Source organism: Corapipo altera, unplaced genomic scaffold, assembly GCF_003945725.1.
Source record: "Corapipo altera isolate COAL_440 unplaced genomic scaffold, ASM394572v1 268, whole genome shotgun sequence".
NCBI lineage: Eukaryota > Metazoa > Chordata > Aves > Passeriformes > Pipridae > Corapipo > Corapipo altera.
Genome location: NW_020884901.1, coordinates 7,562,267 through 7,633,253, shown reverse-complemented (window position 1 = coordinate 7,633,253; position 70,987 = coordinate 7,562,267). Strand labels below are relative to the sequence as shown.

The window sequence follows — 70,987 nt, the reverse complement described above, 5'->3', positions numbered from 1 at the left end:
CAATTACCCAGCACACAAAAAGGTGACGATGAGAACACCGCTCCACAAAAAGAGCAAAATTCTCTGCAATTTTAATCTCTTCTTCATGCAATTTCCCTCCCATCCCTTGTGATGTTTGAAGAGATGGACGACTTTCTTTCTCTACTTTTAGACATGCTTATTGGGGCTGGAGGGTGGAGAGACCAAGAGAGAAAAGGCTGTTCCAAAAAATGTAATTAAGGTGATGTTACTATGCGAATTACATATTACATTTTGTTTAGAGCTATTATTGGCTGGAATGGCTCTGAAATTGAATTGTGCTGCAGATCCTGAGCTGATTTTACCCACACTCATGCACGGCTAGGGATTGCATTAGACCTGGGGAAGAGGGAAGAGTGGATGGAGGAGGGGATCCAGCTGGGAAGGAGGGCTCTGTAAGTGATTTCTTCCTGTGCAGAAGCTTTCATCAGACAAAGAACCACGTTAAAAATTACTCTTCACCCCATTGAGCCAAAGTGACTCGATGTGTTCACCATGAGTTGGTATTTGGCTCTGGGCACAGCAAGGACATCTTGCTGCCCTTAATCAGATCTTCTGTGCCAAAATGGTCATTTGTGGTGGAGGGGTTCCAGGGGTATTTCCTTGACACTGACTGACGAAGGGAGAGGTGCTGCACAGCCACTTTCCCCTGCTTTCAGCCAAGGCTTCTCTGAGATGGGTTTAATTGAGCAAAAGAGCTCATTGGTCTCATCTCTGCTCACTCCCACCCCCTGATGTCCTTCTGGAGCCGCAGTGATGGGCCAAAGGGTGACAGTATCCCCACCAAGGGGTGTGGTGAGACATTCCCTGCATGGGCAGCAGGACAGAGCAGCCAGGTTTCCTGTGGTGCTGTCTTCTGTGGCCTCCCTGATGTTTGATAATACTCCTATCCCTTTCCTGCACTTGGCCACCTATTTCCTATGCAACCTGCAGAATACGATAGCTTTGCATTAGCTGCTCTTAAATTGGTGGCAACTGGCATGCAGGTTCAGAAATTATGAGGAAGGGAGGGATGAGAGAATGAGAAACACCCTGCCAGCACAGCCACAGTAATTCAGAAAATGAAAAAATTATGAGGTGCTGCTGTGCAAGACAGATCTACAGCTGAGGGGTGGGGAAGGGCAGGTAAGAAGGCACAGAGCTGTTGTGTGTTAACATCTGTGTCCTCGTCCTGCAATCCTCTGTTCAAGGATTCAGGGTTTTGTGTCTCTGTTCCCTTTTGCACCAAGGCATTGCCCCTTTGGCAAGCTGCCCCCTCTGTTGCTCTGATTTTGAGCTCAGCTGTTTTGGTGCGTGGTGGTGATGAGGGTGCTGCCCACGGGGGGAGAAGTTTGCTGGGTGATCCCCCGTGGTGTGGTTTTGGCAGCAGACGCGTCCTGGGAGGGCTGTGCCAGGGAGAGGCATTGGGCGAACTGTTGTCTGCAGAGGGGGAGAGAGAAAGTATTTCTTGCCTCCTCTTTCCTTTAAACCATCTTCCATCTGAATAAAGTGGGGGAATTAGGAGGGGATTATCTACCAGCAGGAGAGGTGTAATTAATTTCTGCCACTGTCCGTGTGTCAGGTTCGATTTTAATTTCAGATACTGTCAAAGCCAGATTAAAGCCCTATAATCCAGGTAGGAAAAGAGACCCATCCTTCCCCCTCATCTCAACCAGCTGCCAGGACAGTGCCTGCCACCCCTCCCTCCTCTCCCTTCAAACACACTTGAGTTGTGGCACACCATGGAGGCTCCTGTAGGGGAGGTTGGACTCCCTTCCCCATCTCCTCCCAGATGCTGTCTCTGGACATCAGAGCCCTCCCACCCTCCATGAATGATGGGTGCTTTATCTAGGGATAAGGAAAGGGACCTGGGAGGCACAGGTGGGCACTCATGAACACTTAATGTACATTGATGGACCCTTGGGAAATGAGGTTCCAGTGCAGAAGAGTGTGTGAAAAGCAGGGAGAGATGAGGAATGACTGTGTCAGCCACTAAAGAGCAAACTGAAAACAGCATTGGTAGAGCTCCCTGTTGTGCCTGGCCATCCCCCAGTGCCCTTCCTGGGATGCTTGCAGAGTAAAGAAAGGATTATTGGTTTGGGAGGTTTATTCCTGGCTCTGCCAGAGACACATAGAAATGAGGGACACTTAAGAATGGCATCATCAAGTGAAAAAGATCCCTAAGTTAGACCCCTCTGTATCTGTACGTGACAGCTAACAAGAAGCAGTGTACACAGAGAATGTTTTACCTTTCTTGGATGTCATTGCTTTTGTAGTTTAATGTTATTCCTCCCTCAACCTCTCCTTTGTGCCAGTTGGGTCAAAGTCAGCTCTGCTGAGCTCTGGGGCCTGCTCTGACTCCTGCTACTGCTACCTATGGCCCTCCAGGTTTGCAGGTCTATGCTTTGAGACCTCCAAAAATGGAGCCTTTTTGGCTAGAGTAAGAATGTTTTTAACTGCTTTGAGATCTTTGGTAGAAGGAGTGGAAGTGAATGCAGACACAGGTAATTCCTGCTTCTGCAAGGAGCCAAGTGATTCTGACAAACAGGAGTGAAGACAGACTTTATTAAAAATAAAAATAAAATCTCTTGAGATCTGATCAGGCACTGAAAAGTCCTTTTGTGTTTTGCTGCTGTTTTGTTCTATTTCTCGGCTATCACAGGAAGCAGTGGTGAAGAAATGCTGCTCTGATATTGATACAACAGTCCTGCCACAGAGCTGAGTGTGTGTAGGTGGAGCAGTGATTTTGATGTTTATTATGACAATTAATCTGCCAGTGGATTCTTTTCATTATAACTATATTGAATCAGAGACAGGGTCAATCCAAGCAATCAGCTGGGTCTTACCACTGAAAAAAAAATTTATATTGGAAATATGATTTAAAAAATATTAAATATAAAGGAGTGGTCCTGATGCTCAACATGCCTCTTCAGCCTTTGTTTGCTCTCTCCATCCTTCCCCAGCTGAAATTCAGCTCTGGTCAGCAGCTGTTCCCACCTGTGCCACATGTTCCAGCACAGCCCCAGCTTGGAGCAGGACATTATCCCAGAGGAAGGTGGCCAGGCGTGTGCTCCTGGCTTTGATCCCTCATCAGGCATTTCTCCTCTCTACATTTCCATACAGGGATAACTGTTCCTGTCTCCTTGGAGATGTGGAATGACAGAGACCTCAGCCTGTATCATAACCCCGTGACCTAGGTTTTACAAAACTCATGCTTTTAAAAATGTAAATAATTTGTATTTTGGTGCGTTCTGCCATGTCTGCAGTGAGTTGTTAACACAAAAAACATGCCCATGGGAAAGGGCTGCTTTGCTTTTCCAGAGTACCAGTATGCACTGTGGCTTCCACGTCACATTTGGGCAACACTGGACAACACCCAGGGAGCAACTCCCATGTCTCACATACTGTGGAGAGTCGTAAAGCAGGGAGGAATGAGGTGAATAAGGTCAAATTTGGTTCATCTGGCCCAAGCTAGTATGAGATTTGCATATCTCACTGCAGGATCCCAAAGAAATCTGGAGTCCAGCTCAGCTTCATAGAATATGCTGACTTGGAAGGGACCCATGAGGATCATTGAGTCCAACTTTTTCCTACATTCATCATATTTTGCCCACAAGTACCAGCAAAATCCTGTGCTTCTGCCCAACTCTGCCTTCCCTGGCTGCTGCACATCCCAGAGCAATGGGAGAGGGCTGTTGTTTTAGGAACACAGAGGTCCAGGCTGCACCAGGGATGGAGGATGGGGATTGGTGGATTGTTCCTGCAGAAGATGAATTTTATGCCTCAGAGCTATGCATAAATTCAAGATTTTGGGGATTACCAGGTTTGAGGATTACCTAAAGCCTAGATTTGGAAATGGCTGATGGTGTTGGGATGCTCCTCTGTGCTGGTGAGAAGCTGGTTCTGCTTCAGGCTGGCACTTTCTGTGTTTCCAGGGATGAATGAGCCCAGGATCCTCCTAAATCTTTACAAGGTCTTTGGCATCATGTGTGAGAGTTCAGGCAGAGCCCTGGCACAGGTCCTGGCACAGCCAGACTTCATAACACATTCAGTAAATGAATGGACACCATCACCCACCCAGTGCCACTGGAGCCCATTTTGGGGCACATCCCTCCAAACTGGGGCCTGTGGGATGACCCTGCTGGGTGTCCCAGAAATGCTTGGCAGTGACTCAGTCACTGCTGGTCAAATGTCTGGGATGCACAGCTCAGTCAAGGAGAGGAGCCTGATGTTAACCGAGTTAGTCCAGGGATGAGCAAAAACCTGCTGTGAGCCAATACCATAGATCTGATTTGTGTTTGAAAAAATCCCTCAGGTGCCATAAATCTGGCAGCTCTCAGGGAGACAAAACAAAACTAAACAACCCCCTTGCTCTGATTTAAGCATGAGCTTGGTTCTCAAACAAAACCATTCTGTCTCACAGACACGGGTGATGGGGGAAACTGAGGCACAGCCAAGCCCCAGCCTCCACCCCTGCCCTCCACTATCATTGTCTTGCACGGCTGTGAGAGCACAGATACACAGAGGAGCACTGGGAAATGTTCCTATTGATCGGAGATGAATAATTATCACCCGCTCCCTGTTCCAGAGCCTCGTGGTGAGCGGAAGAGCGGAAGCACTAAGCGGGATTAATAACTACTTTTCATTACTTTTAATGCAAACTATTGATTTTAAAGTGTTGTAGGGTATGACAGTTTATTACAATAAGACAATAAAACAGACTATATGAAATAATTGAGAATAATCTCTTCCCTTTTCTGCACGACGCAAGGACATTATGTTCTGTGCATGTGGAGACATTTATGGCAAACTCTATCCAGCAATGGCAGCTTAAGCACTCTATAAAACAGCACTTTGGAGCTGGAGTATTATAAATAATAGGCAATAAAACTGGTAAATGGGGCTTTAATTTGATTCCATTATGTCACAGAGTGACAGGAAGGAGGGGGCAGAGCAGCAGCAAGGGGATGCGATGCCGAGCTCTGTTTGGGAGCCCTGGATGTGTGGTGGAGGAGCAGCACAGAGCCGTGCCAGAGGGTCAGGTCGTGCCAAACCCCAGCCCAGGAGGGGGCTCGAGCCTGGCAGGTGACAGCCAGGGAGTCCCTGCAGGGCTGCTCTCCAGGGGTGGCAGCGGGGACACTGCTGTCACAGCACTGGAGGCTCCCAGAGCATGGTCAGGTCCCCATCATGCCAGGTAATGAATGTTCGAGGTACTACCCCAAAACCTCCATGTTGCTGCTGGATCTCTGACTGCAGGCACAGCCTTTTCCCGTGTTTCCTGCCCCAAACTGGCCAGAGCTGCCCTTCCCAGCCCCAGCTCTGGTGAGGAGAGGCCAGAGGCAGCCAGCCCTGGGGAGATGCCTGCACACCTTTTACTGTTCTCAGCAGAAACTCCCCCAGTGAAGAGCTGCTGCCTGGCAAGGACCAGGGTACACCTGATTATCATGGCTCAAATTAAATATACCCCAAAGAGTGCTCAGCTGAAATGACCTCCAGGAAGAGATGGATTTTATCCCTCAGCACACTGGAAAATCAGTGCAGTGGCTCCTCGCTGGGCCCTCTGCGTGAGGGTGATCTCTGAGAAACCCTGAGAGAAACTGCTGTGCACCCTCCTTGCTTCCCAGCAGGAATGCCCCTGGCACAGAGGGTGGTATTTGGAAAGGGGTTGGAGGTGTAAGGGGCTGTAACAGACCACAGAGTCCCCAGCTCAGGGCTGCTGGCTCCCACTGGAGTACTTAGAGAAAACCATTACCCACTGATGGCTTTGCAGAGACCAGCGATATGTGAAATGAGCTGGGAGTCTCAGCCCAGTGGTTTCCACTCTAAAGCTGTTCCTGCTAATTGGGCCCTGCTCGTCAAGGCTGTGGAGTGAATCTGCCGAAGAGATCAAGGGCCAAATGTGGAGAAGGGGCTGAGGAAGCCCTGGAGATGTCTCAGTGCCCTGGTGCATGGATTCCTCCATCCCATCAGGTCATGTGTGCAGTTCTCATGCTGTCCATATACCCTCTGCTCATCCTCCTCCCTCACACTCTGCCTAAAAACACATCACAAGCCCCAGAAAAGGGGCTCAAAAGCTCTGGTACAGGGAGGCACCTGGGCAGGGGCTGATCTTGATGCACACATGTGTCTTTTCATCTCCCTCAGGTCTTGGTCCTACGGACCCTGAAGGATCAGGAAGGTGAGAGAGGAGACAGTTCATCATACCCCTGTGCCTGGAGCATGAAACGAGGCTGGTCAGGACCTACATGGACCTTCCATGGCCCAGTGGGATCGTGCTAAATTGCTGTGCACTGGCCCAGTTAATGTGAAATTGGAAAGGACTGGAGAGGAGTGAACAGCCAGGACCTTGAAACCACCAGTGGGATGGCCACGTCTGGCCTGAGCTCACTTGTGCAGGCGTGACACTGGAGTGCTACCAGCTGCATTCTGCAGCCCTGGAGAGCCTCCACCAGGACAGTGCTCCCCCTGGAGATGTGCTATGCCATCTCCTCTCCTTCCCACCCCTCCTGTCCCCCTCAGGATGTCTCCCAGACACATCTGCAGTGGCCCCAGCTCCCCACATACATAATTATTGCTGTGGGGATTTTTGCAAAGTGACAAAGAAGCAAGGCAGTGACACTTCACTTTGTTTTCAGTTCCAAAAACCCAGCTCTTCCCAGATTCTTCTGTAGAGAGTCTTGGTGTCCCTGGGGCTTTTCTAGCCTCTTTCCTGAGCACATAATCAGAGCTGTTTTTTAGAGAGGGGATTACACACACCATAGAGCAGAGAAGCCCCATCGAAGTTATTTGGAGCTGCATTCAACCCAAAATAAGCAGCACAAGGGGAAGCACTGAACTAACTTTGCTGCATGAGCTGTGTAGGCAAGAAGGAGGTTTGGTCCCTGCAATTCTTATTGCATCAGGATGTGTATGTCCCAGTCCCATAGCCTGGAACGCTGATGATATTATGGAATCATGGAATATTGGCTTATTGCACACCAGATAACAAATGCAATTTTTGTGGACTACAGAATCATTAAGGTTGGAGAAGAACATTAGGATCATCAAGTCTAGCTGTAGTTGAGTTCAACCAGGACTAGTAGCTTGGCATGGAGGAGACAGGCTATGGAGAGGGCAGGGAGGAAAAGTATCAGGAGAGCTGCTGGTTGGGCCCTGTCATGGGAAAGACCTTTCAGGGAGCAAAGGGAGGTTGGAGATGGGAGAAATACCTGCCAAAACAGGGGAGACACACAGCATTCAGCCCCACCTGAAGGGCATGAGAGGTCACAGTTCATTCCTGGTGCAGGTCCAGGGAAATGACATCCAGGATTAATCAGGATCTATAGGAAAGAGGAGAAGACAAGGCCAGCCAGGAGAAGGGGCAAAGGGCATCCAGCTGGTTTTCTGGGGAGAGCTGCAATGGGGCAGGTACTGGATGGTCTGTGTGTGGGGTGACTGTTTCTGCCACAGCCCATGGGTAACCCCCTTGGGTGGCTGAAGGAGGCTGTGGTGAGGATGGGCAACTGGTCCTGTTCCTGCTGGTGTGAGGTTGGCTGGCAGCATTGCCATGGCAACTGGCAGCATCCCAGGAGGAGGAGGAAGAGGAGGAAGGGTAGGAAGAGCAAGCCAGCATATCCCACCATAGGGTCTGAACAGGGAAAATTTTGCACCAGGTGAGAAAAGAGCAGCATAAACCTGTGGGGATCCTGGGTGTGTGGTGCCTTTTGTCCCCTGGCCATGGTGGAGGCCCAGTGCAGCTCTCCTCCCTGACCAACGATCCCAGTTTAGTTTCCATTAGATCTGACCATCTTCATACTCCATCTTATAACTCCAAACAATGCATTTTCCTGCTCCACAGGGGCACTCATGAAAAACTACCAGTTGGAGACCTTTGGGCACTGGGAGAGCTGGTAAGGAAGAAACACCTAGCTTTGGGTTATCTCATTTTACATTTACTTTTCAGGTGCCCAAGGAAGGGTTACAGTAGGGATACAGATTTATTCACACCCTATTGTCTGAGTAGTAAATCCACCAACTAAAGTGTTTCAGGAAATAAAGGGTGGTATGCTCTGAGTGCACAAACTCCTGTACACATCAAGCACATACATATGCACACAGCTACTCATTTCAATGCATGGGGAAATTGGTTTCATTTCTTAATGGAAAATCTGTATTTAGACTCAGAAATGGCTTTCTACACCTTTTCATTAGAGCAGCCCTGATGACTCAGATGGAGGAATTAAGCTCACCTGTAATTACGTGGCTAATGAGAGGTATTGATTAACGAGGTGGGGTCAGGTAGCCCCTGTGTGGGGCAGGAGGGGCTGAACACAGACCTCGGCATGGGGCAAAGCCCTGGAGAGGAGCCTGGGTGAATAAGAGGAGTTATGCAAAATGGAAGGTGATACGAGGAGAGAGAACTTTGCCAGGAGGCTCAGCCAGGCTCTCTATCCCAGAAATCAAGCTGTGAAAGCAGCGAGAAGCAGGTGTGAATGGTTTTCTGCCTGCCTCAGGATGGGGCTGAGATGGAAAGCTGGGGTGCTGCAGAGGAAGGGATATTTCTGCATTTAAAGTCTCTCCCTGCCTGCTGGCTCCAGGCCACCCGGGCTGAACACTCACAGTTTGTGCTGAAGTGTTGGAGAACTGAAAGGGCCTGAGGCTGTGCTGGCTGGTCCCTGGCACCTTGCATTTCAAATGCCTTCAAAGTGATGGATTTGATGCTTCCCCTTTTATTTATTACATTTTAAGCAGTTTTGCCAAGGGGGTAGCTCAAGAGAACAGGCAACTTATTTTCCCGAGCATCCCAGGAGCTGGGCTGTTGTAGTTTCACTCATGGCACAGGTAGGACCCTGCCAACAGCTGTGCTGAAATGTGGGAGGAGAGAGGGGCCAGGGGAGGCAGGGGTGGGATGGGAGGAAGGGTTTGGGCTGGCTAAGGAGCAGGAGGAGGCAGGGAGTGGAAGTCATTTGCTGTGCTTCCCTCCTGGCAGCCGGGCAGTTATTATCAACACGGCGCAGCTGTAAATGTTCTCGGAGCGGCAGGGACCTGGGAGCTGAGAGTGCAGCTCAGCTGAGTGTGTTATTGGATTATCAGCTGATTAGAGCTGTTAAGAGCCCACTCTTGAATAATCAACATGGTGCTTTTTGGCTGCTGTGTACCGGTGGGAGGGGAAAGGAGGCAGTGCAGTAGCCTGGCTGATGCTGATTCATGAGCGAGCCCTGGTGTTGCCATCAGCTGCCCTGTGCTGTGCTGCCCACCTTGCCCAGAGCCCAGCTGTCCAAGCTCCATACAGCTGCAAGGGTTCTTCCTCTTTCCCTGGCACACGGTTCAGGCCATAGGGGAGGATCTGGAGAGCACTGACCCCTTTGGGGAGATGCCCATGCAGGGCTGTGCCCACTTGTGTTGGGCTTGTTCCACCTAGAGCAAGTCCCCAGTGTGTTGGAAACTGTGGATGAGTGTGGTCCTGGAGAAGGGATGTCCAGGTCTTGTGTGTGGTGATGGAAGAGCTGAATTCTTCGACTGAACTAATAGAATGGGAGGGGATGTGAGTGTCCTGTTGCAGAAGGGACTCACAAGGCAGAGTAGGGGAGAGGGAGACTTTTCCAGTGACATAAGTGAGGTAAAAAGCTTAGAAGGAGCTTGCTGTGATGCACTGTAATGGATTCCTGCTGAAACAAGGCAAAACAGAGGCACAGGGATAGAGCAGAATTAACAAAGTTTAGGCTGGGAGCATTTTAAATAAACACAACACAGTGTTCCCTTTCTTCTGCCTCTCCTTTGTACTGACAACAGCAGCATTTGAGTGATAGACAGAGAAACAGCAACATGCCTGCTGGCCTTTCTTTCTCTTTCTTTCCCCCTTATTTCTGTTTTTTCAAGGTTGGTTTGCCCTGTTACTGAGTCACAGTTTCCCCTGGAGAAGCTTCCTACAGCCACCTTGCAGTAGGAGTCATCTTGCTCTCCTTTGATGTGTGTTTTTGCTCCCTGGAGCTGAGTCCTTCTGATGGTCTTTGGCCTGGAGATCATGATTCACCAGCAACTTCGTGGACTGTATTTTTCCCTTCATTCACAGTGCTCCTGTCCCCAGTAAAATCAATGGTGTGACACCTGTGTGAGGGAGAATTTGATATTACAAGGAATAATAAATCACAAGCTTATCAACCATACCCTGGTATTCAGGGGTACTGAGAGATAAAGATGGAGAATATCCCTCTCTCCAAAGCCCCCCTGCTCTCTCTGCCTCTAAGCTCTAGATGTTTCCCATGGGATATGTTTTTTGAGTTTACAGAACAGTGAAACCAAACATGTTACAGGCTCAAAAGAACTGGTCTCAAGTTCATGCACAAAGGGCTGTGAAGAAGAAAAATTTTTAACAAGAGTGGGGGATAAGGGAGAAGGAAGAGAAACCATGGCTTAGATAATGTGATTTATATATGTTATAGTGTATAGTGCAATTCAGGGAAGGGAGACTGTCCTGAATAGAAAGTGCAACCTGTCAAAGAAGGGTCAGGCTGAAGACTTCTGTGTCCAAGTTTCTTAGAATCATACAATCACAGAATCCTAGAATGGTTTGGGTTGGAAGGGACCTTAAAGATCATCCTGTTCCACCCCCCTGCCATGGGCAGAGACACCTTCCACTAGACCAGGTGGCTCCAAGCCCTTTCCAGCATGGCCTTGAACACTTCCAGGGATGGGGCAACCTGATCTTATTCAAAAAGCAAAATCCAGACAGCAGAACTGGAGAACCTTCAAGATGGGTAGACCTTGGCAGACCTCCAGGGAAGTGAGAGAGATGAGGCAGCTCTTGAAACCCTGACATGGTTTCCTTTGGGATCAGTACTCATCTCTGCAGCTCACTTATGGGGTTGTGCTTGTCCATCTTACCTTCCACAATCACTGGAGCCTCTCAGGAACAGAGAAGTCAGAGGAGACATGCAGGACCAAAGAGAGAGCTGTGTGCTAGGGCAAAGATCCATGCCTGGCTAAATTCATACCTTCCATGGGAAAGCAATTCTCTCAATAGGGACTTTCTACCAGTATTACACCAAACAGACTGATCCTTCTACCTTCTTTTTTTCCTGTCCAGTGCCAGGACAAGGAGTAATGGATATTAACTAAAACACCAGTAGCTCCACCTCAACATGAGGAAGATCTTCTTTCCATGGAGGGTGGCAGAGCACTGGAACAGCTGCCAAGGGAAGTTGTGGAGTCTCCTTCTCTGGAGACATTCCAAACCCACCTGGATACGTTCCTATGTCCCCTGCTCCGGGTGACCCTGCCTTGATGAGGACTTGGACTGGATGATCCCCAGAGGTCCCTTCTAACCTTAACTAGTCTGTGACTCTACTGGATGACTGAAAGTCTCCATCAGCTGAGCCTGATCCAGTCTTCAGCATCTTCATTCTCCAAGGTCCTTTTGCAGACACTCACCAGCAGGTGTCTGTCACAGCCAGAGCCCCCTCCCCACGTCTGCACTGCACAGAGCCCAGGCAAGCAAAGCAGGATCTGGCTGTGCTGCTCAGGAACACGGACCCTTTCCATTATACAATAATTAAATTGCCTGTAATTATGTTCTTGACAGTGAAATGCAGGCAGTAAATGATCCTCACATTCTGCGCTCCCTCCCTCTTCCCAGGACACCACCACCCCCCCTCCAGCTGCCCCTCCCCTCTAAATGCTGAATTATTTTACAGTTGATAGTTCCTTAGATTTGCCGACCTTTAAAAGCTGAACACTACATGCCCGCTGAATTTTAATCAATTTATTTTTTTCGACTGGAAATGTCAGACTTCTGTACGGAATTACTTGGTGCCGGCTGATGTGACAAAGACTCAAAGTTCAGCATCTGAAGGCGCGGAGGAGCAGCGAGTTGCGTGCATTAGCACAGATAATTTGCAGGATGTGAAAACGAGAGCAGGAGTGAGGGAGCATATATTTTTCATTAGCTTTGGTTTAGAGGGTTCGGGAACCTTGCATTTATTTCATCCGGCGAACTCTGGCCTCATTAAATCCAGACGCTGGCCGGTAATGACTGGGAGTAAGAAGCTGCGAAGGCCACTAAAGGGCAGGAGGTAAAGGGAGTTCATGGTGGAGCACGGGAGGGACCTTGGTGGGAGAGCAGCAAACTCTGCTGTGCCCACTCTGTGGTACCGAGCGTGCCACAGGAGGTATGAGGTACCCAAACCATTTGTCAGCCTCCGCTGGTGCAGTTCATTAGAACACGTTCCAGCACACACTTTACTCCAGTCCTGGAGACCCTGGGTGTGACCTGAAGAGCCCAGCAAAGATTTCACCTGCTGTGCCAGCCTTTCTCTGCCTAAGGGGATTAACCTTCTCATTAGCACCGAGCTTGGCTGGCATTACCTGGAAGGATTACACGTTTCCCAGCTGGAGCCAAGCCCACATGCAAAGGAGGGAAGAGGCTTAATTGTAAACAGAGTCCTGCAGACTGAGCCCTGCCCATGGCAGTGAGTGTACACACCAGTGAGGAGCCTTCTTATCTGTACTGGGGTTTTCTGGCTTTGGCATTGCATTTGTGAGCAGTAGCTCCAGCAATGCTGGGGGCTCTCTGCCTCCCTTCTGAGCAGGGAGTTTCTCTACCATCAGTGGCTGGGACACTCCACATCAGTCCTGCCTTGCATCACCTACTTCCCCACTATCAGTCATTCAGGCATAAGTTATCACCTTCTGGTTTCCTTCTGTCAGCAGCCTCTGGTGTTTCCCTGCAGTGTTATGGTCTGCTCCAATCCTGGGCCATGACAGCCCTACAAACATGTTTCTGTCCTATTAAAATTTAATTCCGTCTTTGGAATAGAGACTTCTCATCACACACAACTGGATGGATAAATGTTTGCTAAGGTGACAAGGATTGAGTATATTTAATCTTCCTTCCTTCTCTTTAAAAAACTGTGCCCGTCGTTGCCTCTTGGCACAGGTACATTAAAATCAATAATGAACCTTACAGACAGATCTGTGATAAAATATGGTCTTTCCTTCTCCACTGAGCTGTAATAAGCAGCTTTCTCAAAACCATGCACGTACTTGTGTGCAGCAAAAATAATGTGGTTGACTGCGTGTTGGTTCAAGGAAAGTTCCAGGAGACTGGGTAGGTTGAGGTGCTTCAAACCCAAATGTCCTGCCAGTGGCACAAACCACATGTAGTTAGAGATGCAACTTTTTGGCTAATATAAAGGGTCATTCTTTATGTGTCCTAATCTTAGACCATTTCTGAAGCTTTGCAATCTGCTCTGTGAGGCCGGGGCCAAGAAAGCTTGGGTCTGACACAGCACCACTGATCCTTTATTATCCCTTCGTTTACCTGAGATGGATTTTAATTGGAAAATGCCTGTGGGTGGACGTCAGTTCTTTCTTGAGGGTGAACCAGGTTAGATGAATTCCTAGCTGGGACAAGTCTAATGCAGAACTGACACAGGGTGAGACACAGGGCTGTCACCTAAAGTGTGGTGGGATCTATCAAGCTATGATTTACACCAGCCTTGCTCTGATCCAGGCTGAAGCAGACTTGAACCTGTGCTTACCTTGTCTTAGGTAACTCTGCTGATCACAAATACATTGATTCATCTGATGGAACTTGGGTTTTGTGCCTTCCCTCTTAGATTCAGTCCCTAAAATTTTGAGATCTCATTTTTACCCTGAAGAAGACAAAAAACTTCTTTGAATCTTGAGTTTTGCAAGAAAGATAACCATTCCTGCTGTGTAACTTTTTTATTTAGCTTAGAGGTCCCGCTTCTCAAATCCTCCTGTATGAAAAGCCCTCAAAGAAGACAGGGAGCCTATGGAAAGCAGCCCAGCCCAGGCTTACTAACTATTCATCAGTCTTCCCTTTAAAGGAGGCAAATGTTATTATCCTCTTTGCCAAAAGGGAGTGTGAACACATCTGCTCCTCCACCCACCCTCTTGGCACCCCCTCCCAGTGCAAACTCCCACAGCTCACCCTCTGTCACAGCTCCACAGCCCACTACCAATGCCTGTGTTCAAGCAAGGTCTTGCTCTTCGTTTACAGCCCTCTCAGTCGCTCACATGGTCCCTTCCCTGGCCTTTTGCAGCCTCCCTTTGTTTCAGGTTAAGCAAATGTCAGGCTCATTTGGCAGTTCCTTGCCCCTCCTTGCTGTGCCTCAGCCATTAGTGGTCCTCTCAGTGCTGCAGGAGGCTGACATTTACATGGAGCCAGGCAGGAGATAACAGCAGTTCTGTTGGGCTCTGCTAATCACCAGTTATGTCCAGCCTCAGAAAGGAGCTCAGGTGGCCAAGGCTTATTTTCCTCATTTCCTCTTTTCCTCTCTTTCACGTTCTCACATTCCCATCTGTCTCTGTCTGGTCCTCCCCCCTCCTGCCCCATCACCACTTATCTACTGCCCATGGTGCTAAGGGGTCATTTGATGAAATACAAGTTAAAATAAAAAAAAAAATCCATGAAATACAAGTTAAAATTTTGGAGATGAGATTAGAATTGTCTGATTTTCTTTTTCCTCCATGCATGATCATCCCTCCCAACTCTCCCCACTCTTTTTGAACCCAGTGGGGACGATGCCAAAGCCCATTGGCAGAGCTGGTGATGAGCAGGATCTGAGTGTGGGATCAGCCCTGCTCATCTGGGAGATCCTGGGACAAGCTGCCTGTCAGGGGTGAGGTAAACTCAGTAAAGAAAGCAGGTTCTGCCCATTGCATTTTTTCTAGTCCAAACACAACATCAAACTGTAAAAAAGACCTGACATTTCCCCTTACTGGAGAATTTTGTGTATATGGGGTTGTTTGACAAGGAGATGGATTAGGTGGCATCTAGAAGTCTGTTCACCCCGAATTTTCTATGGTGCTGCAAGGCTGACATTTCAGGATCAGACCAAGACTGAAGCAGTGGTGTCTGCAGGGCTCTACTAATCACAAACTTCACCCAGTTTTGAAAATGAGTTTTGACCAGGGCTATTGATTTCCCTCTCTGCTTTGCTTCTCCAGTGTGTATGCATATGTGTGTGTTTGCAATTTTAACCTGAAAGACTGGAAGGCACCACTCCCTCCTCTTCCTGACTTCCCTGCACCTCCCGTTTGAAGCCCCAATAAGGGACTTCATTAAAAAAAAGCAAACTGCAGCAGTCAGGAAGTGCAAGGGGAGGAGAAATCAGAAGAACTGATGAGGACAGCAAGTGTTTGAAAGCTGAAGAAGAGGAGGAGCTGTGGCAGATGTTGCAGATGTTGACAGCTGTTGCTCAGTGCGTGGGTGTCACATCAGCCCACCCCTACAGAGAAGAACAAGCCCACAGATTAAGTCTTTGTGCTGTCCTGTTCTATTTTAGTTGACACCTCTTCCCAGGCCTGTCTGTCCTGTTCTCAGAGTCATCATCCACCACAGTCAGTGCCTGTGCTCCATTCTCTGCTCTGGCTCTCACTGCTGTGTCCAGTGACTCTCAGCCAGCTGTGAACAACTGGGGAAAACCATCTTTATTCATATGATTGAAGTACTCTAAAAACAGGAAATCAATCCAGTCTGTGTTTTGTGTATTAAAAAAAAAAATCTAGTTGTTTTGTAGCCTCTCTCTTTTCCCTCCTTGAAATTTGCTTGTTTTCCTGGAATGACACTTTGCTCCATCATCAGAAAGGGAGTGCTGACAAATATTCTTCCTTCCCCATATTATACTTCTCCCTGTTAAATTGTCTTTTGCCAGCCTCCAGCAGGTTTTTTCTGAGGTATCAGGATAGTCTGAAGCTCCCCTATGCAGAAGCAACTTTCCCCTCTGCCCCCAGCCTTACCTATCACACCAAAAATCACCTTAATCCTTCTGGTGTCTTCCTTCCCCTTCTTCTCTCACTTGACCAAAGGTTAGTAAGGGTTTAAAAAGGAAGGGTTTGTATAGGCAGAAGTGAAAGGCCAGGGGTCTCTCTAACCTTAAATCTACCCTGTATTTAAATTCATTATTCTATCTTTATTCTTTCAATCACTGAGTATTTTCTCCCTGGGACCTTCACCTTATCCTGTATGTAACACTGGACCCTTTTGACAGAGGACTTGTGAATTGTAACATAGGAGACTGTATTCTGTAGGACAGTCATTTCAGTTTGGGCAGACAGTGATCTTTTCTCTTTTGATCTGGGCTCCTCTGTGACCCCTTTGATCCAACTTTTATTCCCACTCCTGCTTCCAAAAGTCAGAAGAAGAAAGTGAAAACCCCTCAGCCCCTGTAGCTACAAAGGAGTGACCCTCTCACCACAAACTCTCCAGCAGCCCCGTTCCACCACATGCAAATTTTTATAGCCCATCAAGAGAAGGATCTCGAGGCCAAATGGAAATTAAGCAGCTGCTTGAATCGCTTGAGGGGAAAGAAACCCATTCAAAGAGAGTTATTGTTATTATTTTAAACATTCAAATGAATGACCCAATCGATTTCAGGCCTCTTTGTTCTGTGAGCCCTCGCCAGGAATCGCTGAGTGCTCCAGCTGCAGGACTGGCAGCTCTGCCTTGGAGAATGCAAAGCACGGCTGCAAGTGCAGCTTCTCACCCCCCCCAGCCCCTCTGGGGTTGTCATCACCCTGATCTCCTGTCCCTCCCAGGCCATGGCATTCACAGGACTTCAGCAGGGTAATGTATTTCCCTGAAAATCCCTCTGCACTGGGTGCAAGGGGAAGAGTCCTGGGAAGTCAGAGCAGAGTACAACCCTTATCACACTCATGGGGCTCTAAAAAAACCTTTTATGTAGAGGGGCAGAAACAAGTAGGTCACCAGAGGGGCTTCTCCTCAGCCCATGATAGCAGAGTAATCTGCATGCTACTGTGTCTCATATTGGCTTTGCATAATGTGACTAACTGATGGATTTTCATAGTGTGTGACTAGCACTGGACTGGACTTCAGTGCATTTCCACTTTGAAGACTCTAACTAGAGACCCTCAGCTTAATTTTAGTAATCAATACTCCAACTAGAGCAAGGCTAAGCTGGCCACCCACCTCTTGCAAAGCCACATGTGCCACTCCTCATCTTTATTCTCCTTCTTAGTCCCTTGACCGCTGACCTCAGCAGCAGCAATCAGCCTCTCTGGCCCTGTCATTATCCCTGCTGTAATGATGAAATAATAGCTTGCTGCTTCAGGCTCTCCATCAGGATTGTCCCGAGTGCAGATGGCCTGGAGTGCTGTCCAAGCCAGGGGAAGTGCCAGGGGATGTATCCACTGGCTGCAGGAGCATCTGCAGGCTCAGTGGTCCAGCTCAAATGTCCTTCCTCAAGGGCACTTCTGCACAGCCCTCGGGGACAGAGCTGCCAGCGGGGTTCCAAATGCCATGTGTATCTCTGAGAGTGCAGGTCCATTACCTCCTTCTCTGTCCCACAGGAAAGTCACCCTGAATGTGTTTATTGAATTTTTTTGGTGAGGTGTTGGGTCCCCATCAGGAGTCAGTCCACCTTTCATGCACTGCCCTTGGAAAAACTACTTTTTCTCTCTGTACAGCTATTTACCTGTCTTATCTTTTCTCTGTGTGTCTGTCTTATTAGTGCTGACTGCAAACTTCGTTAAGACTGAGGTTGTCTCCTCGAAGTATTTGCATAACACTTATCATGAGAAGACATTCAGCTCCTATATTAGCTCTGTGAGTGTCTGGCTGCATAAGCTGCAAGAACAGGGTACTGCAGGGCATCACACACTGCTCCCTGTTTTGGATAGGGCCTTTCTACAGAGTTCAGCACCTGGAAGGTCCTCATTTCCACCTGGAAGGACCTTGTTTCCACCTCTTTCCAGGCTCCATAGAGCTGGCATCCCCTGCGAAATTCGAACTAACTTCCCTGCCCAGCCACCTCTTTGTTTGTTTGTTATTTTAATCTTCCTCCCCACTCCACAGCGCAAAGAGAAAGGGCTGATTGACAGCTTAACTGTTTCAAATCAATAGAAAGAGCACTTGGAGATTAAAGCAATTTAAACAAGGTGTTTATGTGGAGCTAAAACTGCACTTGAAGGAAACAAGCAAAGGAGCTGAAGGAAGTGGGTCAGGCGAAGACACAGGGAACCTGCCCGAGCAGAGGTAAGATTACAGCAATAGGCTGGGCTGGCTTTTCATCACAAAGAGATCACTGCTTTCCATAAAAGAGGCCTAATCTCGAAATTGCTTTAGCTTTCGACTGATTGTTCCATCGATTTAGACACGCGGGCCCTGCCCCTCCTTCTGTCCGGATGCTCTAATCTCTGGCACATCTCTCTCTTTCAGGTCCCGGTCCGCTGTTGTTGTCACGGGGCTGTACAGACATCCCTTCCCAGGGAAGCACCGTCTGCACCTCGGAGAGGTGCCTGTTCCCTTTGCTGGGCTGCAGAACAGGGGCAAACCCCAGCAGTGCTGTGTCTCCTGCCTCTGGCTGATGAAGTACCTCAGGGGCAACTCTGAAACCATTGCAAAGATCCCATTACGTTTTTTAATCAATGCAAAGGCCCTGTCCCCTTGCTAAATTGCTTGATCTCCTCCCCTTCCCAGGCTTTTAGGTAATTGCTGTAGATGAGCACTACTGCATATCAAGGATAGCTGAGCCAGGGCTATTGATCAATCCAAATGTGCTGTTGGCATGGTTTAGAGGAGCTTTACAAACTTACCCCAGGGGCAGATCAGGTTTTTTTAGGCAAATCAAGCAAGTTTCATGTTCTTACTGCTTTGCATAGCCCTAATGAGGTGGTAATTGAGCCCTTCCTTCCCTGCCACCCAATGTATGATGGCAATATTTTGTCCTAGGAAGTGCCAATCTTTCTCCAATGGCCATAGAAAAAGTCCTGGCAGTTGGTTTATACTATATGCTTGATTTCTGGACAGCTGAAGTCTGGGGGGCAGGATCCCACTGAGTCTCCCATAAGGGAGCAACACCATATTGAAGTAGATCAGTCAGTTCTCCCTGCATTGACTGAGGATCTGACAGTCCTGCAGGAGATGCACAGGAAACCTGCTCCAAAAAGCTGGAACTGGAGAGTGAACAGGTGCTTGGGGAAGCTCAGTGTAAAGGGCAGGAAAATCTGTAATTACAAAATCTTCAATAGATCTGCAGGCGTTGAACAGCAAAACCTCCTGTCCTCCAATCCAGACACAGAGGCTGTCAGCTTTTGGGGCCACCACAGAAGACACAAGTCTTCAGGCCAGTTTTACAGCAACCAGGCTGTCATGGACCAATTCCCTATTTCTGTCAGTCTCAGGGAGGTATAGTCGGGTCCTAAGTTTTTAGCACGGACTTGAGAGCAGAGTGAGTAGTAAAATTACTGTTTACTTTCTGTGTCACCAGAAACATGCGGTGGGATTCTGCCTCTCTGGCTTCCCAAGAACATCAGGTAGAAACACCTGCTCCTTTGGTGGGTTAACAGAGAGTGTTTTCAAGGCCACAACAGCACTGATGTACCCTCCTCCTAAGTGTTTATTATTTTCTTGGTGATAAGTGTCCAGCTGAAATAGTAGCTCAGCTGGTGCCAGAGGAGCTGTCACAGCTCCGTGCAGTTGCTGTGCCTGACAAAGGCAGAGCCCACCTGGACGACGTGGTGCTTGCACTGGAGCTGTGTTTTTTGGCTCTTCAGCTCCATGTCAAGCTTTTCAGATGTCCTGCCCTATATTCTAGGCAGTGCTTGCTCTGAGGCACAGCGAGAATAGCTCATGGATTTTCTGGGAGCATGGGCCCTTGCACCTTGGTGTGGGACATGACCAAGACCAGTCTGGATGAAGCTTTGAACCACATTGGTTTAGTGGAAGGTGTCCCTGCCCATGGCAGAGAGCTGGAATGAGATCCCCTTTAGATCCCTTCCAACCCAAACCTGTCTGTGATTCTACGATTCAGGTGACTGGAGCAGTTTGGAAGAGTTCAGATTCCTCCCGCCACAGCTACAAAGAGCTTTACTGCTTTGTGAGTCCAGTTTATGATCTCTGAGTCAGGGATCATGATAATTACTTGACACAGCATCATTTTGAATGTGTTTTACTGGAAGTCCTGCCTGGTGCCTGACCCAGGCGTTTGAAGCAGACGGTTTGCTCTGCAGGGAGGGGACGGTGGCCTGCGGGTGAAGGGACAGAGCTTTTGGAGATGATTAATTATAAGGAGCTTTATTTAACCAGAGGCTGAAGGTCTGAGTGTCGGTTGCCATGTAGAGTCCAGAGTCACCCAGGCACTGGCAGGGAGGCACAAGCTGTGAAACAAAGCCTTAGCACGGCCTGTCACTGGTGGAAGGTGTCCAGCTGAAGCAGTGCCAGCTTGGGCTCCTGCCACGCAGGGTCCAGTCTGGCAGCTCCTCTGTGCTGTGCAGACAGGGTTTGGCTGGGGACCCTGGGGTGCACACAAGCACAGCTTGTGGGTTTACAGCTCTGGATCAGTCCAACAAGGGGACCCCGTGGCTGCAGATCCGTTCATCCACAGCAGCAGGCACTGGGAGCAAGATCTATCCAAATCAACCCAGGAGAGCGTGAGTTATACTCCTGAAAAGCTGGCTTTGCCCCACACACCCTGCTTTTCATTTGCTGGCAGGTGTTGGCCATGCAGGTTGCTCAGAGGGCAGGGGAATTTTGCATGGAGACAGTGAAAATTTGGGATTAATTCAGCATCAGCTTCTACAAGAACACCAGCCTCCTGTGGGCTACTCCCTCTGAAATGGGCTGGGAGCCTGCTAGAAATGGGGAGAGAAAAGCATCACATTTGCAGCTTTAACCCCCCTTCCCTGAGGCGTGTGTTGTAAATCCTGGGTCTGTGCCATTCCTCCCTGCCCACCCAGAGCCCCAGCACATACATTATCTGCCAGCTGACAGATTCAGCAGTGACAGATTAGTTGAGCTGGAGAAAGGCCATTTGGACCCTGGGATGCTGGTGGAAGAGTCCAACATCCGGCAGGAGAGAGGTGTGTGTTCCTCTGGAAATCCCAGCGGAGCCACAAAACCCAGGGAAGCAAGAAAGGAGCCATGGGGATGGATAAAGGACATTTTACTTCAGGCTCTGAGCTGGCTCCTCCTGCCTTTTTGGTGGCTTGAAGGCTAATCTCTCACCTGGGAAATGGTCTCCAGCACATCCCCACTACTTGGCACCTGACAGTGTTTCCCCACAAATACAGGCAGTAGGATGGCACAGCAAGTTTTCAGCCACGCAGGGCAGGAAATAACTCACCCTGCACTACTGTGAGCCCCTTCCCCACATCCATCATGCTGGCAAAGGCTTCCTCCTGGAGACAGGGAAGCTGTAGGGAGATGCAAGTGTGGCTGCACAGGTTGGGAGCGATGTTAGGGAGACGTGAGAGCAAAGCAAGGGCAGCTCTGACCCCTCAGAGGATGCATTTGCATTGCCAGCCACTCATCTGGCAATTTGAACCCACTGAGCACTTGGGCCATGAGTTTTGTGTGCTCATGGCATACAAAATATTTTGCATTTCGCCGTGTTGCTTGTAAAAAGAAAAATGATTGTATTGGAGCTACAGGATGGATGTCTTCAACAACATGCTGAATAAATACTGTGCTTTATTTATGAGACTTTAATTCTCCACCAAATTAGAATCTGACTAAAACATGAATCTATTCCCCAGTTCCTCGCACAATACAGAAAACAATGCCTGTTTAAATGCAGATTATTTCAATTTCTGAATGTAAAGACAGGTGGAAAAGGCACTGAATTCCCACATGTGTCTAATTCTTAGGACTGTGACATTCTTAGGAATGTGACATTCTTAGGAATGTCTCCATTTAGCTGCTGGGGAAAAGGTGCAGCTTAGCACCTGAAGGTGCAGATGAAACATAGACCAAGGGAGATGGAGATACCCAACAAAGTGCCCTATTTCCTCACTATGTGTGCCACATCCACGACATCTTTCCTGGACTCAAATATGCCCTCCTGTCATAGCCTTCCTCACCTAAACATGAGGAGCTCCTTGTGTAGACAGCAGGGGCATGACATTGGGAATGAAACACTGTGGTTCTCCCTGGGAAAAAGCAGGCTGTGAAAGGAGCTCCAGATTTTCCAGCTCATCTGTCTCATGGATCTGTGAAAATCTAGAGGGTGAAAGGTTGAACAGGCTGCTCCTGGTGCTCTTTGCATCCATGGAAATACAGTTCCCTCTGACTTGCTTTTAGGAAGCCCAGGAAGTGTTGCCTTATGCAGGGCTGATCCCCATGGGGAGGGTGCCCTGCTGAATACCCATCTCAAAATGGGGCCCATGGGGTCTGTGAAATGTCAACCACAGAGGAGCCTCTGTAGGAAGAGGGACTATCAGTTAAAGCCACCAAGTGCCACTGCTGGCCAGTCCCACCGGAGAGGGAGGAGATCTGTGTGCTGGGAATGGGGTGGCTGTTGCATTCCAGGGTGCAGGGAGCAAGGATTTCCTCAAACCAGTGAAGAAGTATGGCCTCAGAGCCTGCAAGGAAACACAGTGTTGTTCAGTAAACTGAAGTTCTGCACTGGTGTCCCACTGCACTGCTGAGCCCCTGCACACCTCATGGTGGCTGCCAGCAGGCACTTCCAGGGGTGGTGGCAATAACCCAGACTAATACAACTCCCAGGAGAGTGAAAGGTGATGGGAGAAGATGGAGAAATTTCTCTCCTAAGGCTATTCTTTCTGTGCATTCTGAAGTTTGAGATTTCCATTCCCCCATTCACAGGTATAATCACATGCTCTTAATGGCTGTAAAATTACAGAGCTCTTTCTTAACTCCAGCTACAGCACATCACTCTCTGACCTCCTGCAGCAGTGAATTACATGAACTGACTACACAGTACATCAGCTCTGGTGGGTTCTTTTTCTTTTGACCTGTATTAAATTTGCCTAACCATTAATCTAATCGAATAAGACCACAGTTTCCATATTATGATTCTAAGGCAAGAAGAGCAATAAATTCTTTTTCACTAAGACTCTCATAATTCTAAAATACTCCTGCCATTAACATTCCTCCCCAGGCCAAGTACCTTCTGAGAGTTCCTGCCACATGGGGTAGTCATAGATAAACCCCATTTAGGCCTTCAGTTACTTTTGTTTCCCTTCAATTTTTCAATTTCAATTAAACATTGACATCTTCCCCAGTGTGAAATGACCCAGAGCACACTGCACTAAAGTCTAAGTATATCCAGGCTAGGTTTGGCCAAATATTTTCTTCAACTTCTGGGAGAAGAAGCTCTTTACCTGATAATGAAAATTTGAATCCAAACTCCCGAATATCAAGTTTCTTTTTGTCCCCTGAAGCAGTCAAGCTGTCGTGTGACTGTTCTCTAATATCCTCAAGCCTGGAGAAACATTTGAAAGCCCCTTTGCTATCATAATTTTGATGATCTAAGGTGATCCAATCAGTAAAGGCTTACTTTAAGTTGAATATGTTGCTAGATTAACTTTACAAGAGCCCAGGAACTGTCCTGGATGTTTCACCACTTTGGAGTATCAAAGCCAACAGGTTTCAGGAAGCAGACCCATCCCCTTGTTGGTGACTAACACACTGAAAAGACTATTCCTGATATAATATTAAACACGGTGGATCTTTCCTTTTGTTCATCTTTGCTATCTCAGGCCTCTCATATCCTGTCTCTTGATCTTTTACCCTCTGGTCACTGCTCTGCCTCAGTCAGCAAACCCCAACTTCACCACTATCAGATCTCCTAAAAGCCTTTTTGAAGGGGAAAATCCAGACCAGTCTCTACAGTGACACTGCCCTGCGATTGCAGAGGATCTCAGAGCAATCTTAAAAGGCAGCAGAGCATCATTAGCTGTGTTTCACAGATGGCAAGCACAGGGAAGGAAATGATTTATTTGAAGTCATACCTCAAGGCGGAGATAGAGGCAGGAAAGGAGCCCAGGAGTCCTGACTTCCAGTTCCATTAGAGAGTGTAAGTGGAAACCACCAGAGTGCTTACAAGGCTCTCCAGGTACAGGGAACTCCAAGGCTGCTCTGGCAGACCTGGCTGCTGGCCAGCTGGAGAAAGAGAGCACATATGGGGCCCAGCTGAGATAAATGAAATCCTCTCCTGGGAGTCTCAGGCTTAATTGGCTGGTTTATGACCAAGTCAGCTCACAAAAATCTCAGGCCACATCTCTTTGCTGCAGCTGAGCAGGTTGTGAAGTCCAAACCAAGTCCCATAAACACTGCTTGAGCCTCCAGAGACCCTCTTTCTGGTTTGTGCTTAGCAAAATGTGTCCCTTCTTCCATGAAATTAGCCTTTTTTTCCCCCTTTCTTTTCTTTTTCTTTTCTTTTTTTTCCCTATGAATTCTTTTCGGTGACAAGGGAAACAACCAAGAAGAGATTTTTTGGGCCACGAGCCTTCTGTATGGATAAATGCAAACATGTTCTCCCAACAGTCCCCCTGCCTACACCTTCCATGCCAGCTCCAGCTCCTCAAGAGAGACCTACACTCCAGGCAGGTTCTGAAAAGCTCTATCAGGAAACCTGCTGTCCCCTACCAGATGTGACCAAGAACATGACACATGCACATGGTTTGCTTTTCTCTGCCCATTTGCTTTTCAATACTGGCATCACTTTCACTTTGTTTATAAACCTCCTTTTCCTCCTTCAATCTCTCCTCCCTCTCTCTCTCCCCCTCTCCCCTCCTCTCCTGGGCTAAGCCATAACATCACTGTGCCCAGGCAGTTTGGCAAGGGGAGCTGTACAAATGGATTAAGGAGGGTCATGGAATTCGAGCTATTTTAGTGGCATAATTACAACCCTCAAGGACCTGGGTTGAATGCTGGGATCCATCACCAAACAGACCAGCTGCTCCAATTCAAGGGGTGGCTGTGGGTACCAGAGTGAATGTCCAACAGGGATGACAATGGAGTCAGGATAAGATCCAGAAAAACAACAGGCAGGATGAAAAGATCTCCCTGGAGCCAGTTATTCTGACTGATATGCACCAGCCCTTGCTTAATGCAGAGCCCTGTGGCCTTGTAATTGCACAAGGTGGTGGCAAAAGGGACAAGGAAGTTCAAATCATTTCAGGGGAGGCACAAGCCTTCATGGTATGAGTCTGGAGAGAGGCAGGAGGATACACCCACAGCAGGAGCTGTGTGGCACGGGAAGGAACTACAACACTGAGCAGAGGAAAGCAGATATACAACATGCAACACCCTTGGGGATCAGCCTGTGCTTCCAGCATCATGATCCCTCCCTGTCACTAGCCTGGGAGATAACCTCGTGCCACCCTCCCTTCTCATGTGTCTCAGCTAAAGGCAAACTGTAACCCTGCTAGTGGAGACACATCCCACTTATGCCTTGCTGTAATGCAGCTCCCAGCCTAAAAATCCCACTGAAGACAGACCTCTGACTGGCAACGAAGATGTGTCTCAATATTTTTTTGTTTCCTTTCCTCATTTTCAGGGCTGCAAGTAGCAAATCAAAACTTTTCTCCAGTGCAGAAGCACAACCTGCAGAGTTTGGTGATGGAAAGGGCAGAGCAGGGCCCTGCTCCCACAGTTTGTTTCTTGTTTTTATTTCTCTGAAAGTGCCTTGAGTGTTTTAGACTTTTGCTGTTGTCAAAGGTGGCAGACAGGGCAGTGCTGTTATTTTGCTGAGGGAGAGGAATAGAAATAAAAATAATAACCATGTGCCTTCAATGTGACTCAGAGTCATGGGAGGGAGCACAGAATAAAGGAGGACCCAGGACCTTGTCTGCTGCCACCCCATGTGAATTCAGAGGGTTTTGTAGCATCTTAAATATCAAATACAGCCTCAGGTAGTCTGGTGAAGCCTGATACTTCCCTGTCAGGCACTCAGATATGAGAGGAGGTCTTCCCTCTGCGAAGGTTTGGGTTGTATTTTGGAAATGGTTAATCACTTGGTGTTACTTTTTTTTTCCTTTTTTTTCCCCCAAGGTTCCTAATCCAAATGCTTTGGCACCTCTAGAAATGATACTCTGAGAATTTGCTTTGTCTGGCAACATAGATATCTACAGCAGTGAGCTATTTGCTCTCCTTTTGTAGACAGGGGAGAGAAACAGATACCTCTGGGGTGCAATTCATCCCGTGCTGGTGTCCAGGGCACAGGAAATGAATCATGCCCTTGACTTGCCTCTTGCATCCATGGACTGGAAAAGGCAGCCTTGTGCAATGAAACCAGACAAACAGCACTGTGGACATCCAGAATGAAGAAAGGAGACTCTCTGGGCACTTCATGAGAGACACTCCTTAAAGAAAGCAACCAGAAAGGATTATTTGGGGAAACTTTAATCAGCTTTGTGTAGATAGTCTGTATACCATTCCCCTCTTCTTTAGCTGTTAACTGACATGGGAGAAGTTCCAGAGAAGTAAAATGGTTCCATAAGCTGAGGGGATACAGCCTCTGAAACAACTGGGGCATGAATACAAGTCAGACCAGGGGCAGGAGAAATGGTTCCCTGCCTGCTGGTGGAAGATACAGGGACAAAAAAGAAGGTATTTCATTCTGAGGTTTTCCTTTTACACCTGCAATGACAAGGACTGGCCTTGTTAGCCAGGAGGAGCACTGACATTGCTGTGCTCTCAGGCAGGGCTCTTTTCTCTTGAGTTTTTCCCAATACTCTGGCACAGAGGCTCAGACTCCCAGCACATCACCTTTTTTTTTTTTGGGGGGGGTGGGTGGGAAGCAATCTTGCCTCAAAGGGTGCCACATTTGGCTTGGGCTGCAGGTCTCTTCCACCCCATCCTCTCAGGACGAGAGGAGACACTTGGCTGCTCTTCCACTGGCCTCAGGATGGAGCCAGAGCAGCGTGTGGCCGAGGAGTGCCAGGGGACCCCACCTGCCAGGGAAGGGGCGTGAGCATCCATGCGGCTCGCTGTAATTTCTCTAATGGCTTTCTTTGGCTTGATAGATATTGAAGGAAGCTTGTTGCCCAGGCAATTTCCATGGAGAGATAATAAGAGATCATTTTCAAGTGAGCAAAACTTTAATGGCACATTCTGGTAATGAGGCAGCAAGGAGAGTAATGACCAGAGACCTCAGAGTGCGAGCACGTCGTGAGAGGGGGGAGAACTCTCAGTTCACTGCTCAAGGCAGGCTTTTGAGGCCTGATCTTTGTCCCCTTGAATTCAGCCTGGTGTGCTGCTGACTACAGGGAGAGGAAGATTAAGACCCCAGTGCTGGTAATGGGACTGGATGGTTCCACAGTGAATTCACTGGGGAAGAAGGAAGACTCTGGTAGGGCTCAGGCACCAAATGCTCCAACATTTTCCTTCAGCAGAAGGTAATTTGGAGAAAAAAGTCAAAGGAGAGCTGGATACTCCCGTGCACAATCATGTGCTTTCCCTCTGAAACCAACAGGAAATATTTTAGCCTCTGTGTTTCAAGGCACCATGTTCCTAGATGGGAGGGAAGGGTGTGTAGCAGAGGGTGAAGGTCCTGTCTTGTTTAAGCTCTTTGTTCTGTGACAGGCATCTTCAGACATTCTTAGGAAGCAGATCTGAAATTCAAGGATGGTGGTAACACCAGAGAGTTGAAAGGCAGAGATCAAGGGGCCATGGATAAGGAAAGACAGTGATAAAGAAAGACTAAAAAAAGCACTTATTCCCTTCAGCTTTTGTATCCAAGGAGGAACTATACCTGTTCCTCTGGCCAATTATGTGAGTGTAAATATGGAACACAGCAACCAGTATAAACATAAAAGCCACTTGTGAATTAGAAGAGCAAACTGTGCCCATGTTAGACCTGTGCAAAGTCACAGAGTGAGAAAGACCACAGGCTGCCTACAGTCCAGTATTGTGTTTTCTAATCAGTTCTGAATCTCAGATAAATCAAGGAAAATTTGCCCAGGAATTAAACTGCAGAAGAGGCTGTGGATGTCCTGCCTCCTCCTGGAGGTATGAAGGACTGTCATGCCTCTCAGTTCCTCGAATTCATCTCTGCAGCTTGGTTTTGGCATCGCTTTTAAGGAGGGCTCTCAATCAGCTGCTTCTTAAGGGCAGCCAAGGCCAGTTGCTGTTTACCTCCTCTCAAAAGAAGGAAGGTGAAGGGTCTGCTTTGCTCCAGCCTCGTTAACAGTTGTTTCATTAATCACAGCTTCCCCTTCAAAACCAGAGACAGTCTGTCCAATTAACATTAAAGCTCTGGCAGTTGCTTGTGAGGATGGGGAACTTTGCAAGCAGCACTTTGACAACCATCACTATAAGTCTCACATTTTTAAAACTGCTCACAAACAAACCAGCCTGGTCTCACCTTGTTAATACCCTGTTTGCATAAGACCAGCCTCCTTTCTATTCACTTTTATGATGAATCCCAGCCCAGCCCAGTCCCACTGTGCTTCTCCCACAGATCTCTGTCCATCACATCCCACCATGCCCCTGGGATTATACAGGCAGCTCCTTTCCTCTGGATTACATCCCCAGCCAGGCTCTAACACTGGACTGCACCTGAACTGAGCTCCGTGGAGCCACAGGTCAGAAAGAATCAGCTTATTAAAGTGGAAGTCCAGCAGAAAATGTGATGAATAATGTCTTGTTTCATAATACCACATGAGCAGAGAACAGTAGAAATAAGAAGGTGCAGAGAAAAAGTTACCCAGTTAACTCCAAGCCTCTCAGTCTAACCTTGACTAGAGATTTCAAAGAGAATTTTGAAGGAAAGAACAATTAAATACGCAGAGATAAAGGGGAAATGAGATAAGATGCAACATGGGTTTACGAAATGTAGATTGTGTCAGAGGAACATGATAGCTTTGTTTTGATAAGATACCTGATTTTCTAGACAAAGGAAATGCTGCTGATCTCCTTTATCTAGACTTCAGTAAGGTATCTGATAGGTGCCATGTGGGAAATTATTAGTGAAGCTGGAGGAAAGGAGGATTAGTAAACTGTAAGGTGAGGTGCAACTCTCTGGAGGGAATTTACCGAAAGAGTTTCTCACAGAACAGTTTGGGAACTGATCTTTTCTTCTTGAGGATGATCTTGGCAATGAAAGCAGGATCCTGAGGCTAAAATCGTCCAGTGACACAGAACTGGAAGTTTTGACAATGCAGAGAAGAATGAGAATACAAGTCTGAAAGAACTAAGTGACCTTGAGAATCAGAATAATGGAAATGAGAGGGAAAACAGAAAGTTTGAGATGACAGGGCATGAATGTGAAGACTTGTGATAGCTTCAGATGTAATATAGGAGATGATGAGCTGGAAATGTCAAGGGCTGTGTGGTCCAAGTGACTGCAGATTGACTGAGATACCAGGTAAAGAAAGTCAAATGCTATTCCTGGATGTATCAGGAGGGGTATTTCAGCAAATATAGGAAAAAAATATGGTGTCATTGACTGTCTGGCTTCTTAAGGTCAAGATGGAAGCTTAACCTTGCATTAATGCAGAGGAAGGCTGGAAGATTATATGAAAGGTGGACAACAGAGCGCAGAGAGGAGAACAGAAGAGGCAGAAACAATATGTTTAATTTAATAAAATACACATTGACATGGGAGAAGTTCCAGAGAAGTAAAATGGCTCCATAAGCTGAGGGGATACAGCCCCTGAAACAACTGGGGCATGAATACAAGTCAGACCAGGGGCAGGAGAAATGGTTCCCTGCCTGCTGGTGGAAGACACAGGGACAAAAGAGGAGGTATTTAATTCTGAGATTTTCCTTTTACACCTGCAATGACAAGGACTGGCCTTGGTAGCCAGGAGGAGCACTGACATTGCTGTGCTCCCAGGCAGGGCTCTTTTCCCTTGAGTTTTTCCCAGTACTCTGAACAGCTTTCTCATTCCTCGTGCTCCTGAGAATCACTTCAGGCTCCTGACAGAGAGTCAGAACATCTGCGTGGGAAACTGAAGTGATGATTGCAGCACACATAGGAAAATCTCAAGTCTAGTGTCACCAGAACAGGTGACAAAATCAGGAAAAACAGGTCAGGAGAGGAGTTAGCACAGTGTGAGAACACAAACTATCTGTCCAGGGTCCTGGTGATCTGCTTGCTATCCTGTGCTATCCCACTTTTACTGCTCTGCGTTAGCACTTCTTGCCACTTTTTCCCTTCCTTACATCAACATATGAGACAATCCCCTCTGTATTTTGCTGTCTGAAGCTGCCTAAAGTGTGTAAGCTGGAATTTGGAACCTGGTGTGCTGATACAATTTGCGCAGTGCGTGTTTTCCCCTCTCTGTCTGTTGCTCCCGTATTAGAGTCATTTTAACTAGAATAAGCTCTTTTCTTTTGCTTTCTGTTTGCCTCATTTTCAGGCCTTTTGTGAAACTGGGACAAGTGCTTTCTGATGAACTGACTATGGATTTGAGGAGCTCGCTGGGAAGGCTATTTACCGGGTGGGTATGAACTGGGCTTAAATCTAAAGGAACTGTTAATGCCTTGTCTGGCACAGGGCTATCACACGTGTCACAGCTTTGATTATTGCTTCCTGCCATGCTGGGAGGTCAATGTGAGAAGAAAGAAGATTGGGAAACAGTCAGATTTGAGCAATCAAGGTGATATGTCCCTGGATGGGGCTGGGAGGGAGAGAGGGGAAGGCTTTGGTGAGCCTGCAGGTTTTTCTTCTCGGCTCTGGCGGAGCAGAACACATGCTGTAATTCCATGTAGATGCTGGCATCATGGGGAGAAAGCTGTTTAAGGAAATTCTTGCAAAGTTTTTCTCCCCTGCTGTGCTGATTACATTAGCAGGTGCCAGCCATTGGGGAACCTGTTGGGCCCTGAGGAAGGAAGAAACACGAGCTGTGGTTTAGGGACTGTCAGTGACTTGTTGACTATTAAAAAATGCTACCTGTCCTGTATGTGAGGGGATTGAGGACTGCATCATGCCTTGGACATGGGTCTGCCTGTCTGTCTCCCCATTTCTTTAACATACATGCAAGGGAAGCTTGTCCTTGTGATGTATGTGCTCCCCTGTATGTTAGGAACTTGGCTAAATCATAATTATCCCTTACTTTCCCTATCTGCAGCTCCTGGCTCTTTTAGCCTGGTTCTTTTAGCCTGGCTCTTTTAGCCTGCACAGCACAGGAGAGGGTCTGATGGGCAGGACTGGGATTGGGGGTGATGGTTTAGCTTCAGAGGGGATGTGGACAAGCAGTTACAGCAGCAAGGGGCACCTTTGCTCCTATGTTGTGCTCTCATGCCTGGCCAGTTGCCCCAGGTGATGATCAGGTGTCACAGAGTGGCTCACGCACTCTCCTGGAGCCACCTTTGCCATACCTCCTAAAAAATGCCATTAACTGTAGTTATCAGAAGGGGAACAGGCAGTGAGAGTGGTCCAAAGTCAATATTTACAGCTGTAAAAAGCATTCAGGAGATTTTAGCATTTAGTGCTTGAATCAACATGACACGAGATTTGGGTTATCTGATCCTTGTGTCTGAATGACGGGAGCATCCTTGTCCCACTCCATCAGAGATGGAAGCACAGGTAGTTTCCTGATGGCTTCTGTGTTATCAAATTCTTCCCCTGCCCCTCTCCTTGCCCTGGCAGCTCAGGAGCAGGTCTGTAAGGGGAAGACAGGTCTGTAAGGGGAAGACAGCTCTGCTACAGAACAAGTCCTCTTTCAGATGCATATGTAGAGTGCCAGGCTTTCTCTCCCTGGGTGTGTCAAGTCCTTCTCCCCTTCCTACGGGATCCCCGTGTTGGCAGGAGGATGGTGAAACTCTGAGTGTCAGTGCTTGTCCCCTTCAGAAAAGGTCAATGCCCAGCACTTGAGGGCTGTGGCACCACGACCTTTTCAAAGCTTGCACAGATGGCAGTGGCTCTGCAGAGAAAGACCAGGGCAGGAGGGCAGCTGGCAGCCTCTCTAGCAGTCTGTTTTTGTGGCAAAACATACAAGTCTCCCAAACACGAACACACTTATGGACAGCTCCTCAGCTGCTCTGAGCTGGTTTACAGCCAGTGACTTTAGTGGTGCTGCAGTGCTTGAACCAGCATTCAGCCAACCCTTCTCCTTCTATTTGCATGATGGTCCTCTGATCCTGAGTGAATATGAGTCAGCAGTGCCCTGGCAGCCCGAGGGGCTGAATGTGTCCTGGGGGTCATCAGGGCCAGCATCACCAGCCGGGCGAGGGAGGGGATTGTCTGGATCTGCTCTGCACTGGGGTGGCTTCACCTCAAGTCCTGGGGGCAGTTTTGGGCACCAGAATATAAGAAAGAACTAAAGCTGTTGGAGAGTGTCCAAAGGAGAGACTCAGAGATGGTGAAAGGTCTGGAGGAGCCATGTAAGTAGCTGAGGTCATTTGGTTTGTTCAGCCTGGAGAAGAGGGGACTGAGGTCAGACCTCGTTGGGGTCTGCAGCTTTCTCACGAGGGGCAGCTCCCATCTCTGATCTCTGTGGCCAGAGACAGGACCCAAGGGAATGGATGGAGCTGTACCAGGGGAGGTTTAGGCTGGATATTCAGAAATATCCACCAGAGGGTGGTTGGGCACAGAACAGGCTCCCCAGGGCAGTGGTCACAGCCCCAAGGCTGCCAGAGCTTAAGGAGCATTTGGACAACACTCCCAGGGACAGGGTGGGATTGTTTGGGGTGTCCTATGTGGGGCCAGGAGCTGGACTGGACAATCTTTGCAGGTCCCTTCCAGCTCAGGATTTTCTGTGATTCTCTGCACTCTGTGAGACCACTTGACACATTTTCTAATCATGCTCCAAGAGTCTGACTTTGCCCTGCCTGGTGCTTAGAGAGTCCTTCCCCCACGCAGGAGAGGTAACAAATGGAGCCATTTCTGATCTCTCCACCTGGACTATCCAGTCTTATTATCCATCCTGCACACAGCTGACCCAGGCAAGAGGCTATAGAGCAGAAGGGACAGGTTTAGCTGCCTGCTGTTGAGTGCCCTGCATGAGGCCACTGCTGGGGAGCACGAAGAGAGGTCAGAACTGAACTTGTAGGTGATGCACAGTGCTGGCTCTCTCAAAAAGATGCTCTGCTAACTTATTTCCTTGATATGAAGGCAAAAGTTAAATTATATTTCCTCTTCAGAACCTGTATACATCTCTCTCTGTGACTGGATAAGAATTATCTTCCTCTTGTATCAGTATTGCAAAAACAGGCTGCAGGTGTATGGCTCAGAAAAGAAAGAAAAAAAAAAAGAAATTCTCTTGGCCAGGGTCCTAGCAGCCACATTTTCCATGTGATTTTTGGCTGTCTCGGTTTCAGGGTGAGACATGAAATTCTTTGCTGACTGTGTGGACTCAGGGAAATGCTTGTATCCACCCCACGGGTTCAGAGCAAGGCTCGTGCTCGGATGCACAGCAGAACTGGGACCCAGATCCACAGCTATTCCAAAGGTGAGGAGAATAGATAAAGCAGATCCCCTGCCCTCTAGAGAGCACACATGGGTAAAATCACCTTACTGGCTAAATGAGATGAAGCATGGACTAGGTTTAATGTGTGTGTTACATTCTTGTTAATAACAATATCTAATTAAAGCATCTGGCGACAACTTAATGGGTAGAAAAGCAAAAAAATCAAGAGGCTTTATTGAATTTTTCTTTCAACTTCAGCTCTCCAGGTTTGAATGAATCCGTCATTGAAGAGAGAGCCTTGTTTGTCTGATTCCCTCTTCAGCATAGCAGTGTAAGTTGTAGGTTTATTGTCTAGGAACTATCCCTTAAATTAAACTCGTCATTCTTATGAAGATGATTGCTTGAAGGGGAGATTAACCTTTACAGTGTGATGATGGAAGTTGTTGTTCATTTCAAGAGCCTGTGAAGACTGTTGGGAGCTGGAAGTTATGGAAACTGGACTGGGATTTGGCAACATGGATGAGAGGGGAAATGAAGCTTGTCTTTGATGGGGCTCCTCTCACCGATTTCATTGTGGAGTTACTATTTAGATATTAAAAAAGTGTCCATTTAAAGAGCCTAAGTCTTATTTGTATGTGTGTCTCATGCAATAAGATCCCTATCCCTGTCTAGGGACTTTATGTGGTCCTAAATCAAAGAGGGGTGATTTATCAATACCAGATAAATCTGGTTTAGTATTGTTTGTTACATGCTGTGCATTCCCTTTCCTCCTGCTGTTGGCTTGTAGAAGAGAGAACCATGTTGTCCACGGCCTCTTGCACAGGAAAATCCCTTTGGATTATTCTTCCTATTATCTTTTAGTAAGGAAGACACAAAAGCTGTGACCATCAATATTACAAGCCCCTCAGACTGTGTCTACACTACAGTCCAAAAGGATAACCTGGCTCATGCAGACAGAGCAGAGCTGGGTGTGCCCTCAGGGAGAGAAGCAGTTCTTCCAGGACAGCAAATCCCAACCCTCCCAAAAGGTGGTATGATGCCAGCAAGGACACGACAGCAGCCCTGACTGAACAGTTCTGTGTGAAATGACACTAAGTTGTTTTCAAGCTCTTCTGTATGTGATTGATCTCCTGTAACAGGACGTACAATTAGCCAGCAGCTCTGCTATTAATAACTATCCCCGAGAATGAGGATGAAATGAATTAGTGTCTCTGTGGATTATTGCCTTTTTCCATCTGACACTCCTCTAGATGAATGACACGGAACAAAAAGGGAATTTTAAGAGTATATAATTGAGTGTGTATTAGGGTTTATGAAGAGATTCCTACAATAACTGTCATGTTCCACCTGACGGAGTAGCTGTTATGTGAACATGCCAAAGAACCACTTTCCTTGCTGTGATCTTTGTTCTCACATGCTTTGCCTGCATTATCTGAAAATCTCCTTTAGCTGATGCCACTGAATGCAGCCTGAGTAATGACTTGAGTGCAAAATAAGGACAGGAATAAAGAATGAGGTGAACACTTACTGTCAGAGGCCTCAAATTGGGCACCAAAGCGAAAGGGGGCCCACTGTTTCAGAGGCAGGTAGCTTCTGCTGCTTCCACCAGTGACAGATTCTCTGGAAATCAGGACACATTGATTTATATCCTGTTGAAAACGTAAGATCCAGGTGCCACTGTGCTAGGCACTGTCAAACCTCTGCTCCAAAGGGGACAGCTATATCAGCAGAGGAAGCACTGGAAAGCATGGAGGGATGAAGTGACTTGCTTTGTTTGTCACAGTCAACCTGCTGGCAGAGCCAGGAGAGGGGCTCTCTGGGATGGGTACACACAGTTTTGTGGAGGGTGGAGCAAGGTGGAAATGGAGCCTTTTTGTGCCAGTTACTGGCCTTTGCTGAGGGTGTGCTGGGAACCTGTGACACCAGGACTGCACTGCTGCCCTGCTGCCTGTGATACCCAATGACAGCAAAAGCTGTGGGGTCTCTGAGACCATCCCATGGCAGTGGGAGAAGGGGGAAATTTGTTTTCACACTCTTAGAGGCTTTATTTTGTGTCACTTACTACTCTGACCTTCAACAGAGATATTTGCTGCTCTTAGCTAAACATTAGCAATATATCTTGGCTCTGCTGAGTTGAAATCCTATTGGGATTTGGTGGTGTTGGGGTGCTGTCACTGGAGAAAAGGTGCAGTTTGCAGGTGATCAGGTTTCTCTGCAGCCTGAGAGCAGGGATGACTAACACAGGCTCAGATCCTTCCTGGCACTGCAGTTACAGCTGAACTGCTGACACCTGCCCGTGGACATTCACCTGAGATGGTTTGCAGGTCACCCTGCCTTTGCAGCAGCAGCCAGCCCTTGTATCCTTTCACATCCAACACCTCTCTTTGTATCCCAACTCTCCCTCCCCATCACCAGCCCAGACACTTTTCCATTGCTACCCTGGGTTTTTCCATCCTATTTTCTTTATTTTCTTTCTCTGGCCTCGCTTTCTTTTCCTCCCTCTGTTTTTCAGTTTGGCTTGTCACACACACACAGAATCGCACACTCAGTCCTCCCAGAGCTGCAAACCTGCCAGCAGATCTTGGAATGTGGTGGGGCTGAGGGATGCCCTGTCACCTTCTGCCCCTCCACGTCCCTCCCCCCATTCCCCACCGACGTATTGTGAAGGACAGGTAACCTCAGCCAGGAAGATGGATGCCACAATTACAATCCCCCTTTCAGCAGCTCTTTCCCCTTGTTCCTTCCTGATGGAAATCGTGGGCAAGAAAAATCTATTATTACTCTCCAAATCATATCAAATATTTATCAGGGTAATTCTCTAGTTATCACCACCGATTGCAAGCCTCCGTCACGTACTAAATCTTGTTAGTGTCATCTCTGGGAACGTGTCTCGTCTGTCTCCTCAGCCGAGTGCTGCATAAACCAGGTTGCCCCAGGGGAACTTGGCTTATGGAAAAGCAGTGGAGAAGGAGGAGGAGGAGGAGGATGATATCAAAGATGGGCACAGGCTTCCCAAATCCCCTTTCTCCCAGGACAGGAGATGGGTTCTGTTCAGGACGGGGCTATGGGCAGAGCAGGCAGGTTGCCTGTGGAAAGGGGAGGTCTACTGGGCCACACTGGATGATCTGATGTGCCAGGTGATGTGGAGATCAGCTCATTCCTAACCAGAAACAGTCTGAAATAGGCCAGGCTCGAAAAGACAAGTGTATTAACTTGCCCAGGAATTACCCATGGCTATATGGGAAGTCAGTGCCGGAGGCCAGAACGGAGCTCAGGGTCTCTGGCTCTAAAGCTAGTGGCTTAATTACATGATTAGTCCTTTTGGAGCTCTGTGGCTGGTTTGAAACAGCACTGTCCTGGGGGTCCTGTAAGTCAGGGCAACCTTGACATCTCTGCTGGCCATGCCAAGGACCCTCCCCTTCCCCCTGCTGTGTGCAGGACTAGCAAATGCAGCCACTCTGGCTGGGCTTTTTTTGTTGTTGTTGGCACCAATACGTTTCCAGATTGTACCTATTTTTAAACTCTTTATTGGGTCAGATCTGGACAGCTTGGAGACTTCAGCTCTTCCCTCTCTCTACCCCTGTGCACACAACTTATTGCTGCAAAGGGAAGAAATGAGCAGCGAATTCCTTCTGCCAGAACCAATCAATCTGGCACCTGTCATCAGCATCACAGCAGCTATAAAATATTTAATTTCTTAATGATGAATTGGCAGATTGGTTAAAAAAGACAACAAGGAAACAAAGAAAAGGAAACAGACACTCACAATCTGCAGTCACACTCTTTGCCAGGCTGAGCCTTTGGAGCTGATAACAGGAATGTGTTTTTCCACCCGAGCTACCTGACAGTGCTGTCTATTCATAAAGCCCTGCTGGTTGTTTTGGGGATGTTCCTGCTCAGTCACTGGACCCTTGATTTGCCATTTTAGGGTCTCACCACTGATTCCTGGTAAAACTCAGCCTTCAGAGGAGGATTTTTTTTTCCAGGAAACAGAAGAACAGCTTCTCAGTGGCACAGATCTCACCTCCCTCAGTGCTGTACACTGGTACAAAAAGGAAAAAGAATGCCCAGGCTGGGGCAGAGCACAGGTGCATCCAGCCAGGTATTCTGTCTCCAGCAGCGACCCACAGTGCATGCTTTGGGACATGTATAGGAATAGTTCAATCATAAAGTCCTATTTCTCTAGCAGCCTCCAGCAATCTGCAGCTCAGGGAGATCTTTGTATTTTCTAGCTCTGACTAGAACTTTCTTCCACAAGCTTGCCTAGTCAGTTTTTAAAGTTATGTAAAATTTGAGCATCCACAAAAATCTTCACTCAAATAGCCCCATAGTTCTCTTGTGTGAAGCTGAATATCTGATTTTGTTTTCAGTATGTTACCTACTAATTTAACTAAATGCTCCCAGTTCTTGCATTAAAAAGACAGTGAAAAATCATTCTCTCTTCACCTCCCATCCCTTGGACATGTTTGGCTCACAAAACAGGGAGAGGCAGAGAGATGCCTGGGCTAATGGAGACCAGGATTGGGAAGTCTGAGTGGACAGTCTGATTTCACAGGGTATGTCAGCTGGAGTGTGCCCACAGACACCTTCTGCCTCTGGTTCCTGCAGCTGTGAGCTTGGAGGGGAGCCAGAGACCTGTATTATGGTCTGTTTGTAAATGCATAGGGGGATGCTGGTGGGAGTCACCAATTCAGCTGATGCAGCTGCAATAGAAAGGGGATTGCACAGAAAGCAAGACCCTCTGCTGAAGTTATAGGAATTACCTGCAGAACTTTAAAATCACATCCCTGTCCCCACGTCAGTTTAATCCATTCCTCTGGTACCTCAGTAAATCCTGTAAAGACAAACAAGAAAACTGCCTGATCAAAGAGTTTCTTTTACTGTAGCCTGTTTTTGTGGGCTTTAATGCAAATGCTGTGATGTTTGGGTGGGGTTTTTTTGTTCTATTAACTTCTAAGTCCCGTTATTGGGACCTTTTAATTACACGAGAGTCGCCAGGATTCACTAAAGCACGTACAAACTTTCAGCCACCACCAGAAAAACCTGGAAAGCAGTTCTACAGGCTCGCAACACCCTCCCAAACCCCGGGGGAAACGAAGAGAACGTGGTTTTTTTTTTTCACTCGCCACCATTTATTATTTTTAAGTCGGTCTCATGGCTGGTGGTGACGCTCCTCCGAGGCGTGACCACACCCACACTGTTCCCCCGGGCTCGGGGAGCGCTGGGGAGGTTGGCAGACGTCAGTGGGTGGCTGGCAGCTCTCGTGTGGAGCCTTCGTGCTTCCTCCTCTGCCTCTCTCCCAGCAGCGTTCGGGGATCCAGAGCTCCAGAGGAGCTGCTGCTGGTGGGATGGCAGCGACCCACAGGGTGTTGCAGCACCCGGCTCACTTTACCAGGGGATACCTGGCAGAGCCCCCAAGCTCTGCTCTGGTGGTTTCTTTTAGCCCTGCTGCAGACACGCGGTGTAAATATGCAAAACAAATGCTCCCATTTGTACAGGAAGGGTTTAAACCTGCTTTTCAGAGGGGTCAGTGGGATTAGGAGCAGTGCCCATCACAGGGAGCTGGTAGGGGGTGGCAAACTGTCACCTCGGACCTGTCCCCTCCCCGCAGGGTGGGTCTGCTCCAGGGCAGAGCAGGTTTTCTCCAGCCCCTCAGCAAATCTCCAAACCACAGAAGGATGTTTCTGTTGTGCTCCAAAGGGCTGGTTGCTTCGGCACGGGGATGAGATGAAATCAAAGGACAGTACTTTCCTGTCAGACAGCTCTTTTCCCTGTTCACTCTGAATCTCTGTCTTCTGCAGATGGTGTTTCAAGTGAAGTTTGCTCCACTGATCCTGGCTAATATCTCTTTGGAAGTTCTGAATGGAAAACATCCTGCTTATCTGTAATCAAAGCTGGTTTTTCTCTGCCTCAAGGGCCAAAACAGGCTTGGCCCTTGAGGGACTCATGGATGCTGAGCAGTGAGGCTGTCTGTTGCCTTTCTAGGTATGGGAAGATCCTGAAAAGACACACCTTTTTCCCACTGTGCCACCAGCTGCAGGCTTTTTGGGTATGGAGGGGGTGATTAGAAAGCAGCAATGCAGCAGCCCCGAGCTGACTGCAGCACAGTGAGTCTGAAGAGGCATTACTCTCCCATCTATGAAAATAGACACTACTGCCAGCAAAAAAACTGGAAACTGTGACTCAAAGTGGGGGAAGGAAAAGGGACAGGGCTGATCAGTAGCTAGACACCCACATCAGGAGAGCATCTAAGCAAAACCAGTTGCATCCCACCGTTGTCAGAATGATTAAACATATGCTGGAGCAGAGAAGGGACTGAGAGAATAGTTGGCTGTGGGAAGTTTTTGGCACATGGTAACAGTGTCTGTGGGATGGATGGTGTCAGAGTCCTCTCTACCACCTAAAGGTTTTCCATAAAGCTCTACAAGGGGCATGAGGTTAAAGAGATTCTCTCTTGCTACCCAAAATCAGCCCTGGACACTGGTCTGAGGGTGTCACTCTGCCCTTGACTCCTTGCCAGCCACGCTTGGCTGGAAACCTTCCTCCAGATGGAGCATGCTAGGAAAGGTGTGGAAATGCAAAGCAATGTAAGTGTATGAACACCTCTAATTTTGCTTATGTTTTTGCTGTCATTTAGACTGCTATAAAGTGAATATAAAATATTGTGATTCCACTCTAATAAATGTTTTTTCATTCACCTACACTGGCATACATTTCCTCTGAATAGAAATTTTTGTCAGAATCTGGTTAGGCAGATCTCTTCTTTTATTGTTTGATTGCAAAGAATCTACTTTCTGCCAAATATCTATTTTTTTTTCTCATTAAAAAGTGCTAACTGAAGGTGGCCAGCCAAAGCCACGTGTTGCAGTGAAGGCAGAGCTGCAGTGTGAGAGGGAACCAGGAATATATTGGGTGATGAGGTGGCAGCATCACCAAAGCTAATTATAACACGTTCAGTTCCTTGTTAGTTGGATTAAAAAGGTCAAATTTTCTGCAAAACCAAATTTTTTCTGTGACAGCAGAAGGGCTTTGGCTGAGTTTCTCCAGGGGAACACTGTCCCTGCCAGCCCACCTCACCCAGAGCATGTAGTGGGGTGGTCGTTCACCCCTCTGACCTCTCCTTCCCAGATAACCTGGCTGAGGATGCAGCAGTAAAGCCTAAAAAAGCAGCTTCTCATAAAAACAACCCCCTCATCCACCCACCTCAGTGGGCTAGTTTCATCAGCTCACAGGATTTCACCCCAACCCAGGGAGTGTGCCCTGAGTGATTGGGGTTTTCTTGCATTATCTCATTTTTCCCTTGCAACTGGTCATTTTTTAGATGTAATAGCTCATTTTTTGCCTTGCAGAATTTTCTTTCATTAGACTCCAAGGCTTGCTTGTACACCTTGCTGCGTGTCTGGGACCTGGGGGGAAAGAAGGTCAGAGCTGTGGGGGGCAGGATGAATCAGCAAAGCTTTGGGATGGAAAGCTGGCAGCAGAGAAATGGGAGAAAACATGAGGATTGAAGAAGGGTTTCATTTGGAGGGCAGACTGGAGAAGAGGAGACTGAGATCAGACGTCTTTGGGGTCTGCAGATTCCTCATGAGGGGCAGCAGAAAGTCAGGCACTGCTCTCTTCACTTTCATGACCACAGAAAGTGAAGTGACCCAGCATCCAGGGAATGGCTGGAGCTGTGTCAGGGCAGGCTCAGGTTGGATCTCAGGAAAAGGTTCTTCCCTCAGAGGGTGGTTGGGCACTGACCAGGCTCCCCAGGGCAGTGGTCACAGCCCCAAGGCTGCCAGAGCTCCAGGAGTGTGTGGACAATGCTCTCAGAGGCAGGGTGGGATTGTTGGGGTGTCTGTGCAGGGCTGTGATTTGGACTCAATGATCCTGATGTGTCCCTTCCAGCTCAGGATGTTTTATGATTCTATGAATCTAGGACAGGAGTTGGGACCTGCCGTGGCTGGAGCAGGGGTTATTAAGCAGCAAGAAGGGCCTGCTAGGAAATCTCCAGGATGGGGAATTTTCCATATGAAATAGAGGGGATTTTCCCCATTTCCCACCCAGTGGCTTCTTTTGCTGAGAGATCCTTATTGACTCCCCTCTGAGCTCTCTGTAGTCTTCAACATCCCTGTAGGACATGGGGCTGATTTCAGCCCTGTGTTGAAGGACATCGGCTGCTAAAACATTTGGTCACCCAGAGCATCACGACCCAGGGCTGCCCTGTCCCCTGCTCATGCAGCAGTGGTGCCCACGGGACTTCCCGCTGCTGGGCGGTCAGTGCCGGGAGCTGGGACATGCCACCTCCGGGGACACCGAGGTTTTGCTCGCCGGCTCCTCTGCCTCCTCGGAGCCTGCAGGTTGTGGCAGCCGGGAATGTGTGTGCAGCGCGTACCTATAGCACATGATGGCACTGCAGGACCGCGGAACGCTCAGCTGCTTCAGCTCCTTCAGCTCCGCTGCGCTCTTTAACCCCTTCTCAGCGGCGAAGCTGCTGCGGGTGCGGTGGCTTTCCAGGGAAAAGGTGCGATGGGAAGCTTGGGGGACAGCGATGCCCAGTGCACTGCCGTCCCCAGCTGGGGCAAAGCCTTGAGTCCGAGGTGCTGGCAGCTGGAATCAATGGAATCACCTCATCTCCCTGGGACCAGAGGAGACACAAGTACTTGTCGTGCTGCAGAGCGGACCCGAGAGTGTGGTGGTGAGCTGGCGTCTTCCAAAACGCACAGCGGGCTCTTCCTCACAGCTGTACGTGGTGGGGTCCCTGGTCTTGGCATGGCCTGAGAATGGTCCCTGGAATGGCCTGAGACCATTCCTTTCCTTCCCAAAAGGGACTGGCTGTTCTTAGCTGGAACAGGTCAGTCTAGGGCTAATTTGGGCAGGAGCCCCTGGAAGCCCCAAATTCATCCACCACTGATCTCTTCACGCCCTGGGCTTGCTCAGACCCCGTTGCTGCCACATCTCTGGCTTCTCCTCCTGAGCTCCCACAGGCAGAGAGATGGTCTCCAAATGCAGGCTGGTCGGAATTTAGCCCTGGTGCAGGTCTTGCATGATAATATCCTGTTGGCTGCCAGCTGGGGTTTGGAACAGAGAGAGGAAATTTGTTGGTTTGCCTGTTCCTGAAGTTACAGATCCTCCAGCCAAAACCCAGGGAGCGCCGCAGGGATGAACAGAAAGGCTGCAACAGCATTTCCATATAGCACAGGCTTTTTCCTGAAATAATCCCTGCAGGAGAGAAAATATCTGGAAGTGACAACCCTGGTATTTATCTGTTCTTATCTACAAAGATTTGAGGAGGTATAAATGCAGCAAGTTCTGCCCAAATTATTGCCAGATCGAAAACAGTGTGATCTCCTTCACAGAGATTGTCTGGAATTATCTGGGGGGCACCAGGTGGATGGCTCTGCCTTTCCTCCTCCTGTTGTCCCCATAAGAAAAAATACTCTATAGGGCTTTTCCATAAGCAAGAAAACATATATCCAGGACAAAAAGCTCAGAATCATGACAGGAGGGGAAAAAAACCCTATTCCAAGTGAGGAAAAGGACAAGAGGGGGTTTGGATCCTGCAGCTCTCATCTGTATCTCTGGATGGAGCACTCTTTACTTGATATCTCTCTGTTGCAAATGCAGCTGATTGATTTTCTTTCTGTTTCTTCTTTTGCAGTTGTTTATTTTAATAAAGATAGATTTATTTTATTTGGAAACCTGAGGCAAAATGTTCCTGTGCCTCCACCCACCCTTCTGGCACTAAGCACTGATGGTTATTTCAGTGCTTATAATTTGATTTCTCCCTCTCCTGCTGGGCTGATGTGAGAGAAACAATATTTAGAGAAGCTGATTTTTTTTCTTGGGTAGGGGAGACAGAGGCTGGGAGTGGTGTGGGAAGAGGGAAAGAGAATCAGCAAGAGTCCACTCACATTTTCTGTGCATTTTTTTCCCCAAGTTTGCAATCTCTGATGGACAAAATCACAGTATAGCTCAGCTAATCCAAAGGGACTCATCATAGCTGCTCTGTGCCAATGATTTTAGGTTTATAGCCTAAGCTGTAATAATCTCCATTTTGCAAGTGGGGAAACTGAGGCACGGAGCAGTAAATTGGTCCCTTTCCCTTTGGATCACCTGTGCAGCCAAAACCAGCATCAGGCACAGGCACTAAGGGCTGATTTCCATACCCAGGATATAGTGAGCTCACGCAACCCAGAGCACACCTTCAGCACCACTCAGCTCTCAACTAAACTAAGACAAAATGAGGTTTTCACTAGTGCTTTGCAGCCAGGCCCTGAGCAGCAGATTTTCAAAATAGTTCAGCTGCTCCTCAACTCTTCCAGTTTCTTAGGGAAAAGCTCCTGCATTTTGCTAAGAGGAATGTTTTTTTGGCAAAGAAAAAAAAAAAATCTAACCCTTCATTTCCAGGCACAGAATAAAAACTTCTTCATCAATTTTTTCTACTTTTTTTAAGGAACACCATCCTTCTTTTTCCTTTTGTCTTTGATTTTTTCTGGCTTCTAGGCACATGGCTAGTGATTCCTTCTGTGCATAGCTGAAGATAATAACTTTGCTAAATAATTTTTTTTCTCTTTTAAAGTATACATCAAGATTTCCTGCTGCACAGTTTATGTTTCCTGCTGTGGAGACAAATACTTTAATTAAAATGGGAGGAAAAAAATCATGCAGGGGAAAAAAAAAGCTTCTGTGAAAAGAATCCTAAAAGGCTTGAAATGGGTAAATAAACCCCTTGGCAGCCAGGATGCATTTTGTATATATGTATATACATATATATATATATATATTTGGGACTGTTTTGCTTGATACAAGGAGGGAGGTGTTGGTGAAAGCCAGGCTTTGAGAAGGACCTTTTTTGAGAAAAGGTCTCAAAGTGCTTGACCTACACCTCTTGTTCCACTCCTGGTGCAGGATAGATGGAATAACTTGGTTTTCAATAATTGTATTGAGAATAAGAAGTAAACAGGATCTTCTACCTACCTTAGCCCTGCCTCTTTCCTTCACTTTAGAGAAAAACATTAAATTAATCCCCTGTGGTTGCTGTATTTGATTATGGGACTCCTTGTGCCTGTTCTCCTTCCCTGAGCTTTAGCTTGTCCCCAGGGGAAGCACAGCACCAGCAAAACAGTCAGAAACTCCTAAATGTGCCAGGCTGATCCTAACTCCAAGGATAGATGAGAGGGATGGGAAGTTCCAAGTGCAAAATTACTGCTCAGACCTGAAGATTTTCTCCCTGTCTAGTTAGAGGCTGAAAGCATCACACCTGGTTTTGACTGCAAAGTTTGACAGAGCAGGAGAAAGGGAGACCCTGTTTATAAGGGAAAGCACAGCCTTGTTTGCAGGGAAAACAATAAGAGGAATCTTTCCTTGTATTTTTAGGGAAAGGAAGCAACCTGTGAAGGGCACTCACTCAATCCACTACCATTCCTGCTGTAGGTCTGCAGCCAGCAGAGATGAGCCAGCTCTCTCTGGCCTCATCTTAAGATATTTCTGGAAAACACTCCCAGTATCCTTCCCTAAAGTACATCCATCCACCCAGAAAAACACCCAGCCTTCCCAAAGCACACCAGCCTCCCAGGGCTTTCCATTTAAAGCCAATCCTGCTGCTCTGCAGTGCTGCCCTGGGAATCACTGGAGCTCCATGGCAAGGCCTGGGGGAGCAGCAGCTGCCAGCCCTGGGTTCCAGAGGGTGGGAGTGAGTAGAGGGATTTGCTTGGATGGATTAATCAGCCTTGTAAAGGTCTTTTTCCAGGCCAGGGTGTAAGGGGAAGAGAGTGGATTGAGAGCATCACAGTGTGCCTCCCCCTACTAAGCTGGGATTTGTATGGAGCTCATTTAAGATAATTAGGTGATCACCATCAGATGGGTAATCTGAGCTCTCACTTTCTGCACATTGTTCTGCTTTTCACCAGCCTGAACCAGCAATCCTCTCTGAGCTGTGACACTGTGCCTGTATAATTAAGGCTGTCAGTCAAACCCAGAAACCTAAACACTACAAACTCCATGGCTTAGGAGGACTGATCACAGGACTTTAGTGCTCGGCAGTCAAAGCAGCAATTGCAGGCTCTTTTCCCTTGTTGGAGGGACAAAGTGTGGGACTCTGAGAATAAAACATTCCTGGGAAAGGGGTTAGGTGCCTCCAGTGTTCCCTGGATGAGCACTGGGTCCCACACATGGGTCCTGTGCAGGTGGTGGGATGAGCTGCACTGACCCTGATCACCATTTCTGGTTCTAAGCCTGATTCATGGGCTCAGGGTGTGGGTGGGACCTGCCTGAGCTGGCAGGGATTTTGGGTGCTTATCTACTGCCTCAATGGGCTGGAGCACCCAACAAAACAGCAAGGGAAGGGCTTGTCCCAAGGCAGCTCCTCTCTGTGCACGGTTCCTACCTGGCAGTGACTGGAGGGCAGGGCAGACACACAAGGATGGAGCAGCTTCTGTGAGCGTGGAGATGTCTTGGCTGAACTGCAGCAGGGATTCCCTGGTGCTGATGGGCACTTCCAGAGTGCCTTGTGAGATCCCACAGGTTGTTCACTGCCTGTCTCTACCTAGAGCAACAAATGAGACTTGCCTGGGGCCAGTGATTTTTCTAAAACTCAAGCTGTTCAAGGTCCTGAACATCTTGATGTAACTTGGGCAGTAACTCTCTATCTGTTTCCACCTAAATTCCTCTGTGTAAAAGAGCCCTTTATGTGCTCGGAAAGGGGGAGTAGGGATGGCTGTTCATGGAACTGAAGTGGTCAGGAGCTGGGAGATAGGACAACACGGTCATAAACTCAAAACCCTGTATTTCTAGACCTCTTTAAAAAACCTGCTGAACTATCACTAATTCTCAGGCCACAATCTGAAAGCCTTTAGGAAGGGCTAGTGGGAACTGAACTTTATTTCTTTGACTGAAAGCATCTTGGTGCTTGCAAAAGATGCTTTGTGTGGAGAAAGGCCTTTCTTGGAAGGCTTTTTAGCCATGTCTTTTGTGTTTGGGGAATTTTGTTGAGAGAAGGATCAGTGTCTCAGGGCTGCTGATGGGTGGAGACTGGAAGGCTGGGGTTTATGTGCATGTATGCAGGGAAGGAAATAGGGTTAAATTCAGTTAAGTGTTGCACAATGGCATCTCAACACCACTGCAAGTGAGTCAACAGGCCAGCAGAGTGATGTGATGCAGATACACCTGCAAATGTCCTCTGAAGGGCAGTCAGAGAGGAGAAGATGCTCTGTCAAACTGATCAGTGTGCAGTGAGACTTTGTCATGGCTGTCATGAGCTTTGTCATGAAATGAATGAATAAATGAAATTAGAAATGTAGCTGGAATTCATCCCATCTCTCCTCTTGTGGATAAACAATGGAAGGATGAACAAGCATTCCCCAAATGCGTCCAGAAAGAGGAATTACCAGAAATGAAATATTGCTGCAGGCTTGGAGCCCTGCTCCTGCCAGGAAAGAGTTTCCCCCACTTGTCACAGCACTGCAGTGTTATTTTCACTCCAGTCTGCCCCACCACCCCTTACCATTTTGCATTCCAATCCCTTTCTAGAGCTGTATTTCTCTTTGTGGTTCCAGACCTCAGATAACCTGGTTCTCCAGTGCTGAGCAAAAGCCCTTTCACATGTGTTCCTGTGCTTTCTCTGTCTGAAGGCCATTGCTGATAATTGGTTAGTGTAAAATGGGAGGGATTTCATTTGGCATTCCTTAAAACACTCCGTTCTCACAGCTCTCTGGCCTGAGGCTGGCTGTTCTGCCCACTGTTTCTGGAGCACAGCTTTCCCCTTCACTGCATGATGGAGGATTATTTCATTAATGAACCTAATGATACTTTGTCTTTGGTCCTGACGATCTTTGTGGTGGTGCTGTGCAGTCTTTAATTAACTTTGAGCCTGCCTGGCACTACGAAGATGTTGATAATCTGCAACGAAAGCAGGAGAAGCTTGAAGGCCTGGTGTGGTAAAATAACCTTGTCCAAGGTCACTCACTGACTCTTGGCTGGGTTGAGGTTCGATGCCACGTCTCCTGCTGAAGCAACACTGTAAAATAAAGCTCCATTTCCTTGCTAGAATGTTTAGAAAGTGCAAAGTGGGGTAATCCAGGCGAGGAATGGGAAGTGCTGGGTTGGGTTTGGGGGACCAGGGAGTGTGTGTGGCTGCACTGCTCAGTCACACGGCTCTTCAGGCACAGTTTGGGTTTGTGTTTGGCTTTACGGGAGCAGGAGCCACTTCTGGAGCACACGGGGTAGGGACTGGAATTTAATGTGTGGATTAAAAGTGTGGTATCACACGAGGGCTGCCAGCTGGGAATACACACAAAGAGACACATGGAAAAGAGAGAGATACAGAGACCTTGTATAGCCCCTGTCATGGATGTGGGTTTGTTAAAAAGTGTTATTTTTTTCCAGTTTAAGCTTTCTGATTTCCATGGAGCATTATGTTTTATCAGCCCAGAGGCTCCATGTTCATGAGCCCCCATCTTCTGCAGCACTTTTTCCATAACATGCTCCTTGTTTGAGTTTTGGGGGTTCAGTCCATGCACCTATTCTATTTTATTCACATATTTTTTTTTATGTATTGAGTGTGGAAGAAGCTACTGGTCCCAGCTGCAAAGATGTTGCTGGTGCCAGTGTTGTAAAAGCATGAGTTTGAAATCCTAAACAGATGCTTGTTCTTTTCCCTTCCCAGAGATATGCCACCATGGGAATCATTGCTTTGAACTTAAACCCTCCACATGTGCCAAGAGGTCAATATTGCAGCTTTGGTTACCCTGGAAACCAGGACAATGCTGTACCAATCCATTATTACAATATGGGTCACTCATGGAAAAAAAAAAGAGGAGGAAAATGCCTCCCCTTCCAACTAAGGTGTTCTCCATAGGAGAACCTGCAGGTCAAAGCTGGGGGTCAAGCATGAGAGGTCTGATAGCTACAGCTGGTGTTACCCATGGAAATTCCTGCTTGGATATGCCAGGGGAATATGTTGGGACACGCTTTATTCTCAGAGAGCAGCCTGGCCACAGATGCTGCTGCCTTCAGGGTGCCTTTCATCTGTCCTTGTTTGCTGAGGAGAGTCCTGTGCAGCAGAGTCCTGCAAGGGGCTGCAGGCAGAGTTGGGTTGGGCAGGATCCAGGGCATTTGGGGCAGGATGGGGGGCAGTGTGAGGACTGTTCTACACCTTCACCTCTCTTGTCCCTGCAGCTCCCTCAGTACAATATCACTGCAGAGAGGAACTGACTGCTGAAGGTGATTGAGTGATGGAGTGATTGCTGACAGAGACAGCCCTTCCTTCCAGGTCCAGAACTGCTGAGAGAGGGCCCTGTTGCTGCTTGTCCCCTCCAGCCACCACTGATGATCCCAGCTGGGCTTTGCCCTTGTCCCAGGTTGTTTGTCCTGTCACGTGTGGGGTGGGAGATGCAGCCCTGAGATTCAGAGCACTTGCCCTTTCCTTTGTTGGCCCCTGGTTTCCACCACTGACTGCGTAGGTGGAAGGTGGGATGTTGCACAACCCTTCTGCCTTGGGTCAGCCCCTCCTGTTTTGTAAACAGCCACCCTGTGCTCATCAGTTATTTGTGAAACAAAACTGAGATGCAAAGCTCCTCCTCAGCCCCCGAGAAAGGGAGGAGGTGAGGATGTCATACCTGCCATGGGATATCAGACTCCTTCCTAAACAGATTGGAGTGAGAGAATAATATTCATCACTTTGGAAAAGGGCCAGGTTGAACACTCAAGAGATTTCAGTGATTTACTAATTGTTGGGAAACATTAATGTCTGCAGGAAGCAAGAAACGTTTCTTTTATTATTCTGTTTGAGAATAAACGCACTTCTGGTTTCAAGGAGTTGACACTGTCTTGTGGGAGGGGGATTTTGGGTCAGGACAGGTGAGAATTACCTTTGCATCCCCTCTGAGGTCTTCTCATAGCTTTACGATCCTGTGTAATCTCTCTTTTTTTTTTTTAAATTGTTTTCCTTAGCATGCTGTCAGAGCTCTCCATGTCTCTTCCAGCTTGTTTTAAGCACAGAGCCACCCTGCCAAATCTACCTTCTGTGCTGAAGATCTTCCACATGTAAGAAGTCACCTTAAACTCCCATTTATGTGTGGCTGGCTCATGTCCACATTCCACCTCTGAGGCCACATCTTCTCATCCTTTACCATTTCCTTCCAGGATGCAGCTGTGTCATATTTCCCCTTCTTTACTTCCATCATTGCTCCTTTCTTCTTGGCCTGTTGTCTTCATGGGTTGACCTCAATTGCTGCCTCTCCAAAATGCTGACTCTATCAGCAGAAAAGAACCTACAGTGATGAATTTACAAGTTGATAGCTGTGCTGGTACAACCACCTTGCTGCAGCCTCTCAGCCAGGTGTTCATTGGGAAAAAGGCTCCTCCTGCACAGCTTTTAGAGGGCAAACTCTAAAAGTGGGGTTGGTCTGCCTTACAACAGCAGTATTTGGGATACAGGAACATTAGTACAGCACCCATGTAACTGATGTTTCCATAGGGTGTGAAACTTCTGCTTTTCCTCCCATTTTCTTCCTCCCTCCCCTTTTGGTCAGGCTGTCAAGGCACTTCCTGTGCCATTTGTGTCACTCCTTTTCCTGGGCAACTTCTCTTCTAGTACTGCAGCTCTGCTTCCTGAAACCTTTCAAGGACACCCTGTCTTGTGATCTGCAAAGGGTTAATGCCCCTCATGTTGCTCCCACTGCTATTCCCTTGTGGCTGGCCTGGTTCCTCCTTCATTGGAACTAAAGTGATTCTGTCCTGGTTGGTGCATGCCAACTCATGGCCAAAGAAATGCTGACAGAAATCCCCCAGAACACGCAAACAGAACTGAACTGAGCTTGGGAGGAAAAGGGTGTTTGAATAAATTCTTCTTTGTGATCTAAACACTGGCTTCAGGTTTTACTCTGTACACAAATAAGCCTTTGCTCTCTAAGTAACATGTAATATCCACCCAGGCTTTGCAGATTCCAAAATACAGTGTTCCAAATGTGTGCAAACCTGCATTTGGAACTGGCTTGACCACTTTTTCAGAATTTATTGTTTGTATGTAATGGAAGTGGGCTCTCAACTGTGTGCCAATTAATAGGCTGTGTTCTTCTCCTGGTACAGTAAAATGGCTTAAGAACCTTAATGTCTGAAAGCTGATGCATCAAGCTTGCTATGAACTAACCCCAAGAGAGGGTTTGCATTTTCTCTCTGGGTAATGTGCACACAAGAACTTTACCACAGCCTTCAGGAGCTGTGTCTGCACTTTCTGCCACAGCTGTTGCAACATTTTCCTGTTGTGTAACCCCAAGTCACGGTAGTGAAACCATAAACCTGAGGCTCAAGGCTGGTCCTTGCCTGTGGCAGTGCTCCCAGTTCTTGCAGCAAGAAGGTCTGCTGCACAGCTTTTTGCTCTTATGTTTAAGAACTGTCTGGTTTTCCCTCAAAACCAGATCTGTAATCTGTCCAGGTCACCACGGTTCATTAGAGCTGCCTCTTGGTTCAGACTTTTCCCAGAGTGTCAGAGCAGTGCTGTAGGAGCCCAGTGTTTAACCGTGGTAGTGGTGGCACTGAATCCCCAAATCAACCTTTCCTGTGTCCAGTTTAAAAAGTCTGAGCTCTGTAGTCCTCCGTGTCCTACACACTTTTCATGTTGGATAGTCTGAATAAATCCTTACCCCACAGCAGACTCATTATTATCAAGAGAACTGGGGAAAGGAGGTAAATAAGTAGGATAAGACAAAACATATGTAAAGCAGGCTATGAGACACCATTATAAGAATGTAATGGAGGGGGAAAGAGGAAGAAAATAAGTCCTATTGCTGCTTCAGTAGAAAAGTCAATGTTGGTCTGAGGTGGCAAATCCACCTTTCTCAGGACTGTGGAAGGCAATTATGATCCCTCTAAGCACAGTGTGTTCCATGCCAAGGCACTTCAGACATCCTCACATCGATGGTGACAGAGGGTCCCTGCTCTGGCCAGCCAAGGGGTGACCATGGTTCATCCTAGGCAGAAGGACAGGGCCCTGCTGGGCTGTTTGGTGCCAGCCTGCCTCTCTCCAGGGGTCCAGGGAGCTCCACTGTCACTCACTGCCTGCCCATAAGTGCTTGGCAAGCCAGGCTGGATGCCTCCACCATCTGTGTGAAATCCTTCCAGCCATTTAGATTAAACATTGACTTCAGTAAAATGTAGGGCTCTTAATGACCTGACATAGTCCATATGGAGTAGCTGCCACAGATAGTGACTGTCTTGACACTGATTAATCACTTCTTCTAGGAGTGTATTTGTCCCTGGTTACTTGACACAATTCTTCCCTAATAGCTTTTGAATAGTTCTGGGGTATTCATATGACACTGGCTTTGGGGAATAGCCCACCTGATGACACACATTACCTACTTCAGTGTAGGCATGGCTGATGTTCTTCAAACTGACTTGGACACTAGCTTTGGGGGGGTTTCTTTGCCCTGTGCACACCAATCTCAGCCCTTTTCTGCAAAGAGAACCACTTAGACTGGGTTCTGTTTGGTTTAAGTGCCACCATTTGCAACAGGCTGGGCTTGGGCTGTGCTGGGTAACATGTAGGGATTGTGATTCCACCTCCACATCCTTCCTTGACACTTACAGTCACAGGCATGACAAGCAATCTGCATTGCTGATGCTCCTTGGTCTGGAACTAGCAGTTAAATAATCTGTATCTGCAGTCAGTCACTGCTCAGACAGAGCCTTGACACTGTCTGACACCCCAGACTAAATGTGGAGTTTTTCAGTCTGAACATTGTTCTCTTCTTCAGAGCTGAGAGATCCAGAAGCAAAGGCAAGAGGTCTTCCAGGCTGATTTTCCATCCCTGTGGCTGCCCCATCCTTGGCAGTGTTCAAGGCCAGGTTAGAAAGGGCTTTGAGCAACCTGGTCTGGTGGAAGGTGTCCCTGCCCATGGCAGGGGGCAGAACAAGAGAGTTTTTAAGGTCCCTTCCAACCCAAACCATTCTATGATTCCTTGATTCTGTTATTAGACTTCACATGAGGAAGCATCACAAGTGAGAGTTACAGGCATCAAGGTGCTCTAGGACCTGTTCTGATGAAATCAGTGTCTCAGCTCCCTCCCCATCCATGGTGCCTGGTCCCTGTGATCCAGCACTGTCTCTGTCCTGGGCCTGCCAGGTCAGACAGGGGTTGCTGTTCAAAGCAGGGACTCACCAGTTCCAGGAACCAATGTATTTGTGGAATGTGCAGCAAAAAGATCTTAAAGCCATTTTCAGATTTTTTCCCCCCCAATTTTTCTTGTAATTTATATAAATTGTTTTTCCCAGCAGAATGGAGTTAATACTGTTAAATTTGTGAGACATTTCCTTTTGCTTTTCGACTCCACTCAGACAACCTTTCAGAGCTGGACTTTGTGAGTGTAAGGACTGGTGATGTGTCAGCTGAACCTGAGGGCAATGCTGGGTCAGCTGGTGTAGCCTGACCTTCTCCAGTACTTTTGGAAGCTCTTGTGTTGCTCCCCATCTTTAGCTCCACAAGTGCTGAGTGCACTGTGTAAGTGCCAGCATCTCAGGAATGCTCTCTCCCATCTGATCCATGACTCACCACCAAATAGTTGTTACATATGGTACTTTCACTTAAAATAAGACGTGCTTTGTTTAATCTTGAAATAGTCTGTGCCATGTTCCTCACCCTCCATTTGCACATAGACTTGGGGAACTGCTTGGGATGACTCCTGAGGCAGATAGAGCCCCTCTGCTGGGTAATAGCTGTTGATCTACCTGTGATACAGGGCTAACTGTGACCTGGAAATCACCCCAGATACATACAGTCCTCTCTGTTTTCATGGCTGTCACCAGTTGTCTTGTCCAAGAGTTTAGCTGATTTTTCCTTATGGCTGTAGTTCACGAATTATTTTCTTTAATATAAGCAAGTACAAGATGTTTTGTCAGTCCAGCTACATTGTGGCTGTCTTAGGCTGTGTAATACCTTGCTTGAGATCACAGAGGCTGTATACACACTGTCTGCTGTCGTGTTACTTGTATTATAATAATGTTCAGGAGAACAAAGATTACTCAGGCATTCACTGATTCTCTGTAACACCTCCTTGCTAAGAGATCTTTGATGATCCTACCAGCAAATTGCCAGCCCTGTGAATCATGTTTCATTTTAGATGTTATTTTTGTCACTTTAAAGGATTCCAAGTAATACTTTTGTTTCTTGTGAACCAGAAGAGGCAATTACATGGACATTATGGCTTCCTACAGTCCTGGCACATTGCTGTGTGCAGGAATATGCAGGAATATGTGTGAGGAATATGGAGTTAACCAGCACTGACTTTCTGAACCGGTTTGATTTGCTCACTTCCATGTTTTCTGCTTGTGCCCCACCCCTTGCAGCATCTATAAGATTTGTCCTTGAACAAATTATGATGTGTATGGTGAAACTCTCACACTCCCTTGTGATGGAAGCAGCACATCCTTTGCACGTCCTTCAAGCTGTACTTTCCACTTGACCTCTGAGCATGGCTGTGGGATGGATTTTGTGATGCTCCCAAACTCTTCAGCATCTTCAGTAAGTCTCCATTGAAATGGTAATTTCTAGAGCACACTTCGGGCTCATCTCAGCTTTAGATAAAAATTAAATGTGGATTGCTTCATTCTGCATATTGAATACTAAAGGATGCACTCGTTTGTTCTCTCTGCAGACACATGATGCTCTGCCAATTTCCTTAATCCAGGCACAGAAGCAGTCAGCAATTGTTTCCATTCACTTTTGATTCCATCTGTAAAAGGAAATACCTGCAATCACCAGAGGCTTTTCAGAACAGGGATTTTGTAGAACTTGTCCAATTTCAACAAACTTTTTGTCTGCTGGCTTAATGGGCACTATCTGGCTGCACATCAGGGTGTCAGTTTTAGCTCCCATTGTGCTGCCATGTGTTTTTTATCACAGAGATCATCAGTTATTTTAGGATTTCCCCATCTCTCTCTGGCTCACTACTGACCTGCCAAAGTCAGCCCCCTTCCCCCCTGAAACATTTTAAACTTTTCTTTTTGAGTGGGTTGCTCACTGGACTGATATCACAGCTTATATTTAATATTAATTTTCACAGACTTTCATGAGTAGTCTCTCTTTATTCCATCTACTTCTAGACTAATATCTCACCCTTCTCTCACATTTTTGCCACTTCTCTATGTGGTGTTAATAATACCCAGCAATGCTATAGCTGGATCCCCAGTAACACTTCTTAGTTATCTACGGGAAGACAGGAGTAGATACACGAATGCACCACCATTTATCAGAGTAAATGAGGGCAGGGAGCTTTATTAGAAGGCTCACAGCTGACTTAATATTGCCAACTGAGAGGTTTTACAAAGCTTTTTTTCAGAAACAATAGCTATGTCTGCACTGGAAATTCAGGATGATATTGAGATGTAGTTGCTTTTATAGCCAGGCATCAAACAGAGATTAAGGCATGACAAGGGCAGGGAGCAGCTCTGAGCCCAGCTGGGGGGTTTGTGCCTCACCCTTCTGGTGCCCCCAGCACCCACCCTGCCACGGGAAGGCTGAGGAGGGGTGTGATGTGTGTGACCACAACTCTGACCACTGAGAATCTCCAGCATTTACTCCTCGTGCCCGGCCATGCTCCTGCAATAATTGCAATAAAGATCCAACCAGATGGATAAAACCTGGATGTATGTTCAGAAGAGCTTAGCCAGAGATAAACCTGTGCTTACCTGGCTTAGGAAGACATCTGCCACAGCTGTGCACTTCACTGCTTGCCAGTGTGGTGAAGCTGGGAGCATGGCAGGGGTACAAAGGCAGAGAGTCATTCTCTCTATCCAGTGCATTTGAATTATGGGATGTGGGGCATGGCCTTCCCGAAACTGTGCTCAGAATTTCAGAAATATTCCCTACTTTTGCCCATTTGACATGAGCTAAACAGAGGCAACAAACTCAAGTGACAGTGATGCAACCCCACGCTCTTTTTAGTTTCTAGGCCAAACTATATGTGTCATTACTTCCTTTTTTTCTTGATTTTTTTTTTCTTACGTTTTTCAAAAACAATTTCAAGAAGAGCAACCAACTCAGAGTGTGTCTAGAAACCAGGCAGCGACCAGTTTCACTTCCCTTCTCGTTCCCTGCCCCTCTCAGCGATGTGCAGCGAGAAGCAGGAGCGCTGAAACGCAACGCTTGGCACCGCCGCAGGTTTCTTGTTCCAGGTCTGTGAATGACATCCATGCTGCTTTCTCCTGCACTCCTGGCCTCCTGAAGATGCCCAGGAGAAGAGCCCTTCCCCTGTGGACACTCCTGGTGCTGCTGCAACTGGCACTTGTCCCATCGCCGCTGGCAGGCTGCCTCCTCGATCCCTGTTTGGAGGTACGTGAGCTCTAAGTGAGCACAAGATCCTTCTGTTTCTCTGGTGCAACTTTTCCCTCTGCTTGGGAGATTTGTGCATCAAGCCTGTTGTCTGGTCTGTTGCCTTATGAAAGCCCATCTTTTTTCTCTAAGGCAGTTGAAGTGTTTGAAGTAAATGCTGGTCTTAAAAACATCTGAGAACCAGAACCAGCAGCATGAACCTTTTCTTCTCGTTGGCTTTCTGTACCTCTGAAGGTGTTGCAGTGCAATTAGTGTAATAGACTGTGTTTCTCTTGGAAGAGATCCAAACCTTGTCTCTGATTTCTGCAAAATACAGTGGTTTTGCCTGATTTGTGCAGCAGAGTGATTTCACCAGAGCCCCAAGCACCGGACACTGAGCGACTGCCTTTTGCAAAGTTCTGCTGACAATTGTTACTCACAGAATAACTTTGAGTTGAGCTGCCTGATTATCTACAGGATAACGTTGCTGAGAGCTGAGCCTGGCCATCCAATGGATCTGCACATGTTTGTCTTGCTGGGTCTCTCCAAGGTTGCTGCAGGTTCATCCATAGCCTCAAGGAGCACTGTCCTGTAGTTTTGCACCTGCTTCAATCAGCAAAAAATGTAGCTCCTCCTGGGCAGTAGGACTGGTTCTATCAAAAGGGAAAGATGCTTGGGATATATAAGATTATTTCCTAAAACTCAGGGCAGCTCATTTAGAAATTAAGTGCCAAGTTGGTCATTCTGCTCCCGCTTTCCTGACAGTGCAGTTTTCTGGCACTTCACAAAGAGCAGATGTTGACCCTGATTGGATCTACCACTGTTACAGGTCATCCCTAACACAACTTTCAGATGCGCTGGACTGAACATCTCTGGAGTTCCTGCTGGAGTCCCAAACACCACCCAGAACTTGGATCTCAGTTTCAGCAATCTGAAATCACTGAGGTCAAATTATTTTTCATCAGTCCCTGAACTGCAGCTTCTGGATCTTTCAAGGTAATGAGCTCTTTTATGTGGATACTGGTTAATCTTGCTCCACCAGCTGGGCTGTTGTGGTGGCCTATGTTGGAATCTAATTGTTTTGGTTGTTCTTTTTTTTTTTTTTCTTTTTGGTTGTGACTTTGTCTCTGTGTCTGTCACTTTGCACATCCCCACACTGAAGTGATGTGCAGCTTTTAGTCCAGTTACTGAGTGCACACCCTCCACGCAGAGCTGGGTCTGTCAGTCTGATCTTGTAGGTTGAGATGTGAGAAGGAGGAGGAAGATGTTTTACTTGTCTCTGAACAAGAAAAATGTCAGACTTTTCGCTGTTACAAAAACTCTGAAGTGGAACATCTTGGGTGAGCTGTTTTTCTAATCACAGTTTAGAAAAAAAAACCAACAAGATGAAGGTACATTCATTTTCTAAAAGGCTGTTTTAAAATATCAACATATTCTCTTTTCCCTTCTCCTCACATATCTGGGGGAGGAGATGGAGGAGGCTTATTAGCAAATTTGAATTGATGTATAATTTCCATTGACTTGAGACAACAGTTTCTCTGGGTAAATTGTTTCACTGAAAAATGTCACTCAGTTCCATCACAGCTCCAGCTCCGAAGTGGCTGAGTGGCAGAGCACGTTTGCTGTAAGACACTGGCTGGATTATAAGCTAATATTGCTGAATTCATTGCAAAATGGCTTTGGGTCTCACATTCTGGATCTTCCTCCCTGGAACCAGAGGTGGCCACCCTCTTTTTCCCCTCTTCCCTTTGCAGAACTGCTGACAGAGCTGTGAGCTTTGCCACGGCTGCATCTCTCTGGTGCCAGTGGGACTGCCCAGATGTGGCTGAGGTGACAGTCTGAAGGCTGTGAGGGTGCAAGATCTAAGGGAAGGCTGTATCTGGTTGGCTGTGCCATCAGTGATGGTCACCACAATGTCACTTTGGCCTAAAGAGAAAGTCAGAAATCTTCTTTCCTGATGCCTGCATGAACTTTTGACCTTCACCATGGCTCAAGGTCTCTTGCTTTGCAGCTGAACTTCAGATTAGAGAGGGAGGAGGAGGTGACAGGAGGTCTCCTGCTGTGGAAGGGTTTCATTTGCATATCCAGGAGTGCTGGCTCTGCCCAGCACAGCAAAGCCAAACCAACTCCCAGCAGGAGGATGAGAATGTTACAGCAGCACTTAGTGCTGCAGTGTTAGTGAACATGAGAGGAACAGTGTTTCACACACTTTTATTCTCTTTTCCTGCCCAACAGGTGCCACATCCATACAATAGAAGATAACGCCTTTAAGGACCTTCGTACACTTTCCACCTTAATTTTAACTGCCAATTCCTTCCAGTACCTGGGGACAGCAGCATTCCATGGCTTAGCAGCTCTGAAGAAACTAGTATTGGTGGAAACCAACATAACCTCTGTGACTGACCTGCCCATTGGCCACTTGCATACCCTGCAGGAGCTGAATTTGGGCCACAACAGCATTACTTCATTGAAGCTTCCCAAGTATTTCACCAACCTGACCTCTCTCAGGCACCTGAGCTTTTTCTCTAACAAGATCACATATATCTCCAAAGGAGACCTTGATGCTCTGAGGGAAGGGAACAGGCTCCACCTCACACTGGTGCTTTCCTTGAATAATATAAAATCCATAGAGCCAGGGTCCTTTGCAAAGATTCACCTCGGTGAGCTGGTTCTGAGGTCCTCTTTTGAGAACTTCAGCGTGATGCACACTTCTCTTCAAGGCCTGACTGGCTTACAGGTCAAAAGACTAATAGTTGGAGAATTCAGAAACAAATATAGACTGACTGACTTTCAGAGAGGACTCTTGAGTGGACTGTGCCAGGTCCAGATGCAAGAGTTTGTCTTAATCTGTTTCAAGAAATTTGAGAGTAACACAGACACCCTTTTTGACTGCATAGGCAATGTCTCCACCATTCGCTTGGTGAACCTTGAGCTTGAAGAGATATCAGAGGTTCCTGTGTCCTCCCAAGTGAAAGAGCTGGAGTGCAAGAATTGTGATTTTGAGGAAGTGCCTGCCATGAAGCTGTCGCATTTCAAGGAGCTGAGAGTGCTTCGGATTACCAAGAGCACATCCCTCAGAAAGTTTGAGCAGAAATTTAGGGATCTAAGTAAGCTGGAGGTCGTAGATTTGAGTGAGAATCGCCTCACCTTCAGCGGCTGCTGTTCCCGCCTGTTTCATAATTGTTCAAATTTGAAACACTTGAACCTAAGCTTCAATGCTTACATCAGATTGACTGGAGAGTTCACTGATATTAAGAATTTGTTATATCTGGACCTTCAGCACACAAAATTATTTAGTCCTGACACCTACCCTGTGTTTCGCTTCCTTCAGAAGCTCATTTACCTCGACATTTCCTATACCAAAACTCATGTTAAATCTCAGTGCACGTTTTGTGGCTTGAGCTCTTTGCAAGTGCTCAAGATGTCAGGCAACTCCTTTGAGAACAACAGGCTGGCCAACAGCTTCAAAAACCTAACTCACCTCCACACCTTGGATATTTCAAATTGCATGTTAGTACAAGTGAACCAAAACACATTCAATGCCCTGTCTGAACTAAAAGAGATAAATATCAGCAACAATAAGCTCCTGACCTTAGATCCTGGAGTCTACCAGCCGCTCCAAGCCCTCAGAGTCCTGGATTTCAGCAACAACCAGCTGACTGTTCTGTTGGACTCAGCCCTGGAAAACCTGCCTGACAGCCTGGTCCTATTAGACATCTCTCAAAACATGTTTGACTGCTCTTGTGCACACCTGAACTTTCTGAAATGGGTCAAGGAGAAGCAGGAGCTGCTGCAGAACAAGGAGCTGATGATATGCCACATGCCTGCGGACATGAAGAACGTGAACCTGTCAAGCTTTGACCTGTCCTCCTGCCACCTCAGTGCAAGCAAAGTGGCCATCACAGTGGTCATGTTGCTCAGTGCAGTGGTGCTTCTCCTCCTGATTTACAACTACTACGTCCAGCTCTACTACTCGTTGGTGCTGCTCAGTGGGTGCAAACACTCTGCAGAAAGGGGTAACACCTATGATGCCTTTGTTATCCACTCCAGCAAAGACCAGGAATGGGTGATAAAAGAGCTGGTGGAACCCTTAGAAGGAGGAACACCTCCCTTCCACCTGTGTCTGTCCTGCAGGGATTTCCTCCCAGGGGTACCCATTGTCACCAATATCATCGAAGAAGGTTTTCTCAGTAGCAGAAATGTCATTGCAGTCATCTCTACCAACTTCCTGGAAAGTAAATGGTGTAGCTTTGAGTTTGACGTTGCCCAGTCCTGGCAGCTTGTTGAGGGAAAGGCTGGAATCATCATGATTGTACTGGAAGAAGTGAATAAGGCCTTGCTGAGGCAGAGGCTGGGGCTGTCCCGATACCTGAGGAGGAACACCTACCTGGAGTGGAAAAACAAGGAAATGAGCAAGCACATCTTCTTGAGGCAGCTGACAGGAGTCCTGATAGAAGGCAAAGACTGGAATAATGAGAAGGAAAAGCTCAAGTGAAGAGAAAGAGATTCCTCTTCTCCTGTCTCCTGTCCTGGCCTTGGCTGATGGATGGTGCTCAGAAGTTGGTTTTTCTGTTGCCGTTCAGAGTGAGAGGGAGTGGATGGAGACACTGCAAAAGCACTACAGAAATACCTGCCTTGCAGGCCACTCTTTCCCAAGGGAACTTCCAAACTAAGTAGTGACAAGATCCAGAAGAGCTGGACCTGCCTGAGCTCCATGTTTGTCCATGGCTGTCAACCAAAGCGGGTCCAGCAGTACACCCAGGTGTGGTGGGTTGGTGAACAGAATGACTGCTCTGTCATTTGTCTGCCTGTGAAACTGGATTTGGGTCCTGAGACCATTTACTCAGTAGAACTTCAGGTTCTGCTGCTTTGAGTGGACCCCAGGATCTCCAGGGGAGAGTAAAGATACAGGATTCTTGGCTCTAAAAATGGTGGGAAATGGAAAAAAGGTTTGAATTCAGAAGGTCTTGTGTCTGCTGTGTTAGGCATCATGAGTTGGGGGAAAACCCTCCAGAGAGCAGTGGGGGTGTCCTACAGCACAGACCACCTGGCAGCTACTCAGTGGAGCTGAGCAGTTATGTCATCAGGGGGGAGGGAGGTTTACATTGTGGGAAACTTCCCCAACATGTTTCTTTTAGTTTGTTTTAGACCGAGACCAAATATTGAAACTATCCCCTGAAACTCGTATTTATGTCCACATTGTATAGCACTAGGGAGTGGTTTGAGGTCTTCTTGTGGGATCCAAAAATCAATGGGACCAGAAGAAGCCATAGAAATGTTTAACACCTCTTAAGTCAAATATTTCTTTGCTCTAACCACTTCTCCTCCTCCAGGGTTTCTGGATAGACTGTGGGACTGCCCTATGTGAACAACATTGAGCCTGAGCAAAGTGCTTTTGATGTTTAGAGGCAGCCAGTTCTAGAGTAAGATTTTCCACGCTTTGGACCAACCTTAATTCACTGTTGGAAGATGCTGTAGGAGCCTCCATGGTTTGAAATGGACTTCAGATCATCATGTGTGCTCAGCCTTTCCCAGGGGTCAGCTGCTACCTGGAACAGAACAGCCACTGGATGGGGGAGTTGTGCTTTTGTTTCACTGAGAACGTGCCTGACATTTTGCAGGGAGGAGAGATAGAGGAGAAAAGTCTGGGTTAGCTAAACTAAATGTATCCCAGCACCATCCTGAATAAAGAGAAGGAAAGTCTAAATGCCACCAAATCATATTACAGAGCACTCCATCGATGTGTCGGATATTGGATAGTGCAGGAGTATTGCTCTCTATTTACCAAAGGCTTTAGATGGGATTAATCACTGAATTACTCTAGTTTTAAACTTGCAAATCCTTCTATAATCAATGATGTTCTGCAGAGGTAAAACAGAAGCAATTGAGTGGTGAATCAGATCTGATATTTATTCAGAAGGAAGGCCTGATCCAGCTCACTTTTCTGAGCACCAGTCAGAGGCATCTCCATGGAAGCCAATGATCAGGGATCAACTTCAGACACTATTTGAAAGAGAGAGAGAGCTGGTTCCAGGCCTTGTGCTGACAAAGGCAGAGCCACAGCTCCTTCTCTATCTGTTGTGTCAGATAACACTACCAAAAAACCCCACAGCCCTCTCTAAACTTTTTTTGTGCCCCACGAGATGAAGCTTTAATAAAACTAAACTCAGTGCTGTGCTCCCTTGCCCAGAGAGATTGGTTTGCATCTGCTAAATACTGTTCCAGCAATTCCCAGAGTGTGGTGCTCCTTACCTGTGACTGGTGGGTCCTGCAGACCTTCCTCCTCACCCTTCCTCCTCCACATTCCACCTTCTCCAGAGGCAGAGGCTGCTGGAGCTGGTGGGGGACAGTAAACCAGGGCACAGCTCGAGGTTCCCTGGATAGAGTCCAAAGAAGAGCACAGAGGAAAAGCAAATATTAGCCCGGATTTTAGCAGCTACAAGTTAAACTGGGAAACAAAAGAGGGAAAATTAAATAGGATGGGAGTTCCTGCTCCTGAATTGAGCAGCACTGAAACTGCATTTCTCCTTCACTCTTCGTGGCTCCTCAGTGTATGTGTATTTCTGGCACAAAGCACAGAGTCCTGTGATTCTTGATTGTAATTATAATAATGAGTTTCAGAAAGCCTGTGAGTGGTTCTGGGCATTATAATAAGGATTTAGGACAGTATTGTTTAAAAAGTGAGTGGAGTGTTTATTTGAATATCAAAGCAACTTTGGGAGAGCTGGAGTGATGCTCAGAGGAGGCTCCCACATGTACACTTTAAAAAGGAACTGGTCACTTGTTTTTCTCTTTCTATTCAGAGTCTCTGCAGCAGAACTGGATATGTGAGTTGCCCCAGGTTTCCTTATTGCCCACAAAAAAGCACAAAAACCATCATAGCTTCTGGAAGTGGGAGTGAAACAGAGCAGTAAGATGAGACTGGAAACTTGGTGGGGTGTTTAGAACATAGTGGGGTTTGGGAGGGGTTCATTCTCTGCAAGCCCCACTGTCACTGTCACTGCATGCATGTAAAGATCCATATGATTTACTCATACTCTAGAGAGACTGCCTCTCTAGATCCTTCCCCAACTCTGTTCCCTTCTCTGGACATGCTCCAGCCCCTCAATGTCTTTCTTGCAATGAGGGGCCCAGAACTGGACATAGAATTCGAGGTGTGGCCTCACCAGTGCCCAGTGCAGAGTGACAATCACTGCCCTGGTCCTTCTGGCCACACTATTCTTGATACAAGCCAGGTACCATTGGCCTTCTTGCCCACCTGGGCACACACACTGGCTCGTGTTCAGCCTCTGTCAACCATCACCCCCAGGTCCTTTCCCTTTGGGCAAGTTTTCCAGCCACTCTTCCCCCAGCCTGGAGTGCTGCAGGGGGTTGTTGTGACCCACGTGCAGGACCCGGCACTTCGAACACACAAACTGACATCTTTCATTGCTGAGACCTTCCACAACAGAACCAGGACTATCTTCCTTTTGCTGCATGGCACAAGGAGGCTCAGAAGGAGGGGCTGGCTGGTGACAGGCACACTCTTGGTGGGACTGGGTGCCAGGACAGCCGTGGGCTCTGCTGGGTGAGGGCTCCAGCCCTCCCCTTTCCACAGTCCCTGTGGTCACTAACCAGAGATTTTCTCACTTTACCCAGAGAGGGTGTGGAGGAGTCTCCATCACTGGAGATATTCCAGACCCATCTGGACACAATCCTGTGCAGTGTGCTCTAGGATGACCCTCCTTGAGCAGGGAGGTTGGACCAAAGGACCCACTGTAGTCCCTTCCAACCTGATCCATTCTGTGATGCTGTGATTCCGTCACCTGCCCAGGCAGTACCTGTCTGCTGCACATTGAGGTTTATCAGTCTAGGATGAAAAAGGCTGTGTGAACAATTATATTTTCAACATTTACCCAGCAGAGAAACAGTAGATTTCTTTTTGGAAGACTCAAAACAGCTTTTCCCACTACAGTAAATGGGGGAAATACGGTGGTTCGACAGAAATATGCTTACTCACTTAGCTTCATTTTAGGAAGCAAATTTCCAAAGGAAAACTCAATGTTCACAGACAATGTTTTGAGCTGGAAGAGACACACAAGGATTATTGAGTCCAGCTCATAAGTAAATGGCCAATATGGGGATACAAACCCATGACCTTGGTGTTATTAGCACCATCCTCCAACCGAGCTAGTCTGTGACTCTGTGACCTTTATTGCAGGAAGCAAATTTCCAAAGGCAAACTCAATGTCCTCATGTCTCCAAACCTGCTGGTGTGTGCTGCTGGTTGAAAGTGTTCACTCTGTAGCAGATGCCTTTGATATGATTTATTCATTTGGGTGAATAAAAGAGCAGCCAGCCCAACACCCGTGCAGGTCTGCGTTCATCTCTCATGTAAATAGCCCAACATATTCCAGTTATTAAAGCATCTATTTTACCCAGGTCATAAAAACAGATGGAGAAAAAGCTCCAAAGGGCTGTTACATCCAAGTTATTTCATTTGTCATGGGGATGTGCCCTGATTTCACCATGTGCTTCATTTGACCCATGCAGTGTGTCAGTACAAATGAAGCTCTGGTCTTCCCTGCCCTGCAGAGGGTGACGTCTCAGGGGCAGGACCTCGTGATGTGCTGGCACTGCCACCAAGCAGTGGTTTGCAGGGAGGGCTCTGCACAGAGCAAGCCCTCATTAGTGTGATTGCATTTGTGGTCTCCACACTGCAGCAGAGACATTAGGTAAAAGCTGAAAGCCAGAGCCATGTGCAGTGCTTCCCAGCCTGAATGTGGCTGGCTGCAGGAGCAGTGCTGCAGGAATGCTCCCTTGGCCTCCCTGAGCATTAGCACAGACTTCCAGTGTCAGTTAAAAAATCAACAAAACGAAGAAAAGCAGCTGGTTTCTCTGGACCAAATGATACTTGACAGGAACAGGTTGAAATTTCTCTGGAAGAGTGTTTGTCCTTTGGGAAATGCTATTTCGTAGGTGGCTTATGGAATTTAATGAGGTAGCATAGTGAATTTATGGAATGGGAATTGTCGTAGCAGACTTTCTGGTTTAGTGTTGCATGGGGCTGTAGTGTTGGAACAGACACTGTGCATGGAAACAGTGATTTTTAAAAAATGTTTTGGTGGGGTTGGAAAAAAGGATTTCAAGTAAAAGTTAAATTGCTCCACAACATCATTTTAAAAAAGCTTATGCTGTTGTTTTTTAGAGCACATTTTCATTTTGAAATTTGTTTCTATTTATATAATCTGACAAGCCTCCCAAAACAACAGTGAAATGTGACAATGTTTTCCACGCACTCAAATTAAAACCCACAGATTTATTTTGTGGGAAAACTCACAATTTTTTATTTTTGTACCATGCTGAAAAGCAGAACTTCTGACAAATTTAGGAGGGTGCTAATAACACCAAAGTTGTGGGTTGGATCCCTGTATGGGCCAGTCACTGAAGAGTTGTTCTTGATGATCCTTGTGGGTCCCTTCCAACTCGGAATATTCTGTGATTCTGTGAATGTGGTATTAAAATCAACCCCATACAAGATTCAAAGAATTGCTGCACTGTTCAATAATCCAGGAGAAAATGGAAATTCCTCTTCCATGACAGCTCTTACCCTGACCCTCTCAATGTCAAACCTTCACCTGCCTGTATCCCACGTGCAGTTCAGGCAGTAAAAAACACTGACAAATCCCTGGAATGAATTTCACTAAGTGCCTTTTGCAAAACATCTTGAGTAGGTGCAGTCGATCGATACGAAACTGCCTGAGCCTGAGAGCAGCTGAACATGGGAGGAAAGAAGCAATTCCTTAATAAGTTGCTCTTTGCCATCTCAGCCCAGGCTGAGAACTGGGACAAATGACAGCAAAGCATGATTTGCAGAGAAGAGCCCATCTGCCAGTAGCACTCACCTTCCTCAGCCTCAAGGTCACGTAGAGGGCAAAGTCAATAATCCACCAGCCTGGACCTCGCTGTGCTGCTCTGAGCACAGAGAGAAACACTACATAATTAAGGACAAATCTGTTAAAAGCCTTGAAAAGAAAGAAAAAGGCTTTAGGCACCCTGCAGCAGCCTGGGATACCCCTTCTATGGCATCCTTTGCCAAACAGCAGCTGAGGAGTTGCACAAAGAGCAACACTGAGGGTTGGACGGGTGACCAGAGTCGACCTTCTCTACAAATCAGATGGGTTGCAGGGAGATTCAGCCCCCACACTTCCAAAATCCACCCACCAGAGCTGTTCAAAATACATTTGTTACTGGTGGTGGGGAGCTCATTAGGTGAGGAAAAGGATCATCCCATAGGGCTGGGGCCCACAGCCTTCCAGGGAGAGGACTTCCAAGGAGAACAACTGCAGCCTCCTCTGCCTGCAGCTCCTTCTTCCCTTATCGCCACATCTCGAGTACTATGCAAATAACAATAGAGTATTGTTAGGCAAAAGAGATTTAATTGCAGCCTACACTCCCTGAGAGGGTAAGATCGGCTTTTCTCCAGATCTACTCTCCTGTCTTTATCTTTTCTTCTCCCTCTCTCAGCCTTTCTCTCTCCTCGAAGTTTCTCTTTTCTCTCTTTCGGCTCCCGGCCAGCAGCAAGTGACCAAACCAAAATGTATGAAAGAAGGGAGGAGTGTCCTTGTTACTTCCTCCCCCCCCCCCCTCTATATTTTGAATAGCCTTTAAATCCTTTGGAGTGTTTTGTCCCACAAAAAAGGATTAGCAGTAATTCCCCTGCCATCTCTTGCTTCCGAGGCTCTGACAATTCATTCTCCTGAGATCCCCTAAACTCACCGCTGAATACATTAGCCAGAGGACACGGAGCGGGCTGGAGGAGACTGATACCCCGTGTCCCGCCTCTCTACAGCCTGGTGATCTAGTTCAACACATCCACCCATCCACCACAGCCCCCTGGATCTGCACTTTACTACTCAGTAACCCAAAACAAACCCAAACTTGCCCGGAGCGGCGGCGCTGGGATGCTCGGGGTAGGCGAGCTCTCAGCTGTGGGATTCACGAGGCAGTGCCTGGAAGTTGCTCTCCTTTCCTTATCTAAGCAATGGACCAGGTGTAAGCCTGTGGCCCCACTCCTGCTCCCGAGTTGGAATCCCTTCATTTTCTTTTCCAAGCAGTGTGGTCAGTTGGGGAGGACATGCTGCCACCTCTGCCTGGCTTTGGATGCTGCCGAGCCCCCTTAGATGAAAAATGCTGCCTGCTATCCTTGCCCTGCCTCATTTGCTCTGTTGGTAAATTGGGGTTCACAGCCTGCACACTGTGATTTACTGGAGTGAAGTACTGAGACAGATCTAGGTCTAGATCAGTCTAGATCAGAGCCCGTGAAAACGGCACTTTCTCTTCCTCAACTCCATTTCCCCCATCTCAGGAATTTTGAAATCCTCCTCTGCAGCTCTCCCCCGGGCCAGTAAACGTCCATCTGAAGTCAGATTCTCCCAACCCCTTTTCCTGTCACTGGTTCTGCTTGTGGTCACATAAGTTTTACTTTCTTTAAGGGAAGTAAGGGCAGTGACAGTAACACAAAAAAAAAAAAAAAAAAAAAAAAGCAGTATTTGGTCCCCAGGACCCTCTTTGCAATTCTCCTTAGTAGTAAAACCCTCTCTGCCCAGGTATTTCCTTCTGCCATCCCTCCTCTGATGCTGTAAGTATTAAAATAAGCTGTTAATAAAAAAAACCACAGGCTTCTCTCTCACAACTCCTCCTGAGACTGTGCCCTACATCTTTCTGTCCTGCACAGAGTCAGCAAGTTTTGGTTCCTCATCTTGTGCCCCCTCCAGCGGCCCAGATCTTTCTCAGTGCTGAGCTGGGAAGCTCCACTCTGCTGGTTCCCCCACCTCTGCCCCACCGAGGGCAGGTGAGGGGCAGGATTCACCCCTCAGCCTCAGACATGATTTGTCTGAACTGGTTTTTTTCACGGCCTTGATGGAAATAAAAGGATGTTTACCTGCTCAAAAGTGCCCTGGATGGGAAACAACCCTCTGTTCTGACTGGGAAGATGCTCACAGGGGTCCCCTGTGTGATGGGGAGGTGCTGAGGGCTCTGGAGGTGCCCTCTCCGCATCCCCAGGGCTGTGACAGGGAGAGGAGGATGACAAGAGGTTGGAACAGGAGCCTGAGCCAAATGTGGGGAGTTTCTTGCCCTCCTTGATAGCCATTTCTCTTGGAAAGAAAAGGAATGTTTTATAAAGAGCATCATGAAAGCAAAGTATATCATGATTTCGGTGTGAGCAGACAGCCCTGAGATAGGAGCATCCCCTCGGATTTGCCTGCCGGAGGTTATTTACCTCAGGAAGCTGCTGAAGAAAAGATACACAAATACAGCAGAAAGTAGTATTATTTGCTCCTTTCAAAGCATGATGGGAGGCAGAAAAACATTATAAGGGGTATCTCTGAGTCTTGCCAGCCTGGATTTGTCGGGGCAGAATTTTCACGGAGCGCTCTCCGGGTGACCCAGTTTCTGAGACACAGGCATAGACACACACAGGCTCCTGCACACACACCCCGAGCCACAATCCACAACTTTAATAGCTGTGTGACATACAAAGGAGATTTTGATGCAAAGTGGAGCTGACAGAGAAGTGGAAGAAGTATCTGGTTTTTTGCCTTTTTTTTTTTTTTTTCTCCCATCCAGTTCCACACCAGGATTACAGTCAAGGTAGTTTCAACCTTCAGCAAGGACTGATGTTGCTGTGGGTTCTGCTTTTAATGACATTTAACAAGAAGCAGCAGCTCGGGGAGGGGGAACAAGGGGCTTTCTTTTCTTTTCAGGAGGAATTTACTGGGGCTGTCAGGATTAAAGGCATGAAGTGAATACGTATGGTGCTGCAAGGGGGGCTTAATGGCTTTGCCTGCAAAGGGGGCTTAATGGCTTTGCTGCTGGTAACCACAGCACAGCTCTGAGGCAGGGTTTGCCAGCCCTGCCAGGCATTCCATGAAACAGCTGTGTGGGTGGAAGAGCTCAATGCAGGGTGTGCCACAGCAGCGTGGCCACGCTGAGGTGACTCTGTGCCATCGGTGGTTTTCTGGCTGTGGGGATGGTGTGGGTGACATGAGGGTATCACTGTGCAGCAGTGATCTCTGCCTTGCAAAGCTCCCCCTCGAGGGTGAGGTGGCTGCTCCAGTCCAGCTCTTGGATGTCACTTCTCTCACCATGATTTTATCAGACTTTTCTACAGATCCTGCAGTGAGCAGGTTATGAACCTGGTGGGTTTGACAGGACCCTGGGGCAGGTGCAGGCTGGATTGATGCTCCAGGTTGGGTACCCAGCTATCCAACTTAGAGCTAGCCTGGAATGGGTCCAGGCATCCCAAAAAGCTTCTAAATCATGCCGGATTGATTCTAGTTGGTTCCATGTCCTTAAAGCAAAATATAGAGACTACTTGCCTTATTATTGCAGCAAAAGGCTAAAATTTAAACATCCTTATCAAATCCAGAGCTTATTTTTAATAAAATTGTATCAATTTAATAATATCAAATATTATCAAATTAAGGAACTATATATTGGAGAGGAAGGAACAGCAGGCAAAACAACCAGAGGAGATGAATGCTGGGCCAAAGTACATTCCTTCTCGAGCTGTCCCAGGATTTGCTCATGGCAGTGAGAGTTCTTGGAGTGATGTTTTGGCTTGAACCTCCATTTAGAAAACACTTTTTAGCTGTGAATAAGCCGGTGATGCTTTGTGTCCCTCCAGGACAGTTATAAATGGCTGGATTCAAACATCCGTGGAGAAATGGGGAAGGCAGCACTAGCACAGAGTTACTGCAGCCCTAATCATGTGAGCTGGCAGAAGGCAGTGGGCTTGGTTCTGTAGAGATGGTGCCAGATAAAGAGGAAAATAAAAGGAGAAGGTGTTATTGTCTGTACTGTGTGGTGGTGATGCAATTCCCACCTGCATTTCAGTCGCCTGAACTCTAGCAGATGGTAGCCGTGTTTGCTGGACTGTGTTGGGAGACCTTGTCAGAAATCCCCCCACGTGTGGAGCCCTCCAGTCTGTTCCTTTGGAGAGAGCCAGATGCTGAGGCTCTGGCAGGGACCTGCTCCTCCCGGGGACTGACAGCTCGCTGTGAAGGGACCTGGCAGAAGGTGCTCAGCCCCTTCAGCAGGAGGGTCTGGTGAGACACCCAGGTGGAGAAAACAAGCCCTGGGTTGTACCCCTTGATCAGGGTGGTGGCAACTTGCTGCAAGAGGAATTTGGCGGGTTTGACTAATCTGGGGGGAAACCATTTGTCTGGTGGCATGGGAAATTCTTCATAACCCAGGATGGGGCTGTGGTGGGCAAGAGCCAGTGCTCAGTGATGAGCACAGAGGCATGCCAGTAACTACATAACACCCAGTGGGTTGAGTATGTCGGGGAAATACAACCTTGAGTTCCTATTTCTCTGCCCAGCCCCTTCTTGGATGGGAAGCCCTCTTTCCCCACCCCTTTAGGTGGAGGGGAGAGCACCCACCATGTCGGGGACCCTCTCCCCCACAGGACGAGCTGGCTGGGAGCTCAGAGCAGACACACCAGGCACCAAACAAGCTGCTCTCCCCTGGCTTGGTGTGATGGAGTGATGATGGCCCTGTGTTCCGTGCCTGCTCTTTGCATCCCATATCCAAACACAGCGCAGGGAAGTGACAGCAATATGTGTCCCCCTGACACCCGGGGAACGCGGCGATATCGCTGTGAAAATGAGGCTCAACTCTGAACCCTTCCCTCTGCCAAGGAGCTATGATTAGAATCTCATCTCGCTCTCTCTTGCACAGCACCTGCAGAAGAAAATCCCACCCAGCAGCACGGAACTATTTTTAAAGGCCTTTTTTTCTGACGGGCTGGGAGACGGGGCTGGTGAGAATCCTGCTGGCGCCGTGGAATTCTTTCAAACGCCCTTGCAGGAGAGGATGGAGCTAGACTGGGGGGACGTGGCTTGGAAAGAAAGGAAGTGGCAGAATTATTTTGCCAAGGCTGAAGCTTGTGCCAGCTCTTTGCCTTGGAAAACTGCATTTCAGCATCTTCTATGTCTGTTTTTTGGGTTTTTTTAAGGTTTGCTGTACCTAAGTCAGTGAGATGCCTCCAGCTGTAAGAAACTTGCTGTGAGAGACTTGTGCTTTGAACAGAGGGGCACAGGGGTCCATGGCATGGGAGCATGGGCAGGAGCATGTCCCAGTGCTGCTCTGCTCTCCTCCCACCCAGGGCTGTGAGTCAGGGGGTTTATCTGCAGCTTCTGGGTACCCCAGAGTAAGAACTGGGGAAAGCAAACAGGCAGAGAAGACTGAGGGGCTGAAAGATCCATGTCCTTGGGATGTGGGACACGATGAGCAGCAAATTCTGAGCTGCCAATGCCAAAATGGTTTATTCATCTGCATTTTGTAGGTGAATAAATGTACCAAGAAGCCCCAGAGGTGAATGGGGATGGAGATGGACTGTAAGTGTTGAAGCAAAGCCCCACTTTCCTCTTGATATGCTGCTCATGGCTGGGGTTTGATGCTGTTCAAACATAATTTGCTCTCCCTCTCTGAATGGAAGCAGAGAAGTGTATTACATTTATCTTAATAAAACAAGTGCCTTTGCAAGCAGTGGAACAGAGGAAGCCTGGTTTTCTACAATCATCTCCCATGTGGTTCTCTGGTGTCTGATAGAGTGGCTGAGCCCATATCACACCCTGAGAATGGGATGGAAAG

At 47.6% G+C, this 70,987-nt stretch overlaps 1 protein-coding gene across 2 annotated transcripts; it reads left to right on the top strand.

Moving 5' to 3' along the window:
* The first annotated feature begins 55,136 nt into the window (after positions 1 to 55,136).
* On the top strand, positions 55,137 to 61,691 carry TLR4 (toll like receptor 4). 2 transcript variants are annotated; one of them, XM_027650367.1, is made up of 3 exons: positions 55,137 to 55,369; positions 56,178 to 56,344; positions 57,584 to 61,691. In XM_027650367.1, exons 1-3 carry the CDS (start codon positions 55,265 to 55,267, stop codon positions 59,841 to 59,843), a joined length of 2,532 nt encoding a protein of 843 aa, XP_027506168.1. In that variant the 5' UTR covers positions 55,137 to 55,264; the 3' UTR covers positions 59,844 to 61,691. The 2 variants fall into 2 exon arrangements, with proteins under 2 accessions (XP_027506168.1, XP_027506167.1); XM_027650366.1 differs by lacking the exons at positions 55,137 to 55,369; positions 56,178 to 56,344 and adding an exon at positions 57,131 to 57,178.
* Positions 61,692 to 70,987: the final 9,296 nt, after the last annotated feature.

Bases quoted from the DNA above. Each gene is read 5' to 3' on its own strand.
- TLR4 (XM_027650367.1), top strand. From the start codon at position 55,265: ATGCCCAGGAGAAGAGCCCTTCCCCTGTGGACACTCCTGGTGCTGCTG. The intron at 55,370-56,177 runs GTACGTGAGCTC...CCACTGTTACAG, and splicing joins TCCTCGATCCCTGTTTGGAG to GTCATCCCTAACACAACTTT. The intron at 56,345-57,583 runs GTAATGAGCTCT...CCTGCCCAACAG, and splicing joins CAGCTTCTGGATCTTTCAAG to GTGCCACATCCATACAATAG.